Source organism: Equus quagga, chromosome 4 (genome assembly GCF_021613505.1).
Source record: "Equus quagga isolate Etosha38 chromosome 4, UCLA_HA_Equagga_1.0, whole genome shotgun sequence".
NCBI classification, from domain to species: domain Eukaryota; kingdom Metazoa; phylum Chordata; class Mammalia; order Perissodactyla; family Equidae; genus Equus; species Equus quagga.
The window spans coordinates 141,394,553-141,466,641 of record NC_060270.1 but is presented as its reverse complement, the minus strand read 5'-3'; the positions used below and the strand labels follow the sequence as shown (position 1 = coordinate 141,466,641).

General features: G+C 38.2%; 2 protein-coding genes across 10 annotated transcripts in view; one reads left to right on the top strand and one right to left on the bottom strand.

Annotated features, from left to right (window-relative positions):
- The window catches only part of METTL21A (methyltransferase 21A, HSPA lysine), a 17,316-nt gene extending 6,502 nt beyond the window's left edge, over positions 1-10,814 (top strand). For both annotated transcript variants that reach the window (XM_046658945.1, XM_046658944.1), the window contains exons 3-4: positions 1,045-1,156; positions 9,199-10,814. In XM_046658945.1, coding sequence (XP_046514901.1) covers positions 1,045-1,156; positions 9,199-9,596 — 510 coding nt within the window. In that variant the 3' untranslated portion in view covers positions 9,597-10,814. The remainder of the gene's footprint in view (positions 1-1,044; positions 1,157-9,198) is intronic.
- Positions 10,815-16,029: 5,215 nt separating this feature from the next.
- On the bottom strand, positions 16,030-61,627 carry CREB1 (cAMP responsive element binding protein 1). 8 transcript variants are annotated; one of them, XR_006888260.1, is made up of 11 exons: positions 61,516-61,601; positions 60,998-61,190; positions 60,627-60,748; positions 54,747-54,893; positions 53,953-53,994; positions 47,025-47,125; positions 42,590-42,732; positions 38,129-38,311; positions 36,071-36,221; positions 21,661-22,229; positions 16,030-20,362 (listed from the first exon to the last, which is right to left on the bottom strand). XR_006888260.1 is itself a non-coding variant. In XM_046658940.1 (10 exons), exons 3-10 carry the CDS (start codon positions 60,738-60,740, stop codon positions 22,085-22,087), a joined length of 1,026 nt encoding a protein of 341 aa, XP_046514896.1. In that variant the 5' UTR covers positions 60,741-60,748; positions 60,998-61,190; positions 61,516-61,601; the 3' UTR covers positions 16,030-22,084. The 8 variants fall into 8 exon arrangements, 4 of the variants coding, with proteins under 4 accessions (XP_046514896.1, XP_046514897.1, XP_046514899.1 ...); XR_006888261.1 differs by having other exon boundaries at positions 21,818-22,229; XR_006888263.1 differs by lacking the exon at positions 16,030-20,362 and adding an exon at positions 33,204-33,401 and having other exon boundaries at positions 22,115-22,229; positions 61,516-61,604.
- Between the last annotated feature and the right edge of the window lie 10,462 nt (positions 61,628-72,089).

Below are 72,089 nucleotides of genomic sequence, written 5' to 3'. Positions count from 1 at the left end.
TATTGCACGAAGACTATTGTAAAGTGACAAAGCCCAAAATGAAGATCATGTATTTTCTTTGTTTCCCAATTCTGATGGTCACAGAATTATCCTATAACTGCTTTTTACATCCTCTTCCCGCCTGCCCCGTGACTTGCCCTCAGCATCCAGCACCACACTTGGGACTCAGTGGGAGCTCAGTTAATGTTGGATAAATGACTGGCATGGATCCACTTTACAGCCTTAACGTTGTGTTCGCGATGTTAGAAAAACATTTAGGAATAAAAACCCTCATACGTTCTAACCCAGTAATACCGCGTCTAGGAAACTAGTCCAAGATAACTACATGAAAAGTATTCCTGGGACGAGTAATAAAGATAGATACTAGTGAGAAATGGGTGGGCCTGCCCAGTGCTCACCAAGAGGAGGAATTGTAATTATACAAATAGCACGTGACCATGAAAACCAAATTGCAGCAAATAGTTGTTAACAATATACAATGCTTTTATAGAGTCGTATGCAGATGCTAGCCCAAACATCAAGTATCCAGAACTTTGGCCTGAACTCACCTTTTGATGCCCAATAATATACGGTGAGGGCCTTGTGTGACGTGACTGTCCGGGATGCAGCTGGGGCCCGCGGTGCTGCTCTGCATTCTCCCTCTGGGAGGCGTGGCCTCACTGGCCTGAGCTGGGCTGGGAACTAGATGTTCCCTTACTCACAGAGGCTGTTCAAGTCAGCTCTGCCTCAGTAGTTTTGTAAGCCCCAAGCGTAAAAACGCTGTGACACAGTACGGGACCCATCTTGGTGGGCAGTGTCGCTGACCGCTGCCGTCCCCATCAGGGACCACCGTGGGGCCTGGGCGGCTGCACTGGGGGACGGGTTTGTGCTTGCTCCAGGGGTCACCTCCCAGCTCTCGGAGTTCCCGTGTGCTCCGGTGACCTGGAACTGAGCCTTGTGGTGGGAGGGTGTGGGGTGTCTTCCCGCCAGAGCGTAGCCTGCTGGAAGCCCTTCAGTGCCTACAGCGCTTGCTGACCTTCATCTTGCCGCTGTGTTTTGACCCAGGCTGTCGTGCTTGCCGCGTATCTGGAGATGGGAGCCGTGGAGCTCAGGGGCCGCGCTGCCGTGGAGCTGGGTGCTGGCACGGGGCTGGTGGGCATAGTGGCCGCCCTGCTGGGTGAGTGTGCGTGCCGGCTCACTCCTGGGTGAGTGGGGCTCATCGAGAGGGGCATGGGCTGTGTTCATGAGCAAACTCCGTGCTGCTTTCCCCCTCTCTGAATTGTTTTCCTTTCCCCTGCACTTATGAGGTACCGGCCAGTTGCGAGTGCTCTCAGCTCCAGGAGGGCTAATTTCTGTCTCTCTCTCATCCTGTTACTCCCACTTCCCCTGAGGCTTTGCTTTGCCTCCTTCAATTCTGTGATGCTGATAATATGATCTTAAGGCGACCTTGGGTTCAAGGAGAATTCTCTTATTCAGGCTGTCCTGTGCACACTGAGACTTTCCTGACAGGTGGGCAGAGCGGAGTCTCTCCTTCCCTGTGGAGGGAGCTGCTGCTGTTTCTCATCCCGGGAGGTCGGCCCTGGTGTGAGTTGTATTGACATCTCAGATTAAACAATTTACACTCTGAACTGGTATCAGGGTTTGTCGTTTTTGTTTGGTATACAGACCTTAATTTAGGCCTAGAGCGTTTTTAAGCCTCATTTTCATTTTAATATTCGTTGTAGACTCCTTTCTACAACTTCTGACTCGTATAGTTCAAACTATCCAATGATAGGCTAGCCCAGCTTCTAAGAGAGAATATACGTAATATTCATCACTTCGGTACTGTCACCTGGGGCTCTTGTTATAGTGCAGTTTCTGCTTCTGAGGGGCTGGATTGGGCCTGGGAGCCTGCATTTCTTTTATTCATTTAATTTTTTTAGTGCAGTACCATCGGTTTATAACATACACATTTCAGGTGTACATCGTTCGATTTCTGTATAGATTACATCACGACCACCACTCAAAGACTGATTATAATCCATCACCACACACAGGTGCCTAATTACTCCTTTTGCCCTCCTCCCTCCCCCCTTTCCCCTCTGGTAACCGCCAATCCAATCTCTGTGTGTGTGTGTGTGTTTGTTGTTGTTTTTATCTTCTACTTATGAGTGAGATCATATGGTATTTGACTTTCTCCCTCTGACTTATTTCACTTAGCATAATACCCTCAAGGACCATCCATGTTGTCACGAATGGGCGGATTCCATCATTTCTCATGGCTGAGTAGTATACCATTGTGTATATATACCACATCTTCTTTATCCATTCGTCCCTTGATGGGCACCTACGTTGCTTTCAAGTCTCGGCTGCTGTGAATAGTGGAGAGCCTGTGTTTCTGACAAGCTCCCAGGTGACGACGCTGACCCTGCTGTACTCAGGCTGCACTTGGGTGGGAGGGATCTGGGATGGCCATGTCGTGTCCAGGTGCTCAAGGACCCACTGGAGCCCCTCTTTGTCCTGTCCTTTTTCTGGTAGCTTATTTCTCTTTCAGTATTCTCTTCTCTGTTTTGACGTCGCCTTCCAGGATGTGATGGGGTGTGGGCAGGGGTGGTGGCCTGAGCATGTGAGACTGATTTGGGTGCCCACTGTCTGATGCCACAGCGCCTCAGTCGCTGAGGGGCCCTGCTGCCACAAGCTGTGTTCTCCGCGGGTTAGCCTTATATATATAGCCAGGTATGTTAGGTGTTACTTGTAATTATCACTTTTCCAGTGAAACTGGGGTTCCAGGAGATTAAGCCGCTTTCTGAGGCCTCATCAGGAGCCCTGAGACTCACACCAGGCGTATCAGACTCCGCAGCCCAGGTTGTTTCCTCTCCCTGACACTAACTCCCTCTCTGTTGCCGTGAGAGGGGTTCGCTGAGGGAGACGCGGTCCTTCTGTTTGCTCCTGAGAACAGCGGCTTCCTGCAGGACTGGCCGCTGCAGAGCCTGTGGTGCGGCCAAGTGCGTAGGGTTAGAGTGTCACACTCTTCTACCTCCTACCAGCTGTGTGACGGGGGCAAGGTGCTCAAGAGCCAAACGTCAATTTCCCTTTAAGACGGGGATAATAGTTGTCTTCACCCCTCAGTGAGGATCAGATGAGATTGGGGTAGAAATCCGGGCTCCTTGACTGGCACACAGTAGGCGCTCACTAAGTGCTGATTGCCTCTCTGAGGCTTTCTGCTTCTGATCTAGAAATCTGGACCTGTGGGGTTGGGATCAAAGACAGCCACAGAGCGAGGGACAAGTTGATTGTTGCCATAAAAGACGAGTGGCTTTGGGAGTGGCCAGAACAGCCCATGGTGTTCCCGGCCCAGCCTCGCTGTCACCCCTGAGCCTTCCTGCCCCTTTTGTTTCCCCGCAGCCCTGTGCCTCTCACCTCTGCCCCTGTCTCACGTGTTTTGTGCTCTGTCTCCAGGCCCCTGAGGCTCTGCGGAGAGAGACCGGCTCATCCTGTGGGTGCCTGGCTCTCCTGCAGCCCCGGGTTCACGCAGACACTTGACTGGTTCTGGAGTCAGAGACAAACGAACTAGAAAATCATGGAAATTAATGTTCCTGTCATAAACGTGGTTAACTCTATTATAAATATTGCCCTAAAAGCAGGAAAGACTCCAGCAGAAAATCTGATTATTCATGACTCTGCTTATAATTACCATTAGCATTTTGGTGAATGTCCTTCCCTTCTTTTTTCTCCATCCATTTTTTATTTGAGGAAGACACATCCATATGCCCATCTTCCTCTATTTTATATGTGGGACACCTGCCACAGCATGGCAAGCAGTGCATAGGTCCACACCCAGGGTCCAAACTTGTGAACTGCAGGCCACTGAAGCGAAACGTATGAACTTAGCCGCTGCGCCACTGGGCCGGCCCCTCCATCTGCATTTTTAATCGTGGTTGTATTTGTGGTTATATACACATGTATATACATACGTACACACACATGATGCTTCATTTAACATGAGGTCTTGTGCGCTTCTCTGCGCTACTATGCGATTTTCATACTCATTGTTTTAGTGGCAACGAAGTATTAGGCTGGACAAGTTTTGATGTTGAAACCTGAGGCTGAGAAAAAGTTCATCCTTTAGCATGGAGACAGTGAGAACTAAAATAGGCATGATTTTGAAACGTCAGAAAGAGACTAGTTGTTCCCCTTTTCAGCGTGTTTTCACTTTTGTAATCTCAGTCATTTACTCCTGAATTCTAGGGGCACCCCCACATGCCTGGCCTGGTTTTAAGTGCTGCACGCGGAGCAGTGAGGGGTCAGGCAGGTCGCTGTGCTCAGGAAGCTTCCGTTCTGATTCTACTTGGGGAGAGGGAGGGAAAGACAAATTATAGTAAAAAGCCAAAAAAAAAAAAGAAAAAATGGTGAGCGCTATGCAGAATGTTAATATCTGATGGAGATTTTCCTGTTAAAAGAAAAAGCAGCTGCTAAGGCCAGAGCAGCCCCTGCATCCTGGTGCTGGGTCTTTCCAGTCTCCCGTTCCTCCAGGGGCCCCGCGTGGTGGGTCTGCTCAGGGGCTCTCTCCAGGGGTGAACTGAAGGCTGATGGAGGTGGAGGAACTTGCCCAAGGTCACAAAGCCAGTGGATTGAGGAGTTAGAATTTAGTCCAGTTCTGACTCTCAAACACTGGTCCTCAGTCTGAAGCTCCCCCCTCTCCAGGTAGCCTTTGTACTCCTTGGAAGCTGTTCTGGGAAAAAACCATCCCACCTCCAAGGTGGGGCTCTGTGAGTGGGAGTCGGGTCGGCGAGTCTGGACTTTGAAAGCTTTCCCAGCTGACATAATGCCCGACCCAGCCTGGGGACTCTCTTAGAATATAAGGCTCAGGACGACACACACTGTCTCTCCGTTCTCTATACTTCTGGTGCAAGTCTCCCCTGAACTTTCGACTTGTGTGTTTAACTGAATGCTCGATGTCTGTCCCTGGCTGTGTCTCAGCTCCTCACAGTCCGTGTTTACACTCGAACTCAGCTTCCCTTCGCAGACTCGTCCTCTTGTTTGTTCTGGGTTAGCATCACTGTCCACGTAGTCACTCAGGCCAACTCCTTGATCCCCGCTCCCCCCAACTCCCCGCCCTGAAGTCTTGCTGATTTTGCTTTTAACTGTTTCTTGATTCCATTTCTCCCGAGTCCCACTGCCTGGCTGGAGCTCTCATCACCTTCTTCATGATCGTACCTGCATTTGCACCTGACCTTCGTGCCTCTGATTCTCACACCCACTTTCCCAGTAGCTGTCAGAGTGTCCCATCTAAAATGCAGAACTGATGGGGTGACCATACTTAAACATTCCTGTACCCCCCCGCCTGCAGGCTGAACCCAGGCTCCTTGGGAAGGCTCTGTAATCTCATTTTTCCCGACTCCCCAGCCTCACTCTTGTTCAGCACCATGGCACGGTTTGAAGCTCCGGGGACACACACACTGTGTCTGGCCTGTCCCTTTGCCTTGAGCGCCCTCTCTTCACCCCTTCCCTCTGGTTAATGGGGTGTCCTTTAAGTGTAAGCTCAGATTTCCCTTCCTTCAAAAGCTTTCTTTGGGCTCTGCTCCTCTCTGAGCATCTCTTCTTCATGACCCCAGAATTTCCTGGGCCAGCCTGTGTCCCCCTCGCTTCCTTCCCACGTTGCATCACAATTATGTGTATGTGTCTCTCCCTCAGGAGACTCTGAGTTCTAGAGGGCAAGGGTTGTCTTGCTCATCTCTGCATCTCTAGCACATAGTATGTGCTCACATGTTTGAATTATCCCTCCTTCCCCAGCGTAAGTCACAGGCGTCATTGATCACTGTCTTTCTCACCATCTTCACTTCCTGTCAACACCCTGCCCTTCCTGGTTTCATCTTCTTTGTTAGGCCAACCAAGGCGCAGTGCAGCTCTCCACTTGTCCCCGGCCTGCGCCCCTGCAGCTGAATGTGGCTGCAGGATCATCCTGCTGCTGGGTCTCACTAGAAATTCCTGATCAGGAGCCTCAGGGGGCTCCTAAAGCTGCGGAGCAGTCGCTCGACTTTCTCTCCTGCTCTTTCCTCTCGAGTCTGCCAGTCCTTCTTCCTCCATTCTCACTCTTAGCTGAACACATTTCTTCTTACTTCACTGAGAAAGTTGCAGCCTCTGCACGCTCCCCCCACTGCCTCTCCGCGACCTGCGTCTCGTCTGGACCGAGACTCTCTGCCTTTGCTCCCGATGCCCTAACACACAGACGACGTCTGTCCTGCCCGGCCAGCGCTCTCTCCCCTATTCGAGCACGTGGCTCCAGTGACTCTGTCCTGCACCATCGTGTTCTCCCTTTCTACCCAATCGTTCCCGTCAGCATACGGACTTGGTGTTATTTCTCTCATCTGAAAAAAAAAAAAAAAGAAAACTTCATAAGTGGCTGATTCGAGGTCTGTGGCAGGAAATGTATAAGATGACCCTGGATACCTTGTCATCCCAGATAGCAAGGAAGCTGTCAAGGATGACTGGGTTTGTGTCAAAAGTCCACTGGCAAAAGATAGGACAGTTCGAACATCAATAATGATAATGGCAATGGATTTAACATGTTTAATCCACGAGTTCATGATACAACAACAAAAGAAACCCCCTTAGTCATCTTTGTAGGATGCTTAGAAACCATCTCTTTGAAAGTCGATTTCCAAAAGCGGAGGGAGAAGCAAAGCTTATCTTGCCTTTCCAGTCAGACAGTTCCTATAGAAAATGAGTAAACGAACAGTCATTGAAAGAAACTTCCCTTTCTAGAAGTTTCTCAACAAATAAATGCAGAAGGAGTCTGATGAATGAAGGATCTGGGCATTGAGTAATTCATGGCTGCTCACATCACAGAAATATGCCTCTTGGTGAAAAACACACCACCAACCTCTGAAATCGGCTGGCTGGAAAAATCAAACTCAGATCAAACAAATTTACAGGAGATACAGAGGACAAAAGACATGCTAAATTATGCAGATGCTACTGTGGGAAACTACAGGACAAATGATCTGTTTCTTCCCTAAATTGCAGCAAAAAGAGAGGCAACTAATGATTAAAAGAAACCCAAGACATCCTCTGTACCCCTCCCCTAAAAACCAAGCCCTCAGCAAAGCTGTCTCTTCAGAGGTGACCTGTAGGACTCGGGACCTGTGAGGGAGTGATTCCCACGAGAGTCGGGAGACGGACACTGTGGGCAAGTGGTGTGGGGAGGTGGCTGTGGCCGTGTCGCGGGGTGGTTACGGCAAGGTGCAAGCCGCCAGCCTCCTCCAGCTGCATTGGGGTGCTAGCCTCTCCATGCTAGGAATTCTGGTAAAACCCAGGTCAGAGCGCTGGCCCCAGCTCACTGGGAGAAAGCCACAGCCTTTCAGAACAGGGTGGGGAGCCCCGCAGTCTGCCTCTGTCCTTCCCTTGCTTCTCTGGCCGCATCTTCGCCCCCTCTGCTCACTCCACCCCCTCCAGCCTCCTCCCACCTGCCCTTCAGGCCTTTGCACTGCTCGGCTGTCTCCAGGAATGTGCTCCCCTCGATGCACTGGGGTGTCCCCTCACTTCTTTCAGGCCTGTGCCCAAGTGCCCCTTCTTGGCGAGGACTTCCCTTTCTGCCCACCTCCCTCACTCATGACATTCCACGTCTCTCTTTCCTGCTAACAGGCTGGATGTTCTATTTTTAAAACACTCTATTGCCTCTCTCCTCACTTGAGTGTCAGCTCTGTGAGGCTAGGGGTTTAGTCCCACAGCTGATGGTAGCCACTTAGATATTTGTAGAATTGATGGATGTTACAGGGGAATGGTCAACTGACGTTAAGATCCTATTAAGACTCCTGGAACACCCAGCAGGTTAGAAGTAGCGTCAGAAACCCCTGAGACAGGCATTGGAGAGGGGCTCCATCTAAGGGCTGTTAAAATGAACACTGAGGCGACATGCTAAAGACTAGATTACTCTAGTTTTGCCAGCAGAGTGCTGTGTAGACTGTGAAGAAATCTAGAGATAAAGTTCTAAGTCAAACCGAGAAAAGGCTGTGATTTCCCTTATCAGGACAGATGAAGTGTCAGGAACTCTGCTCATCAGCAGCACGAGCAGGGAATGGTCAGTGGTCAGCGCGTGCTTGTGAAATCTAACAGCTGGAGCATTTTCACCAGCATCGCACTCAGGACTGTCAATGGTGAGTTGAATTACACCCTGCCCCAATCCTACCAGTCAGGATAAGAAACGTTAAGTATAAGCTGAAGTGGTGCTCACTCGGCTGGTCTGGAGTCCTGAGGGATCACCCATAAAGATGACACACTGAAGAGAGGTGCAAATGGAAATAATTTCATGAAAGAATGAAACATTATTTTAAAATTCAGAATTTACAGGGCCAAAACTAAACAGGATGGCATGCATTATATTGTGACTACAATGTCGATGAGGTGTTTCAGGGCTGACCTCATGTGGTTGCTTCACCGTAAGGGTAACTACAGTTCAGTCTTCTCAGCCATATTGGTTTAAAAACTTGGGTCTCTTAGTTCGTGGAAACAACCCACAAAAACAGATTAATAAAATATTGCCTCGTTAGTTTTATATGCCGCACATAGAAACTTAGCACTTAGAGAACATGATCTCACGTTTTAACCTACAGTATTTTAGTACAATCTAGTAATTTCTAAGTTTACCATGTTTCAATATTTGTACTTATTACATAGATACATATAAGTTGGCTGCTTCATAACAGCATAAGGAGAGGTGGACAGGGATTTCTTGGTGGCCAATTAAATCTCTTCCTTGATTCTTTTTAAAGCTTTAATCCCGGAAAGTAGCCTTCCCTGTTCTTGGTATCCTGTCATCTTCACAGTCATTTGCTCCCAGATGTTTCACTCTTGGCTTCCTCTTCACCCTGAGGCCTATTGACCTGAAGATCGTGACCTAATGATGAGTGAAGTACAGTGGTAGACACCTGTGGGGGTGGGCCAGCCCTGCCTGCAGATGTTCAGAAGCATCAGCTAGCTTGTTGTCACTTGGGGACTCCATATTTTATAGGCACAGCTTCAGCAAACAGCAGGTGTGTCATGGACGCAAACCAAAGCCTCACTTTCACCGTCAGGTAGTACGGGAGCCACTGGTCATCGTTCTGATCTACGCTGCCGTCCGTGGAGGGCAGGATCTTTGCATATCGGGTGGACTATTTAGAGACCCCCACCCCCCTGTAACTTGACCCTACCGTGACTCATACTGATGTGCACCCTACTTTCTCTCTGCCCACTTTCCAGGTGCTCACGTGACTATCACCGATCGAAAAGTAGCGTTAGACTTTCTTAAGTCAAACGTTCAAGCCAACTTACCTCCCCATATCCAACCCAAAGCTGTTGTTAAGGAGCTGACCTGGGGACAAAATTTGGGGAGTTTTTCATCTGGAGAATTTGACCTGATACTTGGAGCTGATATCATATATTTAGAAGAAACATTCACAGATCTTCTTCAGACACTGGAACACCTCTGTAGCAACCACTCCGTGATTCTTTTAGCCTGCCGAATTCGCTATGAACGGGATAGCAACTTCTTAGCGATGCTGGAGAGGCAATTTACTGTGAGTAAGGTTCACTATGATCCTGAAAAAGATGTGTATATTTACAAAGCACAGAAGAGAAGCCAGAGGGAGGACTTATAGTTGGCTGTGGTTGATAAGAATGTTGTCATTGGGTGTGTCAGTGAAGGTCTTAAGGGGGAATCTAACTGTATTATTGAAATGGCTTGTGTGAGAAGCTTGCCCAAAGGTTCTCAAGGGACGAGCACAGGAGTGGTTTGACACAGGGCAGCACTTTGTTCCATTGCTCTGACTCTTTAGTTATATTCTACTCACTCTGACGTTCAGTTAACATGGCAGGAAAGTGCGGACTTTGGTTCCTCTTGATTCTGTACCCCATTCTGCTCCCTCCTGTGAACAGTTTCCACTGGTGGTATGATGAAGGACTGGTGTCCAGGAGTCTTCAAGTCAGTGACCTTGTCTCGGTGGGGCTAAATCACGCAAATTGTCTTAAACACATTCTGAGATACGTGTTTAGCCCAGTTTTCTAACTCTGAATATACGGTAAGGTTTAACCTCCATTCCCTGAGCCGTTAATGCTCTAGAAGTCTTCCGTCTACCCCATTTACGTCTGATACTTTTGGTTTTTTGAGATCCAGTTGTGAGTTTTCTGAGGTCTCATATTATGCTTTTTGGCTTAAGTTCTCATTTAGGTATATAAACAATAGGTAAAAATAAAGTTTTAGTTCCTTTTTGAAAGCACCTAAGATCTCGGACCTCCAGGTCCTATGTTAATCTTCTTCAAATGGGAAGCTGTAGTCTTTCCCTGCAGCATTACCCTTTCTCCAATGGTTTCTCACCAGCTCCATCCCTGGTCTGTTAATTGTTGTTCAATGTCTGTGGTCCCCAGAGACTGTGGGCTTCTCCAGGGCCAGGGATGTTCCTGCCTCCTTCCTTGTTGCCTCTCCAGTAACTACCAATGTCACAACCAAACATGTGTTGAATGCAAAAGACACTTTCCACTTAGAGGGTATTGATCTTTGGGTAAGTGATTGAATGTTGTTTTATGATTATCTTTGACATAGGCTTTATGAATGAAGTCACACACTTGAACAGCCCTCCCCTTTTTTAACGATGTAAAAGCTTAAACAATAGCTTAAACAAATTTAGACAAGAATATTATAACCCAGTATGGTATTTGGTACTAGATATAGATTTTCTTTGTAAAACCTTAGAAACAAGACCTCCGCCTCCCTCTTAACCTTTTAATGAATATCTTGGATGTGAAAATAGCAATACACTGTTTTCTACATATATTTTAAATAGAGATTTTTACTTTAATAAAGGTGAATTAAAAGTTCAGAGCATCCTGTGATGTACCAGTTCAACATAATTCTGATAAATGCACATGAAATAGAAATATCCATAACTTATCAAATCCATGAAATGCCAGTACTGCGCCAACAGTGTGGAAGGTCTTTCCAAACGAATAAAATAAAAGCCCTGCAGTGCCCTCGACACCGTGATGAAAGCCCACTCCCAGGTCGCAGGTTATCAAAAATGAGCACATTAACTGGAGTCCGGCTCTTACTTTAGCATCCCTAGCTTTGGAGATGGGGATTAGATGGTTTTGGCCGGGGATGCCCGGATGTGCTGCCAAGTGAAGCAGGCAGTGACTGGGTTACTTTACATTGTCATGAAACATTAAGGATCAGATAAGTGTGAAGGTAATTTTTTTTCTCCTCCTACAAATAGATGAAAAGGCAAGAAAAACTCAGTAGGAACAGAATGGTTGTCTAAGTGAAAATCGTGATCTTTTTTGGCTCTGGGTTTACAGTGTTGTCACAGGTCAGGTTCTCTGGGGAATGAGGCTCAGTGATGGAGGTGAGGTGCAGAAAGTTTAGAAAGACCAAGATCTCTGAGGAAGGAAAAGTTGCAGGGCTGGGAAAGAGGAAGAAACTGGGCTGGGATGCAGTCAGGAAAGAATTGTGCTGGGCCGGCCCTGCGGCTGGGCCATGCTGAGGCGAGGGGGTAGGACCTTCTCTGTGTAGACTAGTCATTGGATCCAAGGGGCATAACCCTGGGGTGAAGACAGGACCTGGAGAGAGACTCCGCTGAGAGCCATCAGCCACCAGCACTCCCAGAGGCTGGGGCAGTGAGTACCTCAGGGGTGTATGCTGGGAAAGAATGCATCTGGGTAGGATGCCACAGCGTCCAGCGGAAAGGTCAACAAAGATGTGACATTTCTCACTTAGTTAAAAGGATTAATTTATGCCGTGAACGTGCACCTTAAGTCCTCAAGTGAAGGACAGAAGCTAGTCCAACCTGCTTACTAAGCCTTGACCCTCACCTTGCTCCACTCCTTTGAACTGCCAGACAGTTAAGTGATGCACTGGGCATCAACTGTCCCTAATTAAAGTCAAGGACTGCCACCAAGGTGCTAGGTTAGGATACAGGTATGACTCCAGGTTCTTAGGATGACCACCACCAAGTACGCTGTGGCTTTCTAGTAGATTACCTCTTACGGGTCTATCTTGCTGCAGTTCATGATAGAAATATTCGAAGCCCGGGCACCATATTCAAATAGTTTCTAGCGGAACACTTATTGCTTCATACAAAAGGATCAGAATTTTAGTCAATCAGAATACTTTATCTAAATTAACTGAACACTAGATTGAAAACGCTTTCAAGGCACAATAACAACATCGTCTGGAATGTTTTCTCTTGCCAAATATAAATTACGCTCCTGGAAGACAAGGACTATACTTCATATTTTATATTTCAAGTGTTAACACAGTGCCTCTTCATAAAGGGAGCTCAATAAATATTTACTCATGAAAAATACAGATTTCTTTACAGATGAGTTACCTTATTAAACTGCTTACTAAATTGTCTAATTTATGCACTTTATTTCTCCTTGTCCAAGTTAAGGGACAAATAAATTCTCAGGTATATCAAAATGTAAAGCAGACTCTCAATAACAAAATTATCATGAACTTATGTGCAGGTTCACCTCCAACATAATTCCATTTAATCTCTCTGCTTTTAGTTCAAAGTAGTTGAAAGAAGCATTTTCTGTCAACTTTTAAATCAAGATAACAAAAATAAAATTCTAAAGCACTTTTGGAAATCACTGTCATGTATCAGTCTTGGTGGGAGGCCCTGGATCGAGGGCCTGACATAATCGTTGGTGAAACGTGATTTATCTTAGTTTCACAGAAACAGACACAGTTCCTCTGTTCTCAGAACTCCACCTGGACAGTGTCGCGGTCCTGCAGCGAGGAGGCAGCGCTGCGTGAGCAGAGGCTGTTCTGGGAAACTGACGGGACTGCAGGAGGCCAGGGCAGTTGACAATCCTCAGCTCCTGTTTCGTCACTTTAAAAACTGAGGATTTGTTAGCTTGGAGCTTTCTTCCCACTCTTAAATCATGTTGTGCTTTTCTTTCTACAAGCAGGGAAGGGTTAAAATTTAACACCAGAGAAGATGGCCTTCTGGGAATTGAGCTTCCTGGCTGAGAACGGTTTCTGAGGGGGAACGGGAAAGCAGCGCAGCAGAGCCGAGGGGAGGCCTGCCTGGTGTAAGGCTGGTTCTGCCACTTCTGATTTTTCTTCCTAAAACAACACACACATAGACTGTGAAGTTTGACATTAAAAATACTAACCGACGTGATATTTTTATTAATTTAGCAGATTCTTAATGCTGCTTAGGAAACAGTTACCTCTAAATATGAAGAAAACCATACTTAATAATTTCCACTTCTCGGTGTCTATCCTGGAGATACACTAGCTTGTGTGTGTCCACACTATCTTGTGTCTACCTCTAACAGTCAAAAGTTTCAAACAGCTTGAACGTCCATAAAGGGTCCAGGTTAAATCAGCCGTGATGCATCCAGACGCTGGGACATGCACGCCTGTGGGAAGGACTGACGCGGGTGTACGTGGACTGAAGAACTACTGCCAACACACGTTCAGTGGAAAAAAGCACCGTTCATGTAAAAAAGGGGGAGGGAGGCGAATGTACGTTACACTTGTGTGTCTATGCACAAATTGTCGCTAAAAGGATACCTGAGAAACCGCTTCTTACTGCTCGCCCATCTATAGTTTAGTTTTTTCCAAATATACATGTTACTTAAAAAAAGTAAGTTAAAAATTAGTAAGGGTGAGAACATTATCAAGAACGCGAAAAGAAAACAGAATGGGAGAAAATATTTGCAAATCATATTATCTGGTAAGGGTCTAGTATCCAGAATATCTAAGGAACCCAGAAAACTCAACAACAAAAAACAACTCCACTGAAAAATGAACAAAGAACTTGAACAGGCATTTCTCCAAAGAAGATATACAAACAGCCCACAAACACATGAAAAGAGGCTAGACATCATTAGCCAATAAGGAATTGCAAATCAAAACCACAATGAGATACCACTTCACACCCATTAGGATGGCTATAATTAAAAAGCAAAATCACAAGTGTCAACCAGGATATGGAGAAATTAGAGCCCTCATACATCACTGGTGGGAAGGTAAAATGCAGCAGCTGATAAGTCTGACAGTTCCTCAAGAAGTTAACATTGGATCACCATGTGACCCAGCATTCCACTCCTAGGGAGACATCCGAAAGAACGGAAAACAGGGACTGAGACAAATACTTGTACATGGATGTTCATAGCAGCACTATTCACAGCAGCCAAAAAGTGGAAATAATCCAAATGTCCATCAGTGGGTGAACAGACAAGCTGTGGCCTATGTAGTTACACTGGAATATTAGTCATAAAAAGCAATGAATTACTGACGAATGTTACAATGTGGAAGAACCTCAAAAACATTATGCTAAGTGAAAGAAGCCAGTCACAAAAGGTCATGTCGTGAGTCTATTTAATTTTTTAAAAAATTGGCACCTGAGCTAACATCTGTTGCCAATCTTTTTTTTTCTTTTCCTCTTCTTCCCCAAAGCCCCGTAGTACGTAGTTGTATATTCTAGTTGTGAGTGCCTCTGGTTGTGCTATGTGGGACGCTGCCTCAGTATGGCCTGATGAGTGGTGCCATGTCCATGCCCAGGATCCAAACCAGCGCCTGCGAATTTAACCACTCAGCCATGGGGCCGGCCCAAGTCTATTTATATGAAATATCTGGAATAGGTAAATCTGTAGAAACAGAAAGCAGACTGGTGGTTGCCAGGGGCTGGAGGGAGGGGCAATGGAGAGTCACTCTGTCATGGGTACAGGGTCTTACTTGGTAGTGATGGAAGTGTTTTGGAACTAGATAGAGGCGGTGATGGCACAACACTGTGAATGCGCTAAATGCCGCTCAGTTCATTTAAAAATGGTCAGTTTTGTTATGTGGTTGTACTTCAGCTGAAAAACAAAAAAAAATAGCATTCAAACTGGAAATTGTTTCCATTTCACTTGCTAGGCCCTCATGAGAATTCCAAGCCCCAGTCTGGTCAAGGTACGTAAGAAAGATGTGGAGATTAAGTGCACAATGGGAGAAAGGGGAACACTGACTGAGGCGGGGCCTTTCTGGGCTTTTGCCTTAAGCAGTGTCCTGGATAGTGGCCTCATCCACAAGATGGAAAACCAGCTGAAGAACAGGTTTAGAGGAGAAATGAGAAGTTGTTTTGGACCTGTGTTCCATGGTGAGTCTGGAGCTCAGGGATGAAACTGTATAAACGTGAGAATTACTGCCTTGGCTGTGTGTCAGTGCGAGGACAGGGACTTTTCAGGCCAAGAAGTGTGTCCTCAGTATCTGTGAAATGATAAGCAACAGCAAATGTGGCTGAAGAGAAGGCAGGCATGCTGTGCTTTTTGAGGTCCAAGCACCTGAACACGGCTTGCAAGTAGGGTGACTCTAGGGCCTGGTTTGCTCAGCACAGTCCTTGTTTGCGCCTACTGTCCCCATGTAATTTATGTCAGCCTTTCACTCTCAGCACTGTCTCAGTTTGTACAATAAATTACGTGGTCACTCTTTGTAGAAGAAAAGAAAGGAAATTCAAGTAACTCCTTCAATACAACGACAAGTCTAACAAGCTTAACAAACACATCATGGCAATTTTAAAGAAGTACTTTAGAATAAATGTGACTGCTTATCTTCAGCAGTTGACACAACAGTATAGGAGAGTCTCTCATTCTTATGCTTTCATTAAAGAGCAGATTAACCACATCCCCTCCCCTTTCCTTCCCTTTTATGATATGCTCATAGAACTTCAGAATTACACGGGGACCTGAAAAGTTATCTATTCTTGTTCTTCCAATGCAAATGGCATTTTATGACATCGAGACAGCCGGTCATGTCTCCCATGGGTTGTCTCAATAGGGCAGTAACATCTCCAAATCTTCAAATGGGCATTGTTCAGCCTTACTGCAGAAAGAAATCTTGTGCTAAAAATTGGGAATATAGTAAAATCAAGTAACTGAAGGTATATTCTTGTTGCTTGAATTAGTTTTCCATTGCTATGCAACACAAGCTTGTGATATAGTCTAACATAACTTTTGCTCATTTAACAAACCAAGAAAATATAGCTTAACGCTATTACCAAAAATCAAAATATAGAGATCCCATCCCCAAAAAAGAGACTTACAGAGATTTAAAAAGCATGTTTATGTGACTGCACATAAATGTTTGTGTAAAAAGGGCATTATGACAGTTGATACCACAAAGATTACAGTAAGAAAAAGCACTTTATGACAATATTTCACAAATTCACAAGGATCACTTTAATGTACAAAGCAATTGCTACCATTGTGAACACAAAGCAGCTAATATGTACATAGTGTTAATAAAATGCATTATAACCCGGTACATTTTTTTCTCTTTACACAGATAAAGCACAAAAGATTTAGGTAAAAAAATTAAAACAGGGATGTTTCTAGAATGTAGGGAATTTCCCTCATTATAATTATTTATTTAGTATTCAACTCTAATAGCAACATCAGAGTTAAAAAATCAATACCCTGTTTGTGCTGATAGTTTTGGGGGGAGGTATTCTTTACCCCAATCCTCAAGGAAAAAACAAAACAAAAAAACCCAGCTTTCTTTCTAGAAACTTCCCTGATTATTTTGTTTCTAAAAAGTTTCAAGTGATACATCTAGGTTAGAAATAATTCCTTTTTTAGGTGAGGATGACAACTGACGTGGACAAATCAGTCGGGGACAACTTTACATGGAAAACTGCTAACTAGCACTCTTCTTTGCCATCCCTAATCTATACTCACAGAAAAATGCTGACAAATTATTTCCCACTTGTTATATAAATAATTTTATTACATACACAACTTGGAGTGGCACCTGGATAAAAATACGTCTATAAAGCATTTACCAATTCAATTTTAAAAACATAAGAAAATAAAACCTCCCAAACACAACAGCAGGCCCTCCCACTTGGCCAGCTAACAGGAGACCTCCATCCACCGGGGTGCTCTTCCTCCCTACCGGTTCTAAACCATTTCAGATTTACTCTCACATCTCTGAGAAGCTCCTCAGACAGAAGCTTGGAAATGCTGTATTTCTATAGGCAAGTATTAATGCCTGTATAAAGTAGATAAAATTTGAATTTCCTACTGTTCGACCCTTTTCAAAGACACTTCCTGAAGGTCGTTCATTTTCCTTTTACTTGCTGGTGAGATTAATTCAAATGTATCACGTTATACCCAGCCAGGACCTGCACCCACAGAACCAGAATGCAGACAGGTCAATGTTTTCTCTCTGTGCTAAACAACTCTTCCTGTTAATAATATCGACATGCTTCACAGGCTTTTCTTTTTTTTTTATTTTTATTTTTTTAAAAAATAAATTTCAAGCTAAAACACCTGAAATATAATCCCTCCATTCAAATGGTATCTGGTCCCTCTTAAAGTCTGTCTGCCCCCTGAGGACACATACAAAGGCTTAAGCTACATTCACTAATCACAAGAACTTATCATAAGCAGATGAGACAGATGGAACTTCAGCACCCTGTTTGATTTATTTGAAATTCTTCCATACTGACTCGGCTTCATGATATGTCCACCCCCTCAGGGATTAGTGCCTCTCCCAGCCATTGATTCTAGAGTCAAGGAAACCAGTTCCTAATACATACAGCGACTGTGCAGTCAACTCAAAAGTCAACATGTCAACTTAAAAGGATTCAAGATGTATGTGAGCCACCCGACAAAAAGCTCTAGTTGTGCTTTGTACAACTCCGTGAGCAAATTATCCCACGACTCTTCACCTACAGGCTTACTAAGCACACTTCTCTTCCCCTTCCTCACCGGGAATCAGTTAGATTTAGGCATTATTTCTTTGATGTTAACAAAGCCAATTTACAGTGAAAAGAATTTAGTCAAATGATTATATGTGGTCTCCATGATGACCAGAATTCACTGCCCTGAAAAATCTTTTACTGTTCTGGACAAATTCATGGATATCTTGGCATCCTATAGACAGTATTAATGTTGGGGTGAGGATAGTGTCTCATTTAAAATCGGAAATAAATATTTACTCACTTGAGTTGCTTTTCCTGCTCTCTTTATCCATGATGAAAAAGATAGGGTTCGAACCCATCTTTTAATCAGCTGGGCTAGTCAAATCTAATTTCCTGATATTTTTCTTTTACAGCTATTTATAAGGCTAGCCTTTAGGTGCTAAAATATTTTAATCAATGAATAGCTTCCATTAAAAAGTCACATGATTTGAAGAGAGGAGAAAGACATGAAAAGTCAGTTGACAATTAATTGATGAGGGAATTTCTCAAGTTGCTAATACCCACACTGGGTCATTTTTAAAAGTGCAAGTTACACCAAACATTTACAAAGAATATAATGTAAATATAATCCAAGTAAATATACAACTTTTGTATTAGGTCAATGGCAAACAAGATACCAACAGTTTTCAGGGCTACAAAGGAAACAAAGTCTCTTGAAAACAACTGAAAAGGTGTATAACCACTGTTTCTAAAACTCATTTTAATTCAAAATCTTAACTTTAAGATATTAGTCTTATTTAATCCTGCAAAACGAAGCAGCCTTTTTGATCGTCAAAATAAAGAGACCAATATATGCTAACAGCTGACTGTAGTTGATCACAGAATGAAAAACATTAAAAATGAAAAGAAACAATCTAGATTGAAGTCACTTCAAGTAAGTAAAAGCATCCTGGTTCAAACACACTTGTTTCTTCCTAAGCCTTTGTATGATTCCACATGTCGCCCAAACAGTCAGTGATATAGGGATTAGGCCTGAGAGACACAGATGGACTTCAGCCAGGTGGACAAACTGCCGACTGCTATGGTGCTTTCAGATACTAGCACTCCTGCTGACACCATCAAAACACATTTTCTGACAAAAATCCCTGCTCAAATGAAAACATCAAAATTCCTCCCCCAAGATGATTTTTGAAAAATCAGTGGTACCTTTTAGAAGGTATCTTCAAAATTCTCTTACCACTGTTATAGCTGCCAGAGACAAAGCATAAAAACCAAATACTTTTGGGGGGGTAGTTTTCAAGTGACTAGTAACATTTAAAAGTATCAAGCCAAAGGAAAAAAACAATGAAAAGAAATAAAATACTTGGAAGAAAATTAGAAGATAAAAATCAATCATGAGTGCTGTAGTAATGCAGTCCAAGAAACTACCAAAAGGGATGCACTAGAACACGCAAAAATGTAAAATTTCATCTGACCTCAATATACTATAATACTCAGCATTCCTGACTTAAAAGCTCTCAGAGCTTCAGATTATATACTGTATGTATATATATATATGTACACATATATTATACAAATGCCATTTCCCCCCCAAGAATATCTAAATGAACAGAGCACCTATGACAATGTTACGGTTGCCAATACGGTACTTGAGTTTGAAAAAGAATGAACTTAAAATTACATCTGGTATCAATTTTTTAATAACATGAACACATTGGATCTAGCCCTTTCTAAACCACTTTTCAGTTAAACACTATCAAAGCTTGAAAACTTATAAGAGCAATATATCAAAAATAAACCCCTCCCACTTCGTTTTTATTAGAGTTCATCTGTCCTATAGATAAAAGTGCCACATGGCCCTATATTTGCAAAGTGAGCGATACCAAACTTGCTATTTCTAAGCAAATCAGTAGCATTATGTACAGATTCCTATGATGACATTTTCATTCCCTTTTGGCCAATAAGGAGAGAAAAAACATTTATAACATGGCCACATATGTTCTTGGCTACAAGATTTTTAAAAAAAATTGTCATTTTCTTAATAAAGGTTCTCAAAGTTGCATGCTTAAAAACAAACACCTTTCTCCAATTCTCATTAAAAAAAAAATGTCTACACAAAAGGGGCTTAATTTCTATCTGTATAAACTGAAATCTTCAAGTCTCTCCAAGGGTCTAAAACAGTTTTAGCAAGAGAATATGCTTCTTACCTCATCATTAAGTAGCTGACTTCAAACCAGTGCAATCATCCTCAGGTACAAAAGACCTGGTCTTAGTTAACTTAAAAATCCAACCAGCTAATATGGATGTGATTGCCTTATCAGGGACTAAAGAGGACCACCAACTTCCTAATTGAATAAGAATGCCCCAACTTTTGAAAAACGTTCAACTTCAGAGGAGAGAACACAACTTACTAAATACTAGGCAATTTTCATTTATAAAGCGTATGACATTCAAAATGTTAAATTTTGACAATTTGACTCATTAAGAAAGAATTCTAATTTGTGAGCATATTTGTGATTTTGCTTGGTTTCTGTCAAACCAGTTTTGGAAAATGAGATACCTATGTTGGTATACAAATAATTTTTATGCTGTAACTTTCCCCATTAGCTCAGCAGATAACACCAAACTTTATAGTCCTTTGAAAGCCTTCTTGAGAATCTGGTGAACTGTCCACATATAAGACTACATCACCCAATTCTTAGAATGATGCTCCTTCATAAACTCTGTTCATCCTTGAAAAAAGACAATGGCTTGTTACAAACAAAAATAAACCATGTACAAATATTAATTAAACATCTTACTTTTCAAAATGAACCCAATAATTAATACCTATATTTGCATATTTTGTTAACACAATTAACAAACTTAACTTTTTCAAATAAACCATGACCAAATATAAAACATTAATTTTCTAGACTCTCTTTTAAAAGGAATAACCTTCTCAAATGAGAAATTATATCCAACATTATGTCAGTCTCTTATTTTATAAATCCACCTTAGTCTTATTTTTCTTTTAAAGGGTAACTTTTACATTTACCAGGTTTAGTGAATAAATGAGTAGTTAACATTAAAAGGAGTACTGGAAACAATGTATGATAATACGAATACAGACTGTTCTGGTTGGGAGTTCAAACAGGTAGCTTATAGAATGACAAAGGCTATATAGCGTATTGGAAAGCTAAAGCATAATTATCCTTTTTAGAAGAAAAAAAATGTTTTGCAAGAATGACAATCCAAATATTGTAGTACAGCAGTCACTCAAATATGTCTGAAGAAAATTACTTTCCTTGTGCACATCTAATACTGTACTTTTTAGAACTAGATCCTTACAATTTCTTTCATTAAAAATTCACTAGAGATATTCTGTTAAAGTACGTTAATATGGAAAAGATTTAAAATTAGTATTTTTCTACAACACATAACATTTTATAAACAATATATCACTTTGCTTTATTTAGCCTCTTGAAGGCTTTCTGTTGGTGGTATAACCTAAGTGCAAATGGGAACAGTTTAATTCAAAATATCCTTTTAAGTAAATGAGTGACAATATAATTATTTTTGAAGGCGATGACAAAAACATTTATTTAAAAACCTTGTTATATAACTCAAGGGGTTGGTTTACTAATGAGCATCTTTTTACTAAGAATTTAGTACTAACTAAAACAAGCTTTGTAATCTTATTTACTTTGATTTAATTTAAAATTCAAATACCATGCTCTTTCATTCGTTGGTTACTTCTTTTAATGTATTCAAAAATGTTGAACCCCTACAGAACTGAATTAAGAATCAACAACTGCCCTATGGAAGAGCTCTAGTTAATACAGAATGTTTTTAAGAACCAAGGACAAGTTTTCAGTACTGAAGAAGAGAATGTACATAGAAAACACTCCAAATTCATTCTTAATTTCTTCAACACCACACTATAATTCCTTTTTAGAGGGTACGTCTCAACAATTTTCCATAATTCACAATGAAAATGTGAAAACGTGTCAATTTGGCAATCAACACCTCTTCATTGCACCTTACTTACTTTATGCCTGCGGCCCACACACTACTTCAGCTCAAGAGGCTGGGGTAATTCTGTCCCTAAGGCAATCAAGGAGCTCAGCACAAACCTTGAAATCATTTAAAAAAAGATTTTCTCTTCCTCATTTCCCCCATCAATTTACAAGTAAGCAAATTATTACTTTTTGACGAGGGTAGGGGGTGAAAAGCAGAAGTCTCTTCATGATTCCTGGTGCTGAAAATTTCTCGAGGGGAGACGTGGAGGCAGGTGTTGGAACATTCACAGTTTAATGCAAAAGCACAAACGAATGAAATTCTGTAGTTGCTTTCAGGCAGTTTTGCGCATAGAAAAAAAGAAATGTTTAGAAAATAAAATGTTTATTTTGTCTCTCTGGTTGTGGCCAAGCCAGTTCTTTTTCCACCATAACAGGCGAAATTTAAATCCCAAATTAATCTGATTTGTGGCAGTAAAGGTCCTTAAGTGCTTTTAGCTCCTCAATCAGTGTCTTGTTTTGGTTTTCCAGAACTGCCACTCTGTTTTCTAAACATTTCACATATTCTTTCTTCTTTCTACGACATTCTCGTGCTGCTTCCCTACAAGCAAAAAAAGGACAGGAAAGATTATGCAGCACTTCTCTATCATTTATTTTGGGTTAGACACAGTACATTTTTTTTAGAGAATTAGCTCAAAGCAACAAACATTTTAATATAGACTGGGCATTTGAAAAAAAATATACAGAATGACTTGGAAAGTACCTTATATAAAATTTTAATATACCATAGAAGGTTGATTTAAAAAAAACAACCATGAAAACCCCTAACCAACCAAAAGGGCTGAACAAGCACTTAAAAATTACATCTATCACTGTTTATTAAAATGTTCAGCATCATACCTATAAAACTGGAACTTCTATCAATAACAGTAACCAAGAAAATAATAAGACAATTTCAGTGTGAAAAACATCTCTTAAATAGAAAAATCTCACAAACTCATCATTTCAGGGCATTAAAAAAAAATGTAACACAACAGTCTCTTCAGTAAGTGACATTGGGAAAACTGGATATCCACACGAAAAAGAATGAAGTTGAACCCTTACCTAACACTGTAAATAAAAATTAACTCAAAATGGATTAAAGACCTGTCAAATACTATAAAACTTCTAGAAGAAAACATAGAGGAAAAGCTTCAAGACACTGAATTTGGCAGTGATTTCTTGGTTGTGCCACCAAAAGCACAGGCAATAACACCAAAAATAAATAAATGGTACTACATCAAACTTAAAAGTTCTGTACATCAAAGGACACAATCAACAGAGTGAAAATCAACCCCCTACGGAAAGGGAGAAAATATTTGCAAATCATACATCTGATGAGAGTTAATATGGAGAATATACAAAGAACTCCTGCAACTCAACAAGAAAATAACCTGATTAAAAAATGGTCAAGGACTTGAAAAGACATTGCGCCAAAGAAGATATACAAATGACTAACAAGCTTATAAAAAAGATGCTCAATATCACTAATCATTAGAGAAATGCAAACCAAAACCTGAGGTATCACCTCACACCCATTAGGATGGTTACTATTAAAAAAAAAAAAAATCCCAAAATTCCAAACAGCAAATAACAAATGTTGACAAGGATGTGAAGAAATCTGAACCCTTGTGCACTGTGGTGAGAATGTAAAATGGTGCAGCCACTATAGAAAACACTATGGTGATACCTCAAAAAATTAAAAATAGAATTACCATATGATCCAGCAATCCCACTTTTGGGTATATATCCAAAAGAATTTAGAGCAGGATCTCAAAGAGATAGAGCCAGACCTGGGGGTCTGGTGGTTAAGATCTGGCGCTCTCACTGCCGAGGCCCAGGTTTATCTATCTCCCCATCAGGGAACCACACCATCCATCTGCTGGTTGTCATACTGTGGTGGCTTCGTGTTGCTATGATGTTGAAAGCTATGCCACCAGGATTTCAGATACCAACAAGTTTCAGTGGAGCTTCCAGACTAAAAAGAAAGGACCTGGCTACTCACTGGCCAGGAAAACCCTGTGAATAGCAGAGGGGCATTGTCTGACACAGCGCTGGAAGGTGAGATGATGCAAAAAGACCGGGCAGGGTTCTGTACACAGGACTGCTAGGAGATGGAATCGACTTAATGGCACTAACAACAACTTGAAGAGAGATTTGCATACCTGTCTTCACAACCGCATTATTCACAATAGCCAAGAGGTAGAAGTAACTCAAATGCCCATCAACAGATGAATAAATAATAAAAATGTGGTATATACATACAATGGAATAATATTAGCCATAAAAAGAAGGAAATCCTGTCACACCTACAACATAGATGAACCTTGAGGATATTATGCTAAGTAAAATAAGCCCGTCACAAGAGGACAGATACTGTATGATTTCACTTACATGAAGTATCTAAATTAGTCAAACTCATAGAAACAGAAAGTAGAATGGGGATTGCCAAGGACTGGGGGGAGGAGGAAATGAGGGGCATTGTTTACTTAACAGAGTTTCAATTTTGCAAGATGAAAAAGTTCTGGAGATCTGTTGTACAACAATGTGAATATACTTAGCGCTACTGAACTGTACACTTAATAAGGTTAAGATTGGAAATTTTATGTTTTCTACCACAATTAAAAATTAAAAAATTATTTTAAAAAAATCTAACATTAAAAATAAAAAAAATCTTTTGGTGAGCTACTAAGTCTAAACTAGTAAATGTTTTTTTAGTTCTATGCGAGTAAAAGCCACATCTTTAATACCCTCTGTCACTAGCACAGGGCCTGGCACAAGGTAAGTACTTACTGTTGAATGAACATAACAGTTGAAAGCAAAAAAGTTCCAAGTCTTTCTTTAGAAAAAGAAAAAAAGCACCAGTTTACAACCCCTCACTTACAACAGTGGCAGTGTAGTACAGCAGTTGAGAGCAGTATCTTCAGTGTCAGATTCTTTCGTTTAAGTGCTGCTACGCCTTACCAAGTATGTGACCACATGCAAATTACTTCACCTCAGTTTCCTGACTGTAAAACAGGATCATGTGATCTACCTCAGAAGTTTTATGAGGATTAACGGAGCTGACAGATGAAAAACACATAAAATAGTGGGTGGCATTCTGTAAATGCTATATATGTGCTAGTTATTATTATTTCTCAATAACTCAAGTGGTGGTACATTATAATTCCATTAATGTCTTCATCCCCACATAGCCCATCAGTTCAGGAAAAAAGGAGCATTTCTTGGAATTAAGAAAATGGCACCTAATGTTGTATTATCCATGATAGAGAGACATGGACAATACATGATCCACTGTATCACTCTACCACGGGAGAAAATTTTTTGGAAATGGTTTTAAAAATGGCCCAACATTCCAATGAACAGTGAAGACAAGCCAAGAAGCTCTATGAGGCACAGAGAGATCTAAATGATGACAGTGGGGATGATTCAGAAGTCAATCTGGATATTCTGTATGTGGTGAACTCCAACACTATAGAAAGCAGGAAGGATGTATGTACACTTACAAATCTAATTTCAGCCAGGGCCGACTGATCTTGTTTCCTCTGCGTTCTCCTCGCCGTCCCTTGAGAATTTACAGTCCACAAGTTCCTGTATGAGTGCTACGTCTACACCCAAGTTTCCAAAGTTAAACTAATATGATCCCATAGGTTAGGTCTCCCAGCTTTGTTCCACCAAAATCAGTATACAATAGTGTTGTGAAAGATTAAAATATATGCTTCTCAAAGGAAGGGGAAAAAAAAAGAAATACTAAGCTAAGAAAATTAACTTATTTCTTTAATGCAAAACCTCATGGATCCTTTCAATATGCTAAGGTGAGCTGAGACTCTCTCCAAAGAGGAATTCTTTGTAGCATGTCCCAAGTGGAATTTGACTGTACAATACTTTTTTGGGGGAATAAATTTCAAGTAACACTGTCTTGCAGAATGATGCTCAAGTTAGGCACAGTTAGTTGTGTTGCTTCCAGCAGGTCCCTTCCCATTCAAGGACTGTTTCCTCATCTGTTTAAACAAAAAAACCCAACCAAAGAAACAAAAAGGACGAATCAAAATGTCCCAAACCAACATGGTTAGCTTTGTATTAAGGTTTATGCATAACCAGGAAATAAATGTGGCACGTCATTGAAAGCACCTGTTACAAGTGACAGGGCAGAGGGGTGGCAAGCAGTTTCACAGTAAAACAGGCATTACTATATTTTGGAGTAGAATAAAAAATCCAAATAAACTTTAAATATAAAAAATTTAAAGAAATCTTTATTTTGGAGAATGCTTCTTAAAGCTTGTCAAAAATTTGTAAGTAATTTTAAGAACAGAAGAGAATGAAAGGACCCTCCCAGAGGATTAGTCTGAGGACATGGTGTAAAGATTAAATCGACCTCTGATGTCTCCAGCACAGAAATAGGATTTTATGATTCTAAGGATTGTTGTAGACAGATGGCCTATAAATTCTGAAATCAATTTGACAGACATTTTCAGAAAAAAGTTCTTTCACATGTTTCAACATCCTCCTCCTTCATTTACTGAACTAATTCTTTGCCTCAATTTGATACTTTTATTCTGTTTCACTTCTTTCCTTCTTCAGCATCGCCAATTCTTCCTTACTACTTGTTTTCTCTTTTGCTTTCAAAGTTGTTTACCAATTGTATTGATTTTTTAACAACCAATTTTCAATTTGCTCTTCCTTTTCTAGTTTCTTAAGATGGAAGTTAGGTTGGCGAAGTTTTGTAAAGGGCCAGATTGTAAATATTTTAGGCTTGCGGACCAAATGGGCTCTGTCACAACTACTTAACTCTGGTGGTGTTGGATGAAAGCAGCCATGGGTAATACATAATGAAATGAGCATGGCTGTGTTCCAATAAAACTTTACTTATAAAAACAGGGAGTGAACGAGGTGCGGTTTGCCAACCCCTGACACTGATGACTGATTTAAGACTTTCTTTGATTGAGCCCCATCTCACAAATTTTTGCCATATTTTCATTTGCATTCAGTTCAAAAAGTTTATTTCCTTTGAGATTTCCTTTTTGACCTAGAGATTTAGAAATGCTTAATATTTATTTAATTTTCAAACAAGTGGGAATTTTCCCAGATGTTTTATGGTCCAAGAACACACTTTTCCCATTCTCTTAAATTAACAAGTGTCATATAAATGTCAAATAGGTGTAATTGGTTGATAATATCATTCAGGTCTTCTATATCTTTATTTTCTGTCCTCACTGAGAAGGGTGCCAAAGTCTTCACCTATAATTATGGCTTGGTCCTTTCTCCTTTTAGTTCCATCAGCTTTGGCCTCATGTATGAAGTTCTATTAGCAAACACATGTAGAATTACTATGTCTTCTTAGAGGTCTGACCCCTTTATCATGATACAATATCCGTCCTTAACCCTGACAATGTTCCAGCTTCCTTTTGATTACTATTTGCATGGTATATTCTTCTCCATCCTTTTCCTTGTAACCTATCTATGTCTTTATATTTGAAGTGAGATTCTTGCAGATAGCATATAGTTACGTCTTGATTTTTTTATTCAGTTTTATGTCTTTTACCTGAGTTAGACCACGGGTTGGCAAACTATAGCCTGTGGATAAAATCCACATAGCCTATTTTTCACAATTGATAAATGTCTAGCCAAACTAACCAAAAAAGTGACAGGGGAACGAGAGAGAGAAGCCACAAATTATCAATAGCAGGAATGAAATTCCTATTAATCCCAGACATTAATAGTTAAGTAAATACTATAAACAACTCTATGTCCATAAATTTGACAACTTAGAAGAAATGGACCAAATGCTTAAAAACACAAACTTCTAAAATTCAATGAACAAATAGATAGTCAGAGTTATCTGACATAAAGAGATTCCATTCATGGTTTTAAAAAAAACTCTCAAAAAAAGAAAACTCTAGGCCCAGATGGTGTTACTGGCAAATTCTAGTAAATAATTAAGGAATAAATAATACTAATACTATACAACCTCTTCTGGAAAATAGAACACTTCCTAACTCATTTTATGAGGCCAACAACCCTGATAACAAATCCAGACAGAAATACTACAAGAAAAGAAAAGTAAAATCCCTATCTGTCATGAACACAGACCTGAAAATCCTCAACAAAATATTGGAAAATCAAATCTAGCAATATGTTAAAAACCACAAAACATCATGACAGTGTGTGGGTCTAGCCCAGGAATGCATGCATGTCTTAACAGTGGAAAATCAGTCAATGTAATTCATCCTATTAACAGACTAAATAAGAAAAAACATGATTACTTCAAGAGTCAGAAAAGCAGTTGACAAAATTTAACAATCATTTATGATAAAAACACTCCCAGAAAACTAGGAATAGAAGAAAGCTTCCTTAACCTACTTCAGAGCATTTACAAAGAACCTACAGCTATCATCATATTTATGGTCTCCCAAAGATGTCCATGTCCTAATCTCTGGAATCTCTGAGCATATTACCTGACGTGGCAAACGGGAATTCAGGTTGTTAATCAGCTGACTTAGAATAGGAAAGTCATCCTGGATTCTGGGTAGCCCCAATATAAGCATATAGGTCCTTAAAAGTGGAAGAGGGAGGCAGAAGATATGACTATGGCAGGACGACACAGACAGATGTAACACTGCTGACTTTGAAGATGGAGAAAGAGGGCCACGTGTCAAGGAATGGTGGGTGGCCACTAGAAGGTGGAAAGGGCAAGGAAATAGATTCTTCCGTAGAGCCTCCAGAAAGGAAGAGAGCCCCGCTGACACCTTGATTTTAGACCAGTGAGACCCATGGTGGCCTTCGGTTCTAGAGAATTGTAAGATAATAAATTCGTGTTGTCTAAGCCATTAAGTTTGTGGTAATTAGTGAGAAGCAGCAGTAGGAAACTAAGGTACTCCCTAAGATGGGAACAAGGCAAGGATGTCCTCCCTCACCACTCCTATCTGATATCCTATCAGAAGTCTTAAACTCTGCAATAAGGCAAGAAAAAGAAAAGTCATACAGATTATAGTCATGTGCCACATAGAGATGTTTCAGTCAACGACAGACCACATATATGACGATGGTCCCATAAGAACAGTACCATACAGCCTAGGTGTGTAATAGGCTGTACCATTTAGGTTTGTGTAGATACACTCTATGATGTTCGCACGATGATGAAATCACCCAACAATGCATTTCTCAGAAGGTATCCTCGTCATTAAGCAATGTATGACTGTAGAAAGGAAGAAATAAAACTGTCCATATTTGCAGATGACATGATTGTCTACGTAGAAAATCTCAAGTGTCTACAAAAAAGCCCCTAGAATAAATAAATATAGAATAGTTACATGATAAAAAGGTTAATACAGAAGTCAATTTTATTTCTATAGACCGGCAATGATCAAATATTTAAATTTAAAAAACATATGTACCATTTAAAACAGCCCCCACCGCTACCAAGAAAATGAAAAGCAAAAGCCCAGAGGTATTTATATATAAATCTAACAAAATATGTGCAGGAATCTGTATGCTGAGAAATGGACAGTATGCTGTGTTCACAGAAGGGAAGACTCGCTATTGTTAAGATGTCCAGTTCTCCTAAGCTGATCTGTACACTCAGCACAATCCTCATCAAAACCCCAACAAACTCATTTTAAAATTTATATGAAAATGAAAAGAAACTAGAATAGTCAAAACAATTCTGTAAAAGAACACAATTGGAGGACTCACACTATCAAATTCAAAACTTACTGTGAAGCCAGAGTAATCGACACTGTGGTATTGGTGAAAGGATACAGAGAACAACGAAACAAGCTAGACAGCTCAGAAGCAGACCTATACAAATATGGCCAATTAATTTCTGACAAAAGAGCAATGGCAATTCAATGGAGAAAGAACGTCCAAATACCAAAAATGAAAGTTGACACATCTTATACCTTATACAAAAGTTAACTCAAAAGGGATCAGAGACCTACATGTAAAACATAAAACCCTAACACTTGATACAGAAGAAGTGGAACTCTCACACATTGCTGTGGGACTGTAAAATGGTTCAAGCACTTTGGAAAACAGTTTGGCAGCTTTTTATAAAGTTAAATATATGCTTACCTGACCTCCTAGCCAGCCCACTGCTAGACATTTACTCAAGTGAACTGAAAGTTCATATAACAACCTGTATGTGTTCATAATAACTTCATTCATAATCTTCCAAAAATGGAAACAACAAAGATGGGTCAGCAGATAAACAAGCCACAGTATATCCACACAATGGAACACTGGGGACAAAACCAAGTACAGATTCATGCAACACTATCAGTGAATCTTACGTGCATTTTGCTAAGTGAAAGAAGCCAGATCCAAAAGGCTGCATACTATATGATTCCATTTATATGAGAATCTGGAAAAGGCAAAGCCATAAGGATAGAAAACAGTTCAGTGGTTTCCAGGGGCTAGGGGAGGGGATAGAGGCTGATTACCAAGAGGCATCACAAGGGATTCTTTTTAGGGTGGTAAAACTGTCCCATAAGGCACTGTGGTGGTAGATACACGATACTATACATCTGTCAAAACCCATACAACTCTACAGCACAAAGAGTAAAGTTAACTATATGCACATTAAAAAATAAAAAACAGGATGTTGATGAATCCCAGAACTGAGCGAAGGTGGCAACAAATGTAACTGGACTACGAATGTGTGACATAACCTCACTGAAGAGAATGAGGAAAAGGAGTAGACCTAAGTGATTGAAAGCACTGCTTTCACTGGTACTTTAAGACTAAAACAAAAAGAGCTAGACAGAAATACTGTATTGTAATTGGTAAATTTGTTTCTCACAGGGGCACAAGTTAGCAATTCTGAAACTATTTTATATGTATACTAGAGTTAACAAATATGTAAACAAACTATATTTAATGGAAGGCCAAGTTTCAGTCAGAGAAGTAAGTTAAATTAAGCCAAGAGGGGAAGGCTAAAATGAACCCTGTGGTTCCAGATTAGGGTCAGAGAAGTGAGGATGAACTCATTCATTTTAGTAACATGCAGACACAGATATACAGGTGTGTGCACAGTGGGTTGGTATACATATATGTATTTCCCAGCTCTGTCCTTTGAGAGGACCTAGGAGTATGAAGCCCTAGCAGCAAAGAGCACACCTAGTGCCCAGTTCTTGATGTCTAAATTGCATTTTCCAATAAAAGGAACTAAGGCTCATTGAAGAAAGGGCTGATTCCATAGCTAAGGCAGGGAAAACACGAGATGAGAAGTTGAGCCTGGAAAATCTTGTAGTGCCAGAAAGGAAGGACATGCTTTAAAAAAAGCAACATCAAGAAGACACAGAAACCAACTTGTCAGAGCTCCCCATGGCCAAAGCTGGAACACTGTGAACAAGATAATACATAGATAATATTAGATTATAGCCCAGAGAATGAAGTAAATATTGCTAAGTTCATAAACAAACAGGGAAGAAGGGACAAATTTTCCTTATAGAAGAATTCCAGTTAATAAATATAGGAGGGATGGGGGAAACAAAATCCTCATTAGAACATCACAGTAATGATTATTATAGGAAAGACTCACTGGTGAATACTATAATCAGTGGGTAAAACTTTAAAGAGAAATATACCAATTACTAGGTGCTTTTCACCAATGACCACAAATTTTTCGATACTCTCCTCTCCAGGAGTTGGAGTTTAATTCTCCTACCTTTGAATGGGCGCTGGATTTAGTGGCTCACTTCTATATAAAAAGAGAAAAATGGTGATTCTACAGTGGACACACCTGGACACACTTTAACCAAATGGTCTAAGTTAACATCACCAGTAATGAGTCATGCTGGCAGGTGTTCCATGATGGGATGTGATGAGAAGGGCATACCACACTTCTGTGGTATTCTTCCCCAAACCTATAACTTCAGTCTAATCACAGGAAAACATCAGGCAAACCGAAATTGAGTGGTTTTCTAAAACAAACGAGACCACTACTTTTCACAAGTGACAAAGCCATGAACGACAAGTAAAGAGAAACTCAGACTGGAGGGGACAGTGGAGACATGATGACTAAATGAACGTGGTGCCCTGAACTGGATTCTGGAAGAGAAAGGGAATACAGGTAAGTGGAGTTAACTGAGGAACTCTGAATAAAATGTATGTACAATGTTAACTGTTAGACATAGTATACCATAGTATGGTCTTAGTTTTGATAAATGTAGCCTGGTTATGTAATATGTCAAAATTAGAGGAAGCTGGATAAAGAGTATCTGGAACTATGTACTATTTTTACAACTGTTCTGTAACCTAAAATTATTTAAAAATAAGTTAAAAACTATGTATTAAAAATGTATTATTTATCTTTGCACATATATATATATATATCAGGGAAAAAGATTATACTCTAGAATTTTAACACTTTGAGTGGTGCAATTAATGGTGATTAAATGTCTAGCTTATGTTTTGTATTGTGCTTATAATGAGCATATTTTACATGTGTAAGAAAAATAAATAAATCAAAATAGGATAATATACATGCTCTTTGGTAACCTGCTTTTTTCCACTGTGAATATCTTCTCATCTCAATAAAAATACATCTATCTTCATTTTTTTTTTTCTTGGTGAGGAAGATTGGCTCTGAGCTAACATCTGTTGTCAATCTTCCTTTTTGCCTGAGGAAGACTGTCACTGAGCTGACATCCCTGCCAATCTTCCTCTGTCTTTTGTATGTGAGATGCTGCCACAGCATCACTTGATGAGCAGTGTGTAGGTCCCTACCTGGGACCCAAACCCACGAACTCCAGGCAGCCGAAGTAGAGCTTGTGAACTTAACCACTATGCCACTGGGCCGGCTCCCATCTATCTTCATTCTTAATGGTTAGTTGTATACAGTTGAATGGATGTACCTTAATTTACATCATATACACCTTGTTTGGAATTTCTGAACTTTTTATTCATTTCTAATTCATTTTCTAGGACTCTGCCCATTCACATCCTTGACTCATCAGTCTTCTGACTTTATTCTTTAAGAAGTTTCTAGTTTGTTTGCTTTGCTACTTGATCTTTTTCTTGGCTAAACAAAGGTTTTATATTTTTATATGGTCAAACCTATTTAAACTTTTCCCTATTACTTCTGCCTTTAGGAAATCTATTAATATCCACCACCTGCAAATTTAAAATTGTAAGCCAAGGGTGGTAGGTTGTATTGCTTTCCTAATTTTTCACTCTTCCTTGCCTGCAGGAAGAGCACACATTCCCACTCCACTGACATTGGGCCTGACCTTGCCTCTGCTTCAGCCAATGGTACAGGAGTGGACATGACATTCGCCACAATCAAGCAAATGCTTTAAAAAGCATCGCCCCAGTCCCTTTGCTACAAGAATGACATGCCTCAAACAGGTGCTCCTCCTTTGGCTGGGAACATGTAGAGGAGAGCCACAGCAGCTGACTTGTGACTGCCAAAGTAATGGAAGTGAGGAAGAAATTTGTTGTTTTAAGACACCAAGATTTCGTGATTTTTTTGTTACAGCAACAACACAAATTAATATAACAATCATCTACACTTTCTTTTAGAATGTTTACTACTTACCTTCATTTTTGAGTAAATGGCAATTTGGATGGTGCAGAATTTTGAGATCACAACTTCTTCTCATCAAAGTATAGTTTAAGATAGGCTGTGTTTGGGGTGGATAAAGGACATCCATCCTAGTGAATATGTTCAGGAGACTGGTTCTCTCATCTTCCACAGAAGGAGACACAGCGGTAGAGGCGACTAAACATGGGGATTCTGGGGGAATAGCCCAAGGCAACCACTGCTAGTGTGAATTCCTTTTAAATCCCTGATCTTACCTTAAAAAGGCTCATTTCTCTAAAATTTTTGAGCAAAATAAACATTCAAGGAAAGCATTCCATGTTTACCTCATGGTGTCACGTATCTCCAACACACTGTCATGTGCTCTGGTTTGAGAGGCAGAGCAGGAAGGAGATGGTTGTACTGGAATCTGAGAAGTAGCATGTACACAGGATTTGGGCCAGATCAAGGCTCAAATCTCAGCTCTAGCAATTTCTTAAAAGGTATGACCTTTGGCAAGATATTTAACTTCTCTCTGAACCATATCTCCTCTATAAGGTAAAGATAAGCTTCTACCTCATTGTACGTAGAACTAATAATATAAGCAAAGCAATTATTTAATGTCCAGCACATCCTGAGCCCTCAGTAAACAGTACCTCAGGGGAGGAAGTCAATGCCAGAATATACAGAATTAGGAGGGACCAGCTTAGAGGTGATGCCTGGAGCATATGGATGTGGATGGAGGTCCCAAGGGAGAATTATAAAGTAGGCAGAAACTAGGAGAGTAAGCCAAAGAAAAAGAGTTTAGGGGAACAAGCAGTCAGAAGTGTCAAATACTCCATTAAAGGTAAAAGGAAATGAAAAGAGAATACTAGATTTGCCAAGTGGGAGGGAATCTGTACCTTATAACATAAGAATGGCATGATGGTCCCAGAGGCCAGATTCTAGTGAATGGAAGTGGACAAAGGAGAAGCAGCAGTAATCTGGGAGTAAAGGGAAAAAGAAACTACAGCAGAGTCAATGGGAGTTTCCTTACAGTGAAACGAAATCCAAGCCCAGGTATTTTTTTAAAGTCAGGCAGCTTCCCTGAAGATCTCCGGCAACACTGGTTGTTAGGAGCTGCAGCTGTGTGCGCCCTGGCCCTCAACGTGGTGTGTGCGTGTTGGGGGAAACATACATCAAATGAATAGAGAAAAAAGAAAATTTGGTCTGCCAGTCAAATTAACTAGTTTTCATAAACGGGCACCTCTCTGGGTTGGCCTCTATGTGGAGCAGACAGAAGCCACAGTGCTGCCTCTCCACCCACTGCAAGCACACTGCCTCTCAGTCTTTTCCATGGAGGGGGAAATGCTTCTGTTTCACAGAGCCAAACTACAGAGACACAATCTGAAGTTCTTCTGTTGTTTTTATAACCAAGAGAATTTCGTTTCTTTAGTAAGTGCTACTGTCTTAAATTTTACAACCTAGCTGTTACTTGAGACTTCTTAATCAGACTGTGTTCTAATTTAAAAAAGGGTTAAACGTTTCCCTACAAACATTTTAAAATTGAAAACATTTTAGTTCAATTTGTATTTTAAAACACACAAGTGCGAATGCAGTTTTTATGCTTCTGTTTGTTATTATAACTTAAATACTTAAAGAAAATCACAGATTGATGGAAAACAAAAAAAATAAAAGTCAGCTCGTTTCCAACTCTTTTCCTAATAGACCAGAAAAAGCTCTGCCGTTTCTTATAGCTTAGATGTAATTTACTAACACTCTGTAAGAGCTAAGAATATTTTAGGAACGAAAGAGATTAATCTGAGTTGAAAAAAAGAAATCGCATAAAAACAAACTTCAACAGAGCACTACAGTTACGAAGTACTTTCAGAGGAATTGTCTTATTTGACTCATAGAGCAACCCTCTAGGTGGGTGGTGGGACCACGTTTTAGGGATGAGAAAACTGAGGTTTAGAAGGTTAATATGTTTTTCCAAATTCACAGGAAAAGGGGTAGAGATCCAGGACTTGAATCTGGATCTCCTAAATTCCATCTCTAGGTTTCTTTTACTTTATTGTAGTGCTTGAAGAGTCCTGGGGTGAAGAACGGGAGTATTTTCACCAATTTCAAACTTTTTATATCTTTATATACCTTTATTTTCATTTTCTTCGGGCTGTCTTAAGTCATGTCCATATTAAAATCCTAAGCTAAATAAATAAAAATACTAAGGTAAATATAAGTAAATAAAAATGTTTTATCCTGTTTTTGATGACAAAACCATCTATAGCTATGAATGTATTTTGAGAATTACTCTGTCCACATTTCATAGATTTTTGATAGGTAGCATTTTCATTATTGAAGACTAACTATTTTAAGATGTTGTCAATAAGCAGGTTTTCTTAGAATTAATCTATTTTCAAAGAATATTTAGGTGTTAAATTGTTATTTTGTTGAGTAAAGATACTATTCATTAAAACATGGACTGGCCAGCATACATTTTATTACAAATAAATTTAATATAAATAAAACTTAACATTTAATTTTAATATACATACATTAAATTCTTGATCTTCCTGAACAATACTACTCAGGAAAAGCAACAATTTTTAAATAACCTAGCTAGTTGGTTAGAGCATAGTAAAAATATAGCACAGCTGTGCATTTAATCTCACGGAGAAATTGCATGAAAGAAAACTACTCTATGATTAAAGATTGCTCCATAAGCCTGTAGCCATCTCATTAGCACAGCTTATTAAATAAAGAAGTTTTAGCAAGATCCATCAGTTCTACCAGAAAAAAACTCAATGCAAAAGATCCTTCTGTCAGCAGATGTAAAAGACCCACGTTTGGCAGAATCTGAAGATGTATCTGACCCACAACAATCTAAGTAAACGCAGCATGTGTACCTGTTCTTCATCAGGCGAACCTCCCTCTTTCGTGCTGCCTCTTCCGCAGGCTGTGTAGGAAGTGCTGGGGAGGATGCCATCACGACTCCAGGGGCAATGGTGCTAGTGGGTGCTGTGCGAATCTGGTATGTCTGCACATCTCCAGAGGCAGCTGAAAAAAACAGTGGGCATGGTGTAAGACACTTAAGCAGTGTGTGACTTGGTAAAACTATATGTGTCCATCATCAATATAAACAGACATTTTGGATTAAAAGGGGAAAAAAGGAACAAATGATTCAGACTAAAATTTGAACGAATCAGCATTCTTTGGGTCATTATTGAGAAATAACTCCCAATTTAATGTATTTATTGGTATAGGCATTTGGGTAAAAGAGGTCTTAACCTATGTCTGCTGGGTCTTATATTTAGCGTTCATTCGAATGTAGTTCTATGCTGTTGTTAACATGCTTACCAACCTTAAGCCTAAAAGGTAATAGGGCACAGCTTGGATGATCTTCCTAGATAGAGTCCTCAATGTCTTCCTTTGATATTGGTAAGTTCATATTAAAAAATTTCAAGTAGACTCTTGCCACGACATAAAAACGACCATGATTTTTCACAAAATAGCAAAATGGAAGAGAAAATAAAGCATTATGGTCAACTATTATAAACTTCTAATTGAAACAAAACTGAAAGTATGAAAAACTGTACTACTTGATGCCAATTTTATTATTTGTAAACATTATTTTAATGTAAATGATAATGGCTAAATAAACTGAAGGTTTGTTTTTCTAACTAAATGATCCATCATTTGTGAAAAGAAACAATCACTATTTGTCAAACTGCTTTTAAAAACAGCTTAATAATATGCCCTCCTAAGAATAAAGAACCTAACATTATCTGAAAGAATTTGAAGGTCTTTATAAAATTATCCACATTTGTTATTAATATCAGTTAAAATGTGTAGTTTGAGTGGAAAAGATTTATATACTAAACATGTTACCATCTTCAAACTGACGTTCAGAATTCAAATGCACTGACATCCTGCTTTACAATTTGTGAGCACCTGTGTGTAAAGTGAAAAGGTGTTTTACTCCCATTAATAAGCAAAATACTATCTTCTTCAAATATTATTTGTTTAGTAACGGAATATATTCTGTAAATACATTAGGCCCTTTAAATAAATTACGACTCTCTCTAGCTGTTGTTTTAGGATTATTCAAAAATTATCACCTACGGGGAAGGGGCACAACTGTCATCATCTAGCAGAGGCAAACACAGTATTATCAATGAAAATATTTTTTGAAACAGACTACTTCCTCAATATGTAAATTTTCAATCTGACATAAATCATATTCTTAAAATGCTCAAATAGATTCAAAGAAAAATGGTCAACTCCCATCCATAAAGATTTCTGAAACAAATAGGAAGAAAACAAAAAAATTAAATTAAAAAAATAAAACAGAAAAAAGCTATTTCTATAATTCCTTAAGGATTTAACTACTACTTTTCCTCCAAAGACTAGTAAACTTGCATACTGATATAAGATTTTTCAGAATAGAATTCTTTTATTTGAAATAAAAAATGATGATCTTAGAAATGAGCATGCAAATTTCTTTTGAATAAAAAGCAGAGAAACAGAATTTTGAACCTCCAAAGATTCTTATTAGTGATTTAGTACAACTCTCATTTGACAGATGAAAAAAAATGAGGTTTAGAGAAGCTGAGTCTTACTCAAGGTCACATAGCGAATCTATGCATTTACATCTAGAATCTAGCTTTCACAACCTCCAGATTTCATTGTATTTCCCTCCAACCTACTGTTTCTCCTATCCCCAAGTGCTAAAGGTGTTAAAAACAGATGTTATATTTTTAAAACTAAAAACAGTTGTTTTTATGCCATGACATTTTGGTCCAATTGAAATAATGGAAGAGTTCATGGAAAATACTACCTATGATAAAAGAAAAATAAACTACATTTTAACAATGCTTTGCAGTATCATACTTACTTTTTCTGAGTTTATAAAATTTTAAGCTTTCAAAGAACTGACCACACCTGTGGATTCTCAATTCTCTTACCTTGAACAACAACTTGGTTGCTGGGCACTAAGATCTGCTGTCCATCAGTGGTCTGTGCGTACTGTAGAATGGTAGTGGCCGGCTGTGTGGCAGCTGCATTGGTCATGGTTAACGTTTGCAGGCCCTGCACCCCATCCGTACCATTGTTAGCCAGTTGTATTGCTCCTCCCTGTGTAATGGCAACTAAAACCCAATGGATTTTACTGTTACAAGTTTAATAAATACAAGACTTTTATAACACACTAAATTCAAAGTAGAATAATTTGCAAGACACAATGTAGGAGAAATTATTATAGCAAATAACACTGCCAAGAAGGCTTTGGTATACTCAAGTGACTTTCTGCTCAGGAAACCCACATGCAATTTCTATAATACAAATGCATTCTATGAATGACACGATAATTTATAATAATGTCTAACAATTTTAAAAACTAGATAAATGAGAAAATGTTAAATTCCTTTTGAAGTTATTTGGGTCCAAGGAGGTACCACTTTGTGATCCATACTTCCTTCATTCTAACGTTAACTACATATTTTAATTGTTTAATATTTGCTGCCCCATTAGTATATAAATTTCTTGAGGGTAGGAAATGTGATTTTTCTTCTCTACTTTCATGTACTTAGCAGAGAAATGGGCATATAATAGGCACCCAATAAATGGTTGTTTTAATGCATAATTAATAAAGCAGTTCAGTAGTGCATTCTGTCTGGTAACTCAGCAGCAACGCATAAACTATAACAAAAGTCCACTCAATGAAAGAACTGAAATGTCCTATGAAACAATTATTACAGTCTCTCAGAGTTTAAAATTAGAGCTCAAGATCATCAATTAGAAAAAAATATTTTACTGCTATTTCTAAATTACATATTCAAGCATTCTCAAATAGGATCTTTTGTTCATTATTCACTAATAAACCACACTTGTCGTTTATCTGTTACAAAGTAATCAACTCTGGCTCACACTAATAGATATTTCACTTTATAAAAAAACTGAATTCACCTTTATGCTGCAGTACACAGCAAGTGTTAATAAAAAGAAATAACTATTTTATTTAGAAGAAGCAATCCTTTAGATACCAGCACTGAGATGTGTGGTTGGATCCTTCTCTAGACACTTGCCCTGTCAGAGTTCAAGTTTTCCAGAAAAAGAAGGATTAAAAATCACAATATTACATATAAAACTGCAGAATGGATTTTAACTGAATAAGTCAACAAGTCTGACTTAAGCATTTTACTTTTTGTGTTAGAAGGGAACTAGTTTGGGATCAACTGTCAGCCAGCTCTGGGTAACTAATATCCTGAGTCATCTGTATATGGAAAACTGATTATCTACTGTTCAATGAAGAAATAGTAACAGTTAATGGCTATGATTTAGCAAATAGTATCTGTGGAAATTAAGATACTGGCATACACAATCCATCCACTTTAGCCAATCCCATAAATTTTACTTATCTTAGACAAGGACAAACAAAGGAGTATATAAGAACTATTCTGTGATTAATATTGCAGGATAACTTGAAAGAATCAGAAGGTTAACAGACTCAAACCACGATTTCTCATATAGAGTTAATAAGCAACTTCTGCTGTACTTCACACACAGCAACTAGACTTCAGGAGATCTGGGTTCTAGTCCAAGTCCCATCACTAAACTGTTACTGGAATGTGTTACTACTTCTGTAAAAATAAAAATGCGTGGTTCTAGCCACTAAGTACAATTGTTGTAAAAATCAAATAAGATCATGTATATGAAAGTACTCTGAAAACTGAATTCTGATGGTTTTTCTCTATCATATTTATTTATACACTTGATTATTCCGAAAGGATCTGAGATGGCTTTCAATAAAACTCAATCATTAAGGAAAAGATAGAAGTCAAATAACTGTTTTGTCTCTAGGTGAATATAATGATTCTACCAGAAAATCTAGAAGAAAAGAATACATTTAAACATAAACTTAGCTGAGATTCTGAGTAGCCAAAATAAAGAGGAAAACATCATCTTTTATTTAGTGAAACAAAAATTCAAGGTGAAAATGTAAGACACGTTTTTCTGCCTAAGAACAGACTCTCTCAAACAAGACTTTTATTATCAGGGACAGTGAACCAAGTAATGGGTAAAACTAGCAACAGTAGTAATAAAAAAATAACCAGTTTATGGAAGGAATACAAACTGGGGCAGCCACTAGGGAGGGTAATTGGGAAAGATATGCTTGGATTTGGATGCTCTCCTACAAGACACTACTACATATATGATGAGAATGTTCACGTAGCATCGTTTGAAACAGAAGAAATGTCCAAAATATTCATCAGTGTGTGTGTGTGTGGGAAATTTTAAAATAAATATTATATTTATACAGTGAAACATAATGTAGCAAAGAAACAATATACATAACTATATATGTATATATTTGTCTATGGTATATAAATAATATGGATCTCACTTGTATAAAAATATATAACGTGTATGCATAAATAAAATAAAAAAGAGTGGAAAGATGTATACCAAACTCTTACTACTGGGGAGGGATGAAAAGGATTTTTACTTTTTATTGACACTATATACCTCTACCATTTGAATTTTCACAACCATATATTTGTTTTATAAGTTAAATATATAAATGTTGCTGTATATGTAAGTACTCATATTGATTCTTAATGACAATCAGGAACATAATGCCAAATCAGTTCCATCAGAGCCGCATGTGTATATAAAGAAAATAAGGGATAAAGACAATGAAGAAAGCTTGAAAAATCTCAAAGGATTAACCTTTTACTTTATTTATTTATTTTTATTGAGGAAAAGATTCGCCCTGAGCTAACATCCATGCCAATCTTCCTCTATTTTTAGTATGTGGGCTGCCAGCACAGCATGGTTGCTACCAGAGTGGTGTAGGTCCACACCCGGGAAACAAACCTGGGCTGCCGAAGCAGAGCACACTCAGCTTAACCTCTAGGCCACCAGGGCTGGCCCAGTATTAACCTTTTAAAACTAGGAATTTTCAGTTGCTGGAGGAGAGCAGTGTGCCAGATTACACATCTACTTTTCTAAACTGCGTTTCCCTATTTGAGATTCTGATATGCCTCTTTCCTAAAGAGCATACTCTTTCCTTCAAGTGAGACTCACTGCAGTGGGTGAATCGATGTTACTAACAGGAGTAGGCTGTGTTACTCAGGTGTACTGAAGCAGGGGAAAAATAAAGGTCATGTATCAATGTCTTACAACACACAACGTGAATAACTCAAATTACGTGGAAATCAGGCTAAAAAACACAGACCTATACATACATAGACAGTACTTGCATATCTCTGAGACGAAGAACTTCACAAGGAAAAAGATGATTGAACTCTAGGAAGCTTACAGAGTAGAGAAGAAGCTTAGTACATAAAATGAAGGCATTTTTGACTATCAAAAGTTTCAGCTTTGGGAGAGCTAAAAAAGTCTGCTACTCAGGCATTTGTTTTAATACAGTTGGAATGCAAATTAGCATTATGCAAACCAAGTCTGAGCTGTAAGTGGAAAACTATGAACTTGAGAGTCAAACTTTTATACACATTTCTGACAGAGACTACCCCAGGACATTAGAAAACTAACGCAGCAAAGGAGTTTCAATGTGCACATTTCTATATAATGGGCGAGACTTAATGAACAAATTAAAATGAAGAGATCAATGTGTGAGGGAGGCTGGAAACAAAAGGTATTGGGAAAAGAGAAAAAAGTACCATTCACACACATGCTTTTGATCAAACCAAACCAGAACTCAAAAGTACTCTGTAACAGATTTAAGTAAAAGAGAAGAAAAGAGACCTAAGTATTAGAAAGAGACAGCACAGAAATGAAAACTTTGATAATTTTGCAAAAGAAATCTTTTCTTTCTGTGAACCAAAAAGCAGTGTGTCCTCTTAATTTCAGCAGTCTTTATGTTTACATGATAATTCACTACACTACCTTTTACATTAAAAGGAATAACCGAATGTGCTATAGACTGCAACCAAGCCTCTGCACTCCCATCACAAAACATTAAATTTGACTTTAAAATGCTTTTAGAAAGGAAGATGAATTATTAAAATAAATGAATAAGGAGACCATTTTTGGCCTTAAACATAATCAAAGAATGATTATTTTCTTTATCTGAGAAAACTCATGTTCTCTATTAACATCATATATCATAAGAGAATTGAAATCTAGTGTTTCAAGTAGTGGTTCAAAAAAGTTATTAGACTCTCCATCCATCTGCACAAAACCAAGGGCCATCTAAAGGGCTTACATACTTGAGCAATCCTAACTAAAACCCCGAAGAAAAAAAAGCATTTCTGTTACAGAACTTTACATATTGAACAGTAAAGGAAATACAAGAAAGGCAGATGACAGTGAGAAAAGAGCTGGCACTTATATGATTCCTTTAAGGAGAATGCAGCCATTAGTTTTTCATCTCACTTTCTAAACCAGAAACATCTATTACTCACTATACTGTCCACTGCTCGTTTGGTAAATTGGAGTTGGCACCGTTACAGTGGTGATGGCAGGTGCTGAAGTCTCCTCTTCAGACTTCTCTTCTTCAATCCTTGGCACTCCTGGTGCATCAGAAGATAAGTCATTCAAAATTTTCCTAGTAAAATAGAGAACTATATTAATTAAAATAAAAATAACATTAACTGGCTAAATACAAATAAATAGGAAAAGATCAGAAAACTGGCAGAAAGCTACAAGTGCTTTTAAAGTTTAAAACGTAAGAATTTACAGAAGAAACTAAAAATGGATCAGAGTTCTACATGTCAAAATGAAACCATTCAAGGACTAGAAAAAATGAAGTTTTCATGAACAGATGAATTTCTCCTTGGCCTGAATGTAAAGAAAGACTATGATTTAAAATCTAGGGGCAAGTAGAGATTAATAAAATTTCCTACAGAAAAGACATCTTGTTGCATGGCAAAGAGCACCAAAAATAAAGTCAAAAGACGATCAACAAAACTAGGAGAAAATGTCTACATGTATTACAGATAAAGAGCCAACATCCCCAATATAGCAAGAACTCTTAAAAATTGAGGGGGAAAAAACCCCCAAAAACCTGACTTTTAAAACTTCTCAACTCTCAGATTGGTAAAACTAAAAAAAGCATAACAATATATTCTGTTAAAAAAGTTGTGAGAAAACAGACACTCTTGCACACTGCTGCTGGCACCATCCTCAGAAGGAAACTGGTGACATCTAACAAAACTCTATCTATCTACACAGCAATCTTACTTTTCGGAATTTACCCTGAAGACAGACTTCCAACAGGATGAAAATACAGATGCATGAGGTTATTCACGGTAGCACTGTGTGGAACAGCAAAACACTGGAAGCAATCTCCATGCCCACACTCCGGAGAATGAGCCATGGTTCATCCAATAATGGATATAGCATGGCACTTTTTGTATAGGAAAGAAAATGAAATGATATACATGTACCTGCTCATCTGTTCAAGAAAAAAATCAGAAAGGATAAACCAAACAGAGTTTAACGAGATTAGATAGCTACTGGGGATGGGTGGGAAAGAAGAAAGAAAGGACTTGAGGGAGCGAAGGGGAGCACTTCTAAGTGTGTGTGTGTGTGTGTATATATATATATATTTGTACAATTCTGACTTTTGGAACCATATGTCTCATATATTTTTGATTATGTTAATGTCTTGATTACGTTAATGTCTCATATATTTAAAAAAAGGAAATAATATCAACAAGGATGAGGGGGAAAATTCTAAAATGGACCACGAACAAAAACAAATGAACCTTAACATATTTCAAATGTGTAAGAATCACAGAAGAGGGGAAAAAAATCCTAACCCAAGTAATTTTTGACATCTTAAATTTCTAACAAACCAGTCTGAATTAATATTAACTTAGCTTCAACAGTCTCCCAAAACTCTGCCCATAATTTATGTTGTTATTGTCAAATTACATGTTCATACATCATGTGCTCATTAACAGATTTACAATGACTGTTTTATGCATTTATCTTTCAAATCACATAGGAAAAAAAAGAGGAGTTAGAAAGCAAAACTATAGTAACACTGACTTTTCTATTTACCTTTATATATGACCTTATAATTACCTTCACTGGCATTGCAGAAAATATTCTACATTATCTTTAAATATTCCTTTCTCCCAATCTACCCTCTGGAAATTCTAGAAACGCATCCCTGGAGCACTTCCCTCTATTCTCCATGACTTTCACCTCAAACATTTCTACCATTTTTTGCTCTCCATTCCCAGTTACTTTCTTGGTTCCCTTCCAGTTTATTGATTCCCTCATCAGCTACTTGTATCTAGTTTATCCCACTTACTGTTTCTTTTTTTTAATTCCCTTGTCTCTCTCATTTCCAAGCTTACTCATTTTTTTTTTATCTGCCTGTTGTCATTTAGTAAACTGCTATTCTGACTGTAAGGATGATTTTCTCTCCTTTATGGCTTTGCAAATGAGAAACAACTATTTCAAACAGCTTGTGGACTGACAGTGGTCAGCAGATCATTCTGGAGTCACTGATCTGGAGTACTGTTTCTCAAACTTCAGCATACAAAAGAAGCACTTGGAGAGCATGTTAAAACACAGATTCCCAGGTCCCCTTCCCAGAGATTCCATCATTAGGTCTAAGATAGGCTCCCGGAAATTTGCATTTGTAATGAGACGCTGATTTACCCAACTTGTCTGTGGACCACATTGTGAGTAGTATTGGTCTCTAAAGCAATGTTTTTCAAACTGAGGTCAAAATCCATATGTGGGCCACGAAAACAATTAAGTATGTTGCAACTAACATAAAAAAAAACCCAAAAAATAGCTGAAGATCACACATAAGGGTAAATATTGCTTGGTGTAACTTTTGCTTCAGATGACCATATATGAGTGTACGTGTGATTGCATAACAGAGAACTGTAAGATATACTTCGTATTATGGACTGTGTAAAAAAAAAAAAGTTTAAAAGCTATTGCTCTAGACCTACAAATAAATCTACTTCTCTTTTGCATGAAGCCAGTGATCCTTCTTAGTCTTCTCTTTCCAGTTTCTCAAATTGTTGCTCTGGGCCATCTGGGGCATTCTCCTCTTGGAGACAGTTCACTTTCTTTTAAGGTATATTCCCAGTGTGGTCTGAGAAGTGAAGCTGATTCTCTCCCCTAATCTAGACACATGGTTTTTACCAATGTAGCCTTACAGTGTATTGGCTTTTTGGCAATCATATCTCACTAATGATAATTAAAGAACATAATTATCTTTTTCAGATGAATTCTTAATCCAGAATCCTGTACTTCAATAAGTGGTTTTATTTTAAACTCAAGCTCAGAAGTTTTACACTTATCACCAGCACTTCCTCCTCCTGTTCCAGTCTATTTCCCTTGGCAGCTAGGATCTTTCAGAGTACTATCTTCCCACCCATCAGGGTCCTTATCTTGTAAGGTTCTGTCATTTGCAATTTGACAAGCAAGGCTTCTATGTTTTTCAGCAAATTTCTAGTAAAAATACCAAGCCAGATGAGACTAAGTGAGAGCCCTTCAAGGACTCCCTCTGGGTATAAATCACTATAAAGCTGGGTTGTTCCATCAAAAACCCATCTCACATTATCAATCAATCCCCATTTCTCCAACCTCACAACCGTATCATAAGGACTTTGTTAAAGATCTTGTTATAATGTAGACATAGAGGCTAGCTTTCAAGAATTCATAAACTTAAAAACAAAAGGGGCACAGCTCACTGTGGAGGTTTGACTGTATGGGAAGATACATTACCTTTCATGAAAGTAGCCTTTTTTCTACATATGTGTGGTCTCAAGGTGTTCCTACTTAAATGATCTTTGCTGGGATACAGGCTATAACCAATTAAGGCGAACGAAAGATCTTTTTCAACATAAACCTCCTATTGCATAAAGTTTACAGAATTGCCTGGAATTTACATAGAGAGAAAGCCATGTGGCTTGTTTCTTAATGCCTGGTAGGATTTGCTTCAGGACTAAATGGGTTATATACTAACATGAGATACATTTCAAAGTTAAACTCTAAAACTAACTATTTTTAAAAAAGGAATTATGAGTATAAATACATAAAACACATACTTGGTAACATAACATTTCTTAAGACCTCAACATCAATTTAATTTAACTGGATCCTTAATTTAACTGTGAGGATAAAGAAAAGGGGTAGTTAGTAGCCAAGTGAGTGGAAACAAAAAACTAACCATCCCTTTGAAAAGCAGAAAGATACATAAATAGAAATAATTTAGGTTAATTATAAGGAAGAATATTATACGTCTAAAGTTTATTAAACTCTGAAGTAAACTTATGAAGATTTGTGGAACTGCTCTTCCTGGAGATATTCAATATGGAGCCAATTTCTACACGTTAAAAAAAACCAGTTTTGATCCACCTTGGAGGCAAGGCATGGACTAGTCAATTTCTATAGCTGAACATAAAATGGACAGTAAGTGTCCCCGAAGTTAGGGGATATAAGCAAAGCATCACCCTGAAGCAACTATTAAATTAACAGTTACTTGCTAAGTACCACGGCTTAAGAAACAGTCTGTAAATGTGTTGCTAAGTAAACAGTATAATCTCAGAATTGACGCATAACTAGAAAATGCTATAATTTTATCAAATGCATTCCAAACTTTTTAACAGAAAAGTAGCAGCCAACATAGTATACAAAAAGCAGGAAAAAAAAAATCAGTATTTATCCAGGACTATTCTGAGTAAGAAGTGCTCTTATTCTGTATGATAAGCTTCAACTTAACTTGAGAGAAGTAACTTAAGATGAAGAGAAGTAAGCTATATGCTATTGCAGCTCACTGGCCTTCTGACCTCTCTTCATCTGCAACTACCCAAGGCTTCCTGTATATCTTTAATGCTTCATTCTTTGAACTATTACATTCCATACCTGTAGGAAGGCCTCCTTGAAAGAATTTCTCTTCGTTTTTGGGAATCAGTTACACTATCCACTGACTCCTGTGAATCTTCACTTTCTGCAATAGTTGAAATCTGAAAATAAAGAAGAACTTTATCTTGATAATCAAATTTAGTTCCCATAAAATTTTTATAAATTTTAAGAAAATGTCAAATACAAAAGAACATATATAGACCATATACATGCTTCAGTAGAAAAAAAAATTAGTTTTTATGGGGGATGACCACACTATCACTTTGCTCCCCCCTTTACTTATCCTACAGAAGTCAGAGGACCTAAAAATTTTTTGTCATATCCAAATTCAGCTTATTTCTTTCAGGATTTCAATGGAATCAATCCTGAATGCATCAATATTACTTGTCAGTTGTTTTCTTACAGTTGTGAGAACAAAACTACCAAGTAAAATAAAGTTTCTGACACGAAGGAAAGAATAAATGACTAAATATTTGGTCATGTAAGTCTATACAGTGACTATATAAATATTTTACTGTAAGTGCTGTGTAAATTACTTGTGAATATATTTACAATAGTACAAATAAGATCAGTGACCCCCACCATGTTCGAGATGACTGTTTCTAGCAAGTCAGAAAGAAGCCCTCCGTTACATATGGACTTGTTTCAGAGTTGGCATTCTATACTTTTTATTAAGCAAAAAATCAATGTAAAGAACTGTGCATTTCTGGAAAGTATCCGCAGACAGAAAAGCAATGATGTTAAGTTGAATAAAGATTTTACATGGGATGATGATAGCAGCAACTAGTGTTTACTGAGGACTTACTAAGTGCCAGGTGCCATGCTAAAGTGCATACATAAATGACATTATTGTATACTAATAGGGTAACAAAGGTCCTAGATAAGTACGATTATTATATCCATTTTATAGATGCAAGAATTAAGGCACAAAGAGGTTAAGTAACTCACCCAAGTCACAAAGCTAGGAAGTAGTGGCCACTGTCAATACTTGGCATCTCAGTTTTAGACATCCTTACCAGCATCAAAATCCTGTTGGTTCCAATCTCAAACCAGTTTTGTCAGAAGCAGCAACCCAGAGGCATTTTTAGACCACTTTTAGACTAGAAGTTTCCTCACCAAGGCAAGCTTGTCATCAAATATACACTGCCCAGTCTCTCTAGTTTGATGGGCGGGAGCCTCTGGCTCTTCCTGAGCTGGGTGCACATGATGCCATCAGAGGGGAGGTGGACTTAACCAAAGCAAGTGGGTCTGTGTGGGTCAGCTGCACCTCAAAGTCATGGCAGGGGCAGTAAGAAAACACATCTTCAGAGGCACCTGTGGAGGTGCCTGAGCCTAAGCGTCCTGCAGAGCAGGGATGCGCTGACAGGGCTTTGAGAGACTCGCACTTTACAACGAAATTAGGTAAATCGAGTAACGCTTCATAAAATGTATCTGCGATAAGTAATGTGCCCTATCCAAATACTTTAAAGCTTAAGAAGTATAGTCTTAAAGACCTAAAAATTAACAGGCACATTTAAGGAATCCAGAAATGACAGATACAGAGACGGGCAAGGCTGAATTTAGTCTGTGATTCTTTGCAGTTACCGCCAGCAGAGAACAGAGAACCGTTTCCCACTGATCCGCAGCTGCTGTAACTAGCCCACTCAGCACAGTCTCTGCACAGACTTCCTACTAGATGTGGAGCAGAGCAGAACTGAGAAAAGGCCTTGGCAGAGGGGTCAGGATTTCACGGAATAACAAGAAGAACAAACTCCAAGTGGATGGTACTGGGACAAGTGTTTACTAACCTTCATTAATACTTCTCAGAACCCTAGTTCCTCTATTGTTCTTTCTGCCTTCTTTGCTTGACCTTTCAACCTTAAAACCTTTTAAGGACATAAAGTGACTTAGGTGCACTCTCCCAAGTTGAAAGTCATTGAAACAACAGCTTTAAAACATGCTACACAAACCACCTGTAGGAAGTTTCAAAGTGAAATAAATTATGTTGCCTTTTTATAATATGGCCTTTGATACATTTTTTTTTTCAAACTCAGTAGAGCTACTGCTCCTAAAGGAAAAAAAGTCCCCCTTCCTCTGATCTAAAAGATACTCTCAATTCAGACAGAAGGAATTAACTTATCCCTACGTAGTGATTCCAACTTTTTAAATGTAAAGGGAATTAAGAACTATTCAAAAACCACACAACGAATGTAACATTTCCTCTTTGGGAATACTATCCACTGAGAACTCAGAATTATGAAGCTAATTCCTACGGACTACCAAAAAACAAAAACCAAAACCACAGTGGGCTCATATTTCTGAGACTAATAAAAATCATGTCAAAAATCCTTTTTATAAATAACGATTATTATACTCTAATACATATTCAACAAGTTAATAAAAATAACAACATGAAAAATTCTATCCTGCATGTAAGCAGCACAGAACACCATCACATTCTAATGACGGAGTCTCTTCCTTTGGTCCTCACCTCCTGTCATCTCTCTTCTTAACCCCTTCCTGAACTCCTTAAACAGCTCTTCCACCGTGGCCAATTATAAGTCAAAAAATTTTCAAAAAGTCAAAGCACCATTTGCAGATATAAAGGTTTAGATCTGTATTTCTCAGCTTCCCTTTAGTTTGTTAAAAACCCATACCTTCTGTTTATAAGGGGAAAAAAAACCCTTCTATTTTGGTGTTATTTGAAGTTTCAAAATAATATACACAGTGACTAGAACCAAATCAAAGCAATAGAAATATTAGCTGTTTTTTCAAACTATACACAGTTCCCTGGAAACTTAAGTACCTGCCCTGTGTAGAGTTCAGACTCATGGTTTAGGTACAGTTTTTTAATCACTGGATCAAGAAGCTTAACAAAAGTCTAGAGCAATCATCTTCAAACTCTTTTGATCTGCAGATCTCCCTTATAAATAAGAAAATTTTACATAAACATACATACTTCCTGTTTGTAAACTTTAAGTGTTACTGTGAAACAAAGTAATAAAGAGGATAAGTATAAATATTAAAATATATTTGTAAACTTTTTTTTTTTTTAAAAGATCAGCACCTGAGCTAACATGTGTTGCCAGTCTTCTTTATCTGTTTTCTTCTTCTCCCCAAAGCCCCCCAGTACGTAGCTGTATATTCTAGTTGTAGGTGCCTCTGGTTGTGCTATGTGGGATGCCACCTCAGCATGGCCTGATGAGCGGTGCCATGTCCGTGCCCAGGATCCAAACCAGTGAAACCCTGGGCCGCTGAAGCGGAGCACACAAACTTAACCACTCAGCCGGGAGGCTGGCCCCCTATAAACTTCTTAAAATCATTTAATTTTTCATAATAATGAGAATGATGTGATTTAATAAGCTTCATTAAGAAATTATTTAATATTTTATGACACATTCAAAAATCTGATTCCAAGCTTGGGCTTTTTGGAATGTCATTTAACATCTGCTATTGTTGAAAAAGAGAACTCATGATATGTAAGTACATTGTAAATGTAAGTACATTTTTGGGTGGCTTACTAAACAAAACAATCACTTTTAATTTTTATCTCCCAATTATAAAATTTTTGATGAGATTTATCTAGTATATCTTCATCTCCCTGGCTCTCAGTTACTATGCTAATACAAAGCGTTACATTTTTAACAAGTTCAACACCTACTGAAACTCTGGAAGTCTTCTTAATATTAGAAAATTCTATTTCCAGGGTTTTAAAAGTATAGAGATTTGCGTTTTTAGGTGACAAATTTGCACTGTCTGCAGTCAAACAAAAAGTATGGAAACATTTCCAAACTTGTTTTCAAAATGCTACCTCCACAGCACAGGCTTCTTTCAAAATGCAGTTACCCTCTCATGCATTGTTAAAATGACATTTTCTCCCAGAAAGGATGTCAAAATGGAGTTATTTTTAAAAAAATATCTGTTAGTAATACATCCCTTGCAAGTTTTTGCTTGCCATCACTGAAAAGATTAGAAACTTTGGAGTACCTGTCTTATGTAAAAACAAACAAGCAGCGCATCCTTCTGTGAAACAACTCTGAAATAAGCTGCTGTAAGATAACCACTGAATTGTGTTGCACAAAAGATTTTTATTGTTGTTCCCATCACATCACAAAGTACTGTGAGAATTCTATCAAAGATTTCACCTCAGCCCCTCTCCCCTTGCTCATTCTATGCAAGCCCCATCTTCTTGCTACTCCTGAGAGGGAAGCATCTCTCACTTTTGAGATTTGCATCTGCTTTTATCATCTGTATGGCTCACCTCCTTCCTTGCCTTCTGGTTCCTGACCACCCTACAAAAAACAGAGCACCATCCCCCCACATCATTCTCTATCTCTTTCCCCAGTTTTAGTCATCTTCCCAGCACTTATCCTCACCTGACATATTTTATTTTTTCATTGTCTCTTCACTCAAATGTGATCTTCATGAGAATAGGCAAGTATGATTTATTCGCTGCTGTCTTTCATAACACCTAGAACAGTGACTGGCACATAGCATGCGATCAATAAAAATTCACCGAAGGAATGAATGCAATAATGTAAGGTAACATAATCCATAAATCGTCTGACACACTTAAACTGTACTATGTTAAAAAAGTGTCCAAAACTAGCAAACGACAAGTGAAGATGTCATTGTTAATGTCTATACATTTGTGTAACTCCCACTGTTTTTGTGGAGATTCTTACATAATATGTGAGATTTGACTTATATACCTAAGAATAAAGTTAGGGCACCAACGTCAAGCCATATACAAAATATTAGTACAACTTAGTTTCTAATAGTCTTAGATTAAAAAATATAAACAGAAGTCCTAATATCTTACTCTCACACGAAGAGAAATGTACTTTGTCTATTTTGGAAACGCTATTCTAGAATACTAATATTCTCTCATCTAGAAGTTTGAGGGACCATTTCTCTCCTTGTTTGATTACTTCTTTTGCTGTAAACTACTTCCCAGTTATTAATACTAACTACTGTTAACCAGGTGAAATGACCATTAAAGTCTAATACATTCTCCATGGTTTAGGCCTTTTAAAGAAAAAAAATACTGTATTTGTGTCTCTATTTTTAGAATTCAGGCTGTCAATTATAAGCATAGCTCACTGCAACAAAAAAAATGTGTTCTTGAAAAGACAAATACCTATTTCTACAAAGTTAATGGCTATATAACCCCCAGGTCCAAATTATAATTATTACTGCCACAAAGTAAAGATTAAAATTAAGAATACAATCAGGGGCCAGCCCCAGGGCTGAGTGGTTAAGGTCGTGGGCTCTGCGTCGGAGGCCCAGGGTTTCGCTGGTTCAGATCCTGGGCGCGGACATGGCACCGCTCATCAGGCCATGCTGAGGTGGCGTCCCACACGGCACAGCCAGAGGTACTAACAACTAGAATATACAACTATGTACTGGGGGCTTTGGGGAGAAAAAGAGGAAAGGAAAAAAAAAGAAGACTGGCAACAACTGTTAGCTCAGGTGCCAATCTTTAAAAAAAAAAAGAATACAATCAATAATTAAATATCACATATTACAACCAAAAATTGTAATCTTAACAAATTTTGTGGCTATAACTTTGGTAACTTTTGTGTGTTCTTTATAGAAAGGCCACCTAATATAAGTGAAAAAGAAGTGAAGGTTAAGGTGAGGTCTAGGAATCCAGGGCTCCTGGCAGGTCAGGTTCTCCCTGCTCTTATCAAGAGGAAAACGTGAGTGGGGGAAGTCATAACAGCAAGTGTGGAGAATAGCAGGGTAGCATTCAACGAAACAAAAACTGAGGCAAATGATAGGAGACTTTTCTTTTTTCGAGGAAGATTAGCCCTGAGCTAACTACTGCCAATCCTCCTCTTTTTGCTGAGGAAGACTGGCCCTGAGCTAACATCCGTGCCCATCTTCCTCTACTTTATATGTGGGACGCCTACAACACCATGGCTTTGCCAAGCAGTGCCACGTCCGCACCCGGGATCCAAACTGGCAAACCCCAGGCCACCAAAGCAGAACGTGTGCACTTAACTGCTGTGCCACTGGACCAGCCCCTTGATAGGAGACTTTTGCTCAGTGTGATTCCATAGAAATATCAAATTCTTTTGGTCTTTACCTGGACAACACTGTCTCCTACTTGGCAACAAATTCCATTCCCAGTATCTTTCAGTATGTAAATTCATACAACTTGATGATTTCACATGAAAACATTCTCCCCCCACACATAACTGTCCAAGCAAACTAAAAGCACAAGGACAGAATGAAGCAGAGGTGGGTAAGAGGTTCAATGACTCAAGAGTGTAATGTGGCTGACAAAATCTAATACGTATATCCTTTGATGACGTTAACAGAATGCTTCCGGGACAAATAAGGTACTTCTTCCCAGTACAAACATCGATCAGTCTGGCTACCACACTCAAGGAAACACAACAGCTCTCACCCACAAGAAGACAACAAGGATGGTGAAGAGGAATCAAAGCCACACCACATAATAAGTGGCTGACAAAAAGAGGTGTTTGTTTAGTCTGAACATTTTTTTTTTAACGGGAAGGGTGCAGGAGATGGGGAAGAGGAAGAAAGGGAGTTAAACTTACTTAACCAGTTTCAGAGGACTGAACTGGGACCACTATCTAAGTTTTAGAAAGGTCTATTCTGGTCCACCACAGGGAAGAATATTTTAGCAATTACACCTAATTATAGATTGGTTACCTCAGGAGATAGAGCTTCCTTTGAAAGTGTTCCAGTAATGCTGGACTACCACCATTTGGAGGAGGGGAGAAAGACAATACAGGGAAATGTGGCAATAGTCTAAGGGCTAGGGAGGTAACAAGTGTGGCCTAGACGTAGAAGATCTCTAAGATTTTTATTCATATCTTGAATTTTGTGTTTACAGAGAAGGTCAAAGACATACAGAATAATTTCTCACCTTCCTTTCTAAAAATAGTTCTCTCCAAATCTAGGACCTAGGACTCACCTGAGTTCCGGAGAAAAGTCTTTTTAAGTCCTTACAGGAAGACTGTGAAGCAAAAAATATGAAATGGGAGGCTGGGGTTATGGCCTACTTGAATGAATGTTCCAGTCTTTTTTTTTTCAATAAGCTCACTACAAAGATGTATACTGCTCTAGGCTCCTACAGTCAAGTAGTCTAGTCACCTTCCGAGGTCTACGTGCCTTTATTCCCTTTGGTTCCAACCCAAAGGAACAATCTCTCCAAAGAATAAGATATCAGTTGTAGTATAATCCCTGATTTTTAAAGTGTACTTTCTGAATGAATACACCACTATCTCAAAGTCATATACTCTGACTTAGAACCCCAAACATAGCTACAGTTTTACAAATGCTTTTCGTAATCTCTAATTCAAATAATATCTTAGGTAAGGTTATTAATTAATTTTTGACAAGGGTTTATTTTTTTCCAATTGTATGTTTAGAAGATAATTACAAAGTTATTATTTTCATATTTCAATTTTCTTTAACTGAGGTACATCAGCCTTAGTCTCTCCCAAACATTTCCACTTTATCCCATGTACTTAATGATTTTCCCTAACCAATTCTTTTTCTTCTATAGCTTAAGAAAAACTTTTTCTATGTCTGTTCCTGTGTGTATGTTCCTATACATAAGGTGACTACACAGATGCTGCACATTCCTTTACTGTAAAGTAAAACTCTGAACTAGATATGTTCCTATTTTCATAACTAATGAAAGGAGAGAGATATGGCTATAAACAACAGTTATTAAAGCAGATGCACAACTTTTTATACACATACCTGAACTGTCTGGACTTGTGGAGACTGAATAACTGATGGCTGGGCCGCCTGAATAACTCCATGGACTTGAACTGTCTGCCCATTGGGCAGCTGTACTAAAGTTACGGTGGGAGCAGATGATGTTGCGTGAGCTGCTGGCATAGATACCTACAGTGTTGAACATGGAGAAAAATTACTATCACAGATACCTCCTTGGGAGTACTCATGTTAAATACGAAGCAACTTTTTAGCAGCAGAAAGATGACGTTCCTGCTAGATAAGTATTTCACTGGTGTGAAAGAAACTAATAATTAAATTTAATATTCTTTTTTAAAAGAGACTAAAAGTGTCCCCCCACCCTCCCACTTTTCAACTCCTCCCAAATGATGAAAAACAAAAGCAACTTTAATGTAATATCACAATACACACACAGACTTCCTCAGACACTAACTGTCATTACACGCACATGTAGTGCTCTGTTTTCCCACCTGCCTTCACACCCAAGGTCTCATTCTGCTCCTCGAAGAAATCAAGACTGAATAATAAGAACCATCTCCATTTCAGAGACAGAAGAGCAAGTGCTCGAAGAGATTAAGTAACTTACCCAAGGTGAAGAGATGTTAGCCTTGAGGAAACAGAAACGTTTTCAGAATATCACGTGTTAAATAAGCCATGTTCTAAAATATAATTGCTCTCAAACTGGGGCAAAACTTAGCTATTTAAGGCTACAACACACATACATCTTACAATATACAACATAGTTTTCTCTTTTACATTAATTATGTCTTTTATTAATGAAAATGTATTAGTAGGTATTATAACTGAAAATTTCTATGCCCCCTCCGATCACTAAACTTGTAATAGTTGATATTTTAAGGATTTATTTTCCTCTTGAAAGAATAAAAGAGCAGAGTTAAGAGAATATAAGAGAAATCAATTTTCTCCTGAGGCACAAAGGAGGTACTATTTTAATGAGTCAATATCCAGGTTAAAAGGGCTCTTAGGTCATACCTGTTTATCTGATGGTATTTATTGTTCCTGTGCTTGAACACATTTGGGGCAGGAATTTTATTTGCTCATTTGGTAAACAGTTATTGGGGACCTATGGGCTGGGAACAATGTTAGAACTGAAACTACAAAAATGAGAAAGACACAGGTTTTTGCACTTAAGGAAATTATTGGGGTACATGTGTGAAGGAATGGGGAAAAGAACACAAATAAACATAATTCAGCGAAGTAATGAAGTTTGTGAAGAGAAAAATGGACACACTGAGAAGAGCTACCCCTCCCCACCTAAGAAGAGGGAAGGCTACCAGAGAAGAATGTGAATTTGAAACAAAGAATACAAGTTAGGCAAGTTATTATGACTTGCAGGGGAAAGGCAGAGAATTTCAGGCAGTAAGGGTAGCACTGGCAAAAGCAAAGAGAAACAGCATGGTCTGTACACTGCAGAGAGGGATGCCCAGTCATCAGTACCACTGGAGCACGTGTAGGAGGTGGGAGAGATGAAGTAACAGAGGCAAGCAAGGGTTAGATGGGCTAGTCATTAGATACCTTCTCCAAGTCACATTAAAGAACTTGCATTTTATCCTGAGATGGGGAAAGGCACTGAAGGGCTTCTCAATTTCTGAATATCACAGTGAGGTCTGCATTTTATATAGCTCACTTTAGTGGCAGTGTGAAAGGTATTTATTTCAGAGGAAGAAAAGTGGAGGTGAGGAGGCCAACTGAGAAAGCCTATATAATAGTTAAGGTGAGATGATAAAAGCCAGAAATAGGCCCTAGTTGTGGTAGAGATGGGAATGAGAGAAGTGATTTAATGAAAATTCAGGGGGCAGACCAGAAAGGGCTTATGAATGATTGGTTGAAGAAGGCGAGATGAATCAAAGATAACTCTCATATTTCACTTCTGGGTGAGCAATGGTAGACTATGCCATCAATTGGAAACAAAGAACACAAGAAGTAAGAAGAAGCTTTTGGGTGGTTGGGGTGGTGGTGGAAGATGAGGGACCTGATCTGACATGTGAATCTGCAGAGATGTTTAGCAGGCAGTTAAGTATTTGTGAAGCTTGGGGCAAAGATCCCTATTGAAGGTAGAGGTTAAAACCATGACGTCCCATCTTTGGACAGTTAGGAAGTCCTTCCTCATTAATCACTTTCTCTTTGGCCACTATAAATCTCTTTCAGTTTTACCTGGTTCTCAAAATGTGGTCCATGGACTACCACCACTCCACTCTACCATTAGAGTCACACAGGGTACCTGCTGACAAAGTCAGAATCTCTGATGGAGCCAAGGACACTTTCTCCCACAGTGAAGTTTGAGAACTACAACCTTAAATTATTCAGAGTATTTCATCTCAATTCCATATAAAAGCTCTTCTAATATTTGAAGCAATTATGTCTTAATCTGAGTATTTTCTAGGGTAAATATAACAAGCTAACTCAGCAAATAATTCATTTTCTACCCTGATCATTCTACATAATGGCTCCTCTTATTGTAAGCTTATAAAATACAGGTACATAAAAACAGGATAAAAATCACCTATTTCTAGCACTCAAAGCTAATCTCTGTTAATATTTTTCCTGTAGATCTAGGTACTTTTAAGGTAGAATATATACAATCAATTTTTATAACACACTGTCATGGAATCTATTTTACCTTTGAATCCATTATAAATATCTTTCCATGCCATTAAAAGTCTTCAACGGTTTTAATGGCTGCATAATAAAAATTACATAATTTGTTTAATAAATTCCTTATTACTGGAAATTTAGGTTTTCAAATTTGCCTATTACAAGAAAGCTTATAGTCATTCTTTTACCCAACTCTTTAGCTACATCTATAAAAATTTACATTCTCATAGTCAAAACCAACATTGTTTTTTTCCACTTAAAAACGTCTCTGTAAATTCCAAAAGTAAAATAAGGGGTCTCATTATTCTTTCAGATTGATTTTCTTCCTTTACTAGTTAGGCTGCATTAGTTTTTTCCTGTTCATTGATCAAATCACAATGATCTTGGATCACAATTTTATTTTATCTTTCTAGTATTAAAGGCTTACAGTAAAAAAAATAGGTATCAGAATTATGAGAGAAAATTATGTCAAAAACGTATGATGTATGTGTTAAGGACTTGGATGAGGAAGTGAAAAAAAAAAACCCTGCAATTAGGAATAAAAAGAGCAAAAAATTAGACAAATGGGAACAGATACCAGCTTTCCTAAAAGTCAAATATCATGTCATTCCACTTTTAAAAGTCTTAAGTGTTAGAGGACTGCCTGGTAAGAATGACAAGCTGAACATGTGCATATAATTTTGCTCCTTCCTGAATCTCCAACGAAACTTCATCAAATTGATTTTGTTTTTACAGACATAATCACATAAGTATAGGAGATGGGAAAAGAGATAATAGTAAGAGATTTGGAGGCTGGAAAGCAGATGGATGAATGGTAATGTACTTGGAAGACCTCAGAAGGCCAGCTCACGAAGTGGAGGCAGGGAGAGCCTGACTGCACCACAAAATTCCTGACGAGGCTCAGGATCTGAGATGCCCTGGAGGAGAGAAAGTGAGGCTGAAAATAAGGAAGCCTGGTGAAGGCTCTCTGAGAAGCAACTAGATTCCCTCCTTAACTCCCTGAAGAAGAACAGCTAATCTACCCTCCACTGACAGAAAAAGGGAGATTTATCTTCCAGACAGAGGGTCTCCTGACTACCTAACACCAGGGATTGCTGAAGGCGGGGTAGTAGACCCCAGCCTCACTCGGCCCCCAGGCCTCTACCCTATAAGCAGGGATTAATTAGTAAAGCTTTCTCTGGGGAACCTGACCAATGCCAAGGGAAAGAGGAAAGACTTAAAAGATACTGATACTGGGAATGCCACCCTCCAGTGAAGCTCACAACTCATAGATATTAGGTCCCAAACAGATCCACAGAGCTTCCAATACAGCTTTTTGGTCCTGTACGTTTAAACCTGAGCAGACAAACCACAAATTATCTAACATTTGAGGAAAGCTTCTAATATGAAAGATGGAGACCGAAACAAAATCTAATTAATATTCCCAGGGATAAGAGAAAGCATTGCCTTTGTGAAACAATAAACAGGATACTATTAAAACACAAAAAGGACTATTCAGAGAACAAAAGGAACTCTTGGAAACATGAGAGCAAAATAAAAAATTCAACAGATGGGTTGGAACGTGTAGTTGAAGAAATCATCCAAAGAGCAGAGCAAAAAGACAAAGAGATAGAAAACAGGAGAGAAAAGATGAGAAAATCAGAGAAAACAATCCTATAGGTATAACACCTGGATCACAAGGATTCTAGAGAGAAAAAAAATCATCACTCAACTTAAAGAAATTGCCCGGAATTGAAGACATGAGTTTCCACTATAAAAAGGCCCATTGAATACACAGCACAATGGATGAAAACTGATCCAAACCAAGGCCCTGATAATGAAAGTGAAGCACTGTGAACAGAGAGAAGACTTTTATAGGATATCAGAGATACAAAATAAAAAATGGAATCAGTCCTTTCAAACACCCATGGTACAAGTTGACTGTGGATCACTACCTTCGAAATTTGAAAGAAAAATGATTTCTTTACCAAGTCAAACTTGCCCAAGAACCCGCAGGAAAACATGCTTAATATCAAGAACATAAACTGCACAAGAGAAAGACAGTAGGGGAAGGAATCTCCAGGATGACCTTGTCTAGCAGACTCAGAGGACAAGCAGACCGGACAGGATAGCATGACCCAAGAGACAGACATGTTGAGGGCTGTCATCGCCAAGATCCCTGCTGGCATTGTATCTTCTTTTCACACGAGGCCAAATGCCTGAATGAGCCCAGAATCTTATCTGTGCATGCTTGCCTTGACCAGGTACTGATGAAGTCCTGGCTCTTTCCCCTTTGTTCCAGCACCTGCCTTATCCATGTACATTCACTTCATCCCCAAACGTATTCTGCTTTGCCTTGCTCCTGAGGGCTAGAGGTGGGCCCTGGTGATCTCCGGAGAAAACACAAAGTAGCCCACTCCTTCTGACCATATTCCTGCTCGAGGTCCAGTATTTGGCCCACACTTTACCTCAGTGGTAACCATCTGTGATCAGCTGTTTCCCAAGACCCGTCCTTGCTCAGTGACCCCCCTAGGAAAGCTTTTACACTCTTTGGGAGGCTGAAACTCAACATCCCAGAGCCTCTGCTAGGATTATTTTCTCCTGGTAGCCATCATGTGAGAGAGGCAATGTCACACTCTTACCTAGCAGGTTTATGTTTGCTATTTGGTTTTTATATTAACCACCTTTCTCATTCATGTATACGCAAATACTTGTTAATAAAATAAAATTTTTGAGGAAAAATACATAAGAACAAAAAATAAGGATGAGAGACTATAACCTTAGAGATAGAACGTTTAAGACAAAGACAAAATGAAAGAATCATGGATTATATTTCAAATATACAGGAAACAAAAACTACTATCATCCTTGAAATTTACTTGTGTGTACATTTATTTGCTTATCCTATTTTCTAGTTTAAGCATATATAAAGAGCCTTTCAGGTTATTACCCCCACGCCCCGAAATAAATTTGCGTGATATGAGAAAGTTATCATACCAGGTTTTTTTCCTTTTTAAGAGAGACAATCTACTCATCAGTTACAATCCAATTATTTCTAATCATGCTGCAACAAACAGTGTATTACTGTTTAACAACACATTTTCTGTTATGTTACTGAATTTATACTGTCATTCCTAAAACTGGGCTAACACCAATAGGAATTCTGATATTCTTAGAAGGCCTCTGCTCATTGTATGTGTATCTCTGTAATAAAAACGAAATTCTCTTGTCTAACACGTATTCCTTTTGGAAGAGAGACAACTTGGAATCTCTCCATGTATTTTATACCTGGGCTAATGTGGCAATCTGTGGCTGGGCTTGAACTGTCATTTGCTGGTTTTCAGCTTCTGTTACGGCTGCATCTCCACTCTGCTGGTTCTCTGCTCCAGATTCCATGGTCATTTAGTCACCTACAATAATATGGGAGAATGTTACAGGCACTACAGTGCTTTGTGCTTTTGTGACTCTAAAGCAAATTTCAAGTTAGAAATAGGTATATGTGGTGGTTAGGTTAGCAAATGCACCCAGAAATCTAGTTAAAATATAAGGTAGCTGAATTATTGTCAAACTTGTCCAAATTTACTGAGCTGTGCAAGTTCTAGTCCCTTCAAAAAAGAAAAAAACCTCCCCCTTGACATTTCTTCCCAATGGGATATTACTCCATCTAGAAGTAAGAAGGGATTCCTCTCTTCTCAGAATCTCCCCTACTCAAGGGGCAGAGGGTGGCAGCAAAGTTAAAAGTTTTTCAAGCTGTAACAATCAGGTGTGGAGAGAAGTCAGAGAGTAGAAGTGAGCTGATGACAGGTCTATGAGATACTGGCTTCACGGGATCTCCCAGAAGGGTATTCCCTCCTGTAATAGGGAAGAAGCAGAAAAATTATAAGCTACTTCCAGAGGAAATTACTGGTGGTAGGACAAAATCTACCCAAGTTTCAAGAGCCTAAGTTGTGGGGCATCAAGGTAGAAAGGTGGGACAAACAGCCACAGAGCCAAATTAGAGGCCCCAAAGAAAGAAAAGGCTAGTGTTCTCACTCCTCATCCTATGTATGGTATGCTACACACATGCACACACATGAAATAAAACACCTTAAAAAACACAATTGCAAAATTCTGGATAAGTTAATCAAGGCTGATCTTTTTTACTTTTGGACGCTGCTTTTCTAAGGGCTTAGTATACCTGTTGAGTAATCTGGCACTGGATGGCAGCAAAAATAACTTGAGAGCAATTCCTAGCAGAAGCAGCTACATGAGATTAGAGAGATTTCAGTAACTGGGGAAGTGATCGTACCTAAAGGATTCACAATAAAAAAGAACATATCTTACTTGCGTACTACTATCATCATTCAGTACCTAGCATATTACCTGTCAAAAATGAACTTAGTAGTGAGGACTACCTATAGTGACCCCATAAATAACACAAAACCCCAATGTTTTTCCAGAATTTATTACATTTATTTTATAACTCTGAAATCGATAATCAAAATTGTCACTGATCCTTATGTGATTATTACATGCCATCAGAATGTATCACATATCAATACATTTTGCCATCATTCACAGGGTTCTATAAAAAGAAAGTGCTTTACAAGTGACAGTTAAAAATGGAAGCGAAAATATCTCTGTAGAAATGAATATAAATAATTTAGAAATACAGAATTCACAAAACAGATGACAAAGGAAAAGATCAACAGACTTGACTATATATTTATTTAAAACATTCATGACAAAAGCCACCAAGACAAGAGCATAGGGAGAAAATATCTGCCATATATAATCAACACAGTAACATCTAGGATACAGAGAAACTACTAGTCAATAAGAAACTCATGATTGACTAGTTCACAAAGGTATTATGTTCAAGGATATTCACTGTAGAATTTTTTTATAATAGCAAAAAACTGGAAACAAGTATCCATAATTAGGAGAACCATTAAATAAATTACAGCAATGAAAAAGAATGACGTCTGTCTATAATGTAATGACATACAAAGCTTTCCAAGACAGACTGAGTGAAATTGCAAGTCACAGAACATACTGTAAAACTGAACCCCATTTATGTTAAAAACAAGTAAAACAAATTCTTGTAAAGGTGTACACATGGAAAAAGGTGTGGGAAGTACTAAGTGGTAGCTCCAAGGAGAGGAGGATTTGGTAGAATTGCATAGGATGATGACTTTTACCTTTTACTATTTACATACTTGAGTATTTTAATATTAATTTTTTTCCTCCCAAAATTCAGGATTACTTGTACAATTAAAAAATTTTAATACCAGAAGTCATGGATAGCATTTTGAATCTATGAACCAAAAACAATATTATATTTCAATCATGATTTTGAGATACCTGTTAACAAAAAATTTTTTAAATCCCAGATACTTTTTATATGCAATTATTCTTTCTGTTAAAATTTTGCCTAAATTGTTTACCCTACATTCCCAAACAGTAAAAACAACTACTTTTAAAAATTACCAAATAACCTTAATTATTATCACTTGTGATAATTCACTGAGTTGTATACTTGCAATCTGAGCTCTTTTAAACTAAAAACTTGAAGACAGACATCCAAAGTAACAGAAAGCAACATCAACAACAAAACAGTTTACGTTATCCTAAATGTTGTCCATACTTTTGGTCTGGAAGAAAATGGCATGTGAGAGGGTAAAATCTAATCTTAATAACAGTAAGTAAATGAATCCATTTTAGGACAGTACTGAGTCAAGCTAAATAAGAGGAGAAATCCATAAACTCTTCTCCATCTTCTCCCCTAAGTCATGATTTTAATGAAAATTAAGATAAAATACAAATTTATCATCATAATCCCTCCTTTTTAGAAAGAGTATATGCAACCATTTTTAACAGACTTTACCGTAAGCCATGTTTTTTACACCTACACTGTCACCCATATGGTTTCACTCTGCCATCTGATTATGTCATCCATATGGTCTCAGCCTGCCATCTGATTAAAGCCTCCTAAGGCACAGATCTCTCTCTTTTGTTTTTGTTTACTTTACATCAGACGTACTTAATTTTTTTTGACATTTAATGTATAGGGCATCATCACAACTTTCTGTTTCAGAAAGTAAAATATTTATGACTATATTAAAATAAAGGAACAAACCCCATTAGCTAACATAAGTAATTATAGCTACAAAGACATTCAAAACAGGAAGGCAATTTGCATCCTCCTTCCCTCCCCAACTAGGTAATATTCTTTCTCTTTAAAACAAAACGTGGTATTTCCAATGCACAGGATCCCCATGTAAACTGCCAGTGTTTTATTATCATTTCATTCAGGCAGACTACTAATCCTTTTTCAGAGGAAGGGACCACCTTCTTAATTTTTATAACTCTTAGTTTGAACAGACATCAACCACTTGGGCCACAGTACAAATAGCGTCTTTCATCAGAAAATTCAGGCCCTTTTCAAAGTGCAGGTGAGAATTATTTAAGGAAGAACAATTTGTTTCAGATGAGAAACTCAATGACTCAACTAGAACAGATACTATTCTTTCGGTTTTCACTTTGAAGGCACTAAAATGAAACAGCAACCTCCCAACTAGACTAAACTAGCATTTAAAGTGGATGCATTAATTTTGGACTTTGAATTCTTTCGCTCTTCATTCATATCTTCGGGTGGGAAGAGATGCTATGGTATCACGTGTATAATCTTCAATTTTTCTAATAACTCAGGAGCAGTACAGCCAGCAGTGCAGTATCCAGACACAGGATCAATTAATAGAGCCAATATGTGGGTTTCCAAAGTTGTTTGAAGAAAGGAGATTCCTAAGTCATTACACAAATAAATGCTTTTCAAGACTGAAAGAACAATAACAAAAAACTAAATAATACTATAAAATAAGAAAAAGATCAGGTACATATGAACTCAGAAAGAATGTTGTATACATACTGGGCCTGGAACAATAGAAACAGAACAGATCTTAGAAATCACGGAAATCTAGTATTAGCTTAACAGTATTGTGATTCTTATTCTTCCAACAATTCTGAATTGTAAAATTTATTTGGGATTGAAATTTAAGATTTGGGGATTTTCATGATTTATCCCTAAAAATTAACATAATCCTTTGGAAACTATGAATTTATAATAAATTTCAAAATAGTGGCATGCCTAAAAGGAACAAAACTTTTAAAGCCAATTCACAAAGATACATACCATTTTGCTTTAATGGTCTTTAGAATTCTCTCTCTTAATATGAAAAACAAAAAGCGAAGTGATTCTGTAGTATTATTCACCCAATCCTGAGACAGACAAAGGATGCTGCTGTTAAGTAGTTGGGAAAGGGAGCCTAATACTTGCTGGAAAGCGACATCTGTTACCAGGTGGTTGTGGGACAAATTAAACTTTTTGTGTTTCAGTTTCCTCAACTGTAAAAACAAGGGAGATGGATTAAAAGATCTCTTCCAACTTTAAATGCTCTATCTGAGGAACTGACACTACAAGATATACGTACGAACACATAATTATGCAGGCCACTTAATAAAATAACATATATAGTAAATGAAGGCAGACTGACTAAGTATTAATAGGTCACCTAGCCTCTTGATCTTGGTCAAATACGGAAACACTACCACTCATTTATATATATGTATCATGAGCATGCAATACAACTTGAGATGATTCGCAGCATTTTAAAAATTATTCTCTCTCTCAAATGGTAGACAGTGTCTCTTTTACTCATTATGTTGCCCTGGTCATAACTGTTACTATAGTTATTAACTAGTTTAATCATCTCTTTTCTTAATTTTCAAAGAGGATAAAGCAGTTTTTCCTTTCCATCTTAGAAAACTTCAAGAATCTATCTGACTGGAGCTGTATCACTTTTTGCACCCTTTACACAGTAAAAATAACAGATATTTAAAAGTTTAAAATGTAGGGGCCAGCCCCGTGGCTGAGCGGTTAAGTTTATGCACTCCGCTTCAGCAGCCCAGGGTTTTCCAGTTTGGATCCTGGATGCAGACCTACGTACCGCTCATCAAGCCACAGTGTGGTGACATCCCACATAGAAGAACTAGAGGGACTTGCCACTAGGATACACAACTATGTACTGAGCTTTGGGGAGAAAATAAATAAATAGGAGGAAGACTGGCAATAGACGTTAGCTCAGAGCCAATCTTCCTAACCAAAAACATACCTTTAAAGAAAAAAAGTTTAAAGTGTAGTTTAGATAAATGTCCCAGTAGAGTGCCAAATGAGTGCTTCCATGACATTTAAAAGAGAATATACTCTGCAACAATCAAGACAGTGGTGGACTTCCAAAGGGGCATTGAGGATGAATACAATACTGATAAATTTGAGGAAGGAGGATAACTTTTTTGATAAGAAGCAAAGGCTTAGAGTAAGCCTTTAGAGAAATGACTGAGGCAGTGGCTGGTGTCAAGAGTTTGTATAGAAGCAAGGAGAGAAGACAAATAATACAGAACCGTCACTCCAAAGCAGTCAGTAACTACTAGCACAAAATAAGAATGAGAGAATGAGGCCTCAAAGTAATTTGGTTTAAAATTTTTATACTGCAAGGAATTTACTTCTACTTTAGAGAGTAATATATCCTGAGGGAATTCACAAGTAAGGGAATTTGCTTCACTTTTTTAAGACGAACAATATCTTCAGTTTTAACAATTTATATACATTATATTTCTATTCTATCACCATAGCTGAGCACTCATATGTCAGACACTGTTGAAGTTACTGGGGATAAAGAAATAAAATAAATTTTTAAAACTTTGCCTTTGCGGAACTTCTATTCTAGTGTGTCGGAGCAGGGGAGGGAAAGTAAACACAAAGTATAACAAATCAGATGGTGACAATTATTGTGCAAAAAATAAAGCTGAGAGGGATGCTGCAGGGATTTTCAAGACTATAAAAGCTGACCAGTGCAACCCTCATGGATAAAGCAGCACTTAAATTCACCTACTCAGCACCTAGACAGGACTCCAAATCAAGGACAAATTTCTGGCAGCACTGTTTCTGACTTATCTGCCTCTACCAAATTAACTAAAGCTCATTAAACAAGAAAGCAAGGCTTTATCATCACTTTTGCTAAAAATCATTAAGCAAAAGGAAAGAATGTTGCAGAAATTCACCTTGTTCTTTTTCCTAAAATATTTTGACCTTTAAGAAGTGCCCCAGCCCCTACGATCCTAAACATTCTAGCTCAAGTTGATGAAAAATAAACCCATCTCCCCCACAACCTGCTTTACTTTTTAATCCCTTAAATCTATGATGGATTTAATCTAGTTGAGAATGAAAGGTAAATATTCAGAGAAATAACTGTGAATCTTGACTCTGAAGAGAAACAATGTATTCATAACTAATGGAACATATGAATACATGCTGTGATTTAAAAAAAATGCAAATGACCTTTATTACAAATGAGAAAAAAACCTTGCCCACACCCTTGCAAGGGGGTGACTTCTGAACTCTCACCAATCCAAAAGTCCAGGAATTTAAGGAAATCACATAAGCAGCAGTCTAAAGTCTCCAGGGTAACCACAGCAAAAGGCTCATTTGGACACATGGTTTTAAAACTAAATGACTATTTTGTTGTCATAGTCAAATGTATTACTAAAAATATTTTGCAGAGTATACCCAGAAACATCTAGGGATAATACATAATACTTCCTACCTATTTACTTTGTACCTGTTATTTAGTTGTTATAACTGAAAGCCTTGTTAACACATTCTTAACACACTCGGGACATGGTAATTTTCTAAAGTATTATGATTAATTTACTAAAGAGGCAAAATGTTCAGGGGCTACACAACAGACTCTAGCTTTCTAGGAATCAATAATTATGTTGCCTCTTTGCCTCCACTTTTTTCCCCGTTACTAACCTTAAATACTTGTCATTTATCTTTACCTTATGTCCAATCTAGCAGAACTGAGAGGTATGCAACCCTTACTTGAAATTAAGCAATGTTCCAGGTTTCTGATGCTAATAAGTCTTTCGTATTAAATACAGTATATCTTCTCTGAAACCAGATAGGAAAATGTTATATTCAAATGTTGTCTGTGTACATATGCATGTCTGCAGATATATGTACATGTATGTATACACATGTATATATGTACACACACCCTCAACACACATCACATATCAACTTCAACTATAAAAACTTTACTAGATTAGACTGATCACACCCTAACAAAATGAGGCTATATACATTTTTAGGAAAAGTTAAAATAGGCAACGTGATAAACTAAAACAAATTGGTGTCTTTATCAAGGTAAGTAAATTCTGACATAGTATTCAGGAACACTTTTCTCTGTGCTCCTATCAAGGTCTTTCTCCTTTAATTGAAGAACAAACCCATATTTCAGCCTCTAGTCTACATATTAGAGAAAGGCAAAGAGAAGTTGTATATGAAGTTAATTCTGTGTGATTTGAATTTGACAAGATTTAATCATTTCTAAGACTAAAATAAAAGCCTGAAAATGTTTATATATTTTTATAAATTCTTTGTATTAATAGTAAATACAAGTATAACCTGACCACTACTACCAAAAAGAAGGCAGCAACAGCAAAGAGGGTTGGTCTTTCTAATGTCATTTAATAAAATCAATTCCCTGATGATTTGTTTACTGGAAAAGAGAAACTGCCTGAAAGTCAATATTTTTATTTTATGATTTATTGTAGTTTTGTGATTACCAGAGTATTTTAATGCTATTTTTAACAGGTTATTTTTAAATGTGTACCATGTGCTATGAGAAAGATACACCCTCATAGGAAGTGACTTAACAGAAGTGAATTAGAAAAATGTTACTTGATCTATAGAAACACTGCACGATTTATGATACGCATCTTAGAATATGTGACATTCTATAGTACCTTTCAATAAGAAAGCTTTACTGTTTTCTCAAAGTTTTTTTTTTTTTTAAGTATTGGCAAAATCTATCTGTCTTGTTTTCCTTCAGGATAAGACTACTCATGGCTCTGAAACAAGCTTTCATATATCTGGGCACCAAGAGACAGTGTTGCTTAGCAAAACAGCAACCATGACTGTGCATTATTTTAGATAATGACATTTTATCCCATCTCTTTCCATGATCCTTTCTTTCCAAACACCCACCTAATACTATGTTTACAGTTCTACACCTTAAGCCTTTCAAATAACCGATCCTACATAAACTTCTACATATGAAGTTCTACTAAATGAATTTTTAGAGCAGGATTTTTTTTTTAAAGGAAAAAAGGATTATACACCTCCTACATACAGTTACTTTTAGAAAAGCAATTTTTGTGCTGACTAAAGAGTGAAACTGTCTTCAAGTGTTAGGTTCTGCTTCACAAACTAGCTCAATGCTGAAACTCTAAGGACCCATAAAAATTATGCCCTAAAGTTAAATATTCATACCCTATTATTCCATTTACTTAACAAAACCTGAGGGACTATGTGAAAATCACTACATTCTAAATGGAAAATGAATGTTCAAGTGTTTTTTAAAAATAAGTTCATAAAGTTAACATTTGGTATTTTGACAGTTCTGTTTTGAAATAAATTTTGAAATGCTATTCCTGGTGAATTATTTACAAATTAGACATGGAAGAGTGAAAATTCAGTTTTCCTGAAGTAAGACAACACATGTTATAGTAGGAGTCATAAGACAGGAATTCTGGTTTTAGCTCTGACTTCACAGATGGAGAACTAGAGATGTAAGAGATTTGTAAGGAATTTACAAGACTGTTCAGGGCTATACCACATAGCCTCCAATATTACAAAAAGTGAAGAATTCTTTGTATATTTGGCAATGGAACTGCATGGACTATTAAGCAACAACATGCTAATTATTTTAATATGTTTTGCTAAGTAGAAAAAAATCCAAGTACTCAAGGCATCAAGGATATACTGGACTATATTTAAAAATTAGCAGGGTTAATCGACAAAGCTAATAAATGACATGCAGGCAACAGCAAAGACTTTATGTACAATTTTAATAAAACAATCACTTCAAGTTTAAGTCTCTTTATCTTTAACGCTGAAAGCATCAAGCCCCATCTTTCAGGTAGCTGTACTATTTTTTACCAACCCGGTTGTGATTTCTTGTAAAATGATTTTGATTCATACAATCTCATGCTATTTCTCATGTTTCAGAGGGAGGAAGTATTAGTAAAGCAGAGTTACTGAAAACATTCTTTTTAAACTATGGAAAATGAACCTAATTTCCTTGGCTTTTAAAAAATAAATCTGTAATTTCAGTAAGTTTTAACGTCTAAAGGATATACATCAACTTCCTTTAATCTGTGCAACTCTAAAGGGGGATGGCTTTTAATCCTGCCTTTCAAATTTGTGACCCTTCAAGAGGGAATCATTTATTAAACAAATTTTCTGTGCCTATTACATAATAAGTGTTCTACTGAAAACTACGGGGAATATAGTTTAAGGCACACGAGAACCTCTGTCTCAAAGAGCTTCCAAGCTAATCAGAGATAAAGTATGTACTCTATAAAAAAGGGCTGGGCAAGTATAAACTAATATCCTTACGACCAGTCTACTTATGAACCCCCCACCCCCAACAAGTACTTAAAAACAATGATTTGAAATCATAAACTTTTTTGAAATGACAGGAATACAATGAATTATGGAAAAAAGGAAAGCATGCACTGGCCATTTATGGTAATCTTTCTACTGATGCAGACCTGATTAGTAAGATAATGAAATCAATATATTTCTTTAAGACCTTGACTAGAATATTTCCTCCAAGTGAATTTTTATAAACCCAAACCACTACTGTTTAGGAGAAAAATTCTAATAATCATTAATAAAGACAGAACCTTGAAAACTTTCTTCGCAAAGAGGTAACGCTACAAAAGAATGATGAAGACTGCTTTACTGTTATTTCTTGCCCAGGGAAAAGGCTTTACCAACAAGTAAATCATTTCAATTCTCCAGGGCTCAGTTTAGTCATCTGTAAAACATGGAGTTACTACTCCCTTCATGGTAAAAGTTTGTTAAGTGTGAATTCCCCAAATACAGTAGAGTTTATAAGTAATACACTACACCCACACAAACATAATAAATTCTCTCATAAAAAGTAATTGTCAAGGTATAGTACTTCAAATTAAAATGCTTTACTCGAAGTAGTTATTTCTTGATTTTTATCTTTGCTCCTTTTCATCAGTCACTCCAACTAAGGGATCTGGACACAGAATAACGAGAAGACCAGAGAAGGCAGAGTGTAACTCTAAATACGCATTAATGGCTTTAGTTATTTCTCATTAAATAACGGTACCCTGTTTGCCTGGGCTTTCAGAGATATTTAGAAAACGTTTGCAATTAGAATAACTTATGATGTCCAAAATATGACACCAAAAGCAGAAGCAACGAAAGAAAAAAGATGAACTGGAAATTAACAAAATTAAAGACTTTTATGACTCAAGGAACACTATCAAGAAAGTGAAAAGGGGGCCAGCCCATGGCCGAGTGGTTAAGTTCGCGCACTCCGCTTCGGTGGCCCAGCATTTCACTGGTTCGGATCCTGGGCACTGACATGGCACCACTCGTCAGGCCATGCTGAGGCGGTGTCCCACATGCCACAACTAGAAGGACCCACAACTAAAAAATATACAACTACTTACACTGGGGGAATTTGGAGAGAAAAAGGAAAAAAATAAAATCTTAAAAAAAAAACAAAACAAAAAGACAAAGAACCTGGGCCGGCCCAGTGGTGTAGTGGTTAAGTTCAGTGCGCTCCACCTCAGCGGCCCAGATTTGCAGGTTCGGATCCTGGGCACGTACCTACACCAGTCATCAAGCCATGCTGTGGCAGCATTCCATGTACAAAATACAGGAAGATAGATGGGCACAGATGTTAGCTCAGGGCCAATCTTCCTCACCAAAACAAAAACAAAACCCAAATTAAAAATGGGCAAAGGATCTGAACAGACATTTCTTCAAAGATATAAAAATGGCCAAAAAATACATGAAAAGATGCTAGACATCATTACTCATTAGGGAAATGCAAATCCAAACTACAATGAGATACCACTTTGCACCTACTAAGATGGCTATTATGAAAAATAATAACTGTTGGTGAAGATATGGAGAAATCAGAACCCTCATACACTGCTGGTGGGAATGTAAAAAGGTATAGTAGCTTTGGCAAACAGGCTGGAAGTTCCTTAAATGGTTAAACATAGTTATTATATAATCCAGCAATTTCACTCCTAGGTATATAACTAAGGGGAATGAAAACATATGCAATAAATGAATGTTCATGGGTAGTGTTATTCATAATAGCCAAAAAGCCCAAATGTCCATGAATAAAATGTTGTATATCCATAAAAATGTAATATTATTCAGCACTAAAAAGGATGAAGTGCTGACAGATACTACAACATGGATGAACCTTGAAAGTATAAGGCTAAGTAAAAGAATCTCATCACAATGGACCACATATTGTATGAGTCCATTTCCATGCAATGTCCAGAAGAGGCAAATCCACAGAGACAGAGAGATTAGTGGTTGCCTAGAACTGGCGTATGGAGAGATTGAGAGGTGATGGCTAAGGGATGCAGGGTTTCCTTTTGGGGTAATGAAAATGTCCAAAAACTGACTGTGGTACAGATGCACAACTTTGTGAACGTGCCAAAACCCAGTAAATTGTACACTTGAAATTGGTGGATTGTATGGTATGTGAATTATACTTCAATAAAGCTTTTAAAAAAACAATCTATGACGTCCACTTTTTAAACTGCAATATAATCTACTATGAAGGAGAAAGGATTAGGAGTCAG

Bases quoted from the DNA above. Each gene is read 5' to 3' on its own strand.
- CREB1 (XM_046658941.1), bottom strand. From the start codon at position 60,740: ATGACCATGGAATCTGGAGCAGAGAACCAGCAGAGTGGAGATGCAGCC. The intron at 36,222-38,128 runs GTAAGAGAATTG...TGTTTTTTTCAG, and splicing joins CAACCAAGTTGTTGTTCAAG to CTGCCTCTGGAGATGTGCAG. The intron at 22,230-36,070 runs GTACACATGCTG...TTTTGCTTGTAG, and splicing joins GTTCGCCTGATGAAGAACAG to GGAAGCAGCACGAGAATGTC.